Source organism: Alosa alosa, chromosome 3 (genome assembly GCF_017589495.1).
Source record: "Alosa alosa isolate M-15738 ecotype Scorff River chromosome 3, AALO_Geno_1.1, whole genome shotgun sequence".
In the NCBI taxonomy this organism is placed as follows: domain Eukaryota; kingdom Metazoa; phylum Chordata; class Actinopteri; order Clupeiformes; family Clupeidae; genus Alosa; species Alosa alosa.
This window is the reverse complement of record NC_063191.1, coordinates 9,832,977-9,903,139: the sequence shown is the minus strand read 5'-3', so window position 1 is coordinate 9,903,139 and position 70,163 is coordinate 9,832,977. Positions and strand designations below refer to the sequence as shown.

Below are 70,163 nucleotides of genomic sequence, written 5' to 3'. Positions count from 1 at the left end.
GCTAGACACTAAAAATGACCGCAGTGTAGATTACACTATCGCTTATAAATGCGGAAGTAATTGTTTTTTTAATATAGGCGGTCTTGTGTGATTGGCAAACGTCATCCCAACACCGAGAACGTGCACAGATCTGAGCTGAAAGCCTAGTTTGACAAATATATCACATAACTGCTATCGTAGTATCACTTAATGTATACCCCTGAGTCAAGGCTTTGTGAAGCCTCGATATGTCTACATAGCCTAGATATGTCGAACGTGCTTCGTAGTATACTCCACAGGTGGTCATATATTTAGAATATCATGAAAAAGTTGATTTATTTCAGTAATTCCATTCAAAAAGTGAAACTTGTATAATTTATACATTCATTCCACACAGACTGATACATTTTCAAGTGTTTGTTTCTTTTAACTTTGATGATTATAACTGACAACTACTGAAAATCCCAAATTCAGTATCTCAGAAAACTAGAATATTGTGAAAAGGTTCATATTGAAGACACCTGGTGCCACACTCTATCAGCTAATTAACTCAAAACACCTGTCCTGCAAAGGCCTTTAAATGGTCTCAGTCTAGTTCTGTAGGCTACACAATCATGGGGAAGACTGCTGACATGACAGTTGTCCAAAAGTCGACCATTGACACCTTTCACAAGGAGGGCAAGACACTAAAAGTCATGACTAAAGAGGCTGGCTGTTCACAGAGCTCTGTGTCCAAGCACATTAGGCAAAGGGAAGGAAAAGATGTGGTAGAAAAAAGTGTAAATACAATAGGGATAATTTCACCCTGGAGAAGATTGTGAAACAAAGCTCATTCAAAAATGTGGGGGAGATTCACAAAGAGTGGACTGCAGCTGGAGTCTTCCAGTCTTGCTTCAAGAACCACCACGCACAGATGTATTCCTTGTGTCAAGCCACTCTTGAACAAGAGACAGCATCAGAAGCGTCTCGCCTGGGCTAAAGACAAAAAGGACTGGACTGCTGCTGAGTGGACCAAAGTTATGTTCTCTGATTAAAGTAAATTTTGTATTTCCTTTGGAAATCAAGGTCCCAGTCAAGAGAAGTCACTTTATTTATATAGCACATTTATAAAAAAAAAGTGACTTGACTTGAGAGTCTGGAGGAAGAGAGGAGAGGCACAGAATCCACGTTGCTTAAAGTCCAGTATAAAGTTTCCACACAGTCAGTGATGGTTTGGGGTGCCATGTCATCTGCTGGTGTTGGTCAAGTGTGTTTTCTGAGGTCCAGGGTCAAACACAGCCATTTATACATTGTATGCCAATGCACTTTTTAACCCCTTCATGAATGGGTTGGCTGTAAACCGAATTGCCCCTTGGGGACTAATAAAGGTTAGTAAGAAAGAAAGACTCCAGGTGTCAGTTTCTTGGTTCTGAATGTAGGCTCACAACTGAAGTAGGCCTAGTCTGGTGCCCTCTTCCTCTGTCATGCTTTCGATTTTTGAGTTTTGACAATGAGCAGCAGGAACAAATTGAACCCACGTAAACGACAATATAGGCTATAGGCTATATAACCCCGTTTGTATTGCTGCCTAAAAGAACATCCAGCTAAACTATAGTTATGAACAGTACTTTCATTTCCATATTTAATTTTACGCACATATTTAATTTGCGGGAGTGCAGTGAATCATATCGGTTTGTCCAGCACCCGCGAACGCACCTCTCTCATCCCGCCCGCTCCCGCAAAGAGCTTTCAAAAGTTGTCCTGCGCCGAACTCTTTTGCGTCGGGACCCACGGGTCCCGCGGGTTTACTGCGGGAGTGCAGACCTCTAACTTACTTCTGTCAATTTATATAATTATGTAACTTTTCTAAATAATTCCCATAGCCTATATCGCTTTTCCTGAAGGGGTGTCTTAATTATTTTAACTTCTCGCGTCTTCAGCTTCTTTACTGTCTCATCTCTACCATCTCCACCAAGTGGCAAGTAGCCTGCTTCAACCAATGATATCTTTGAAAACCAATTATGAGTTAAATATTGATGCTAGCCTTCTCATGATACTTTAAGTATTTTTAGAAAATATATATTTAATTAATTTTAACTGACCCATCCGCAAATGACCCGAATATCATTAAAATATTATTTATGACTCATAACCGCGGGCAACCGCTTAATTTCACTGTAACCTACCCCTTTAAAAAGATAATAATCCACTAACTATGTGACCTTGATAACCTACCCCTTTACTTTAAAAAGATAATGAGAATGTGCTGCCCTTCTCAATGACTGCGCTGTAAAACATAATAGCTTTCCTTACTTAAAATGTTCTATTCAGTTTTTGTCTTTTGTTGAGATTACTTGCATAAAATAAGTGTTACTTAATTTTGAGGTAGAAAAGTAAACAAACAAATGAGTTCTTGAATTGCTGAAGTTTGTGCTACACTGTAAAATTTGTTTGTTAACCTTACTTAACCAGTTAAAGGATAATTCCGGTATTTAGCACTTTGAGTCCCTTTTTCTGGTTTGTTTTGGATGAACTAGAGTGGTTTTTGACTCGTTTAGAATTGCCTCTGACTGCTTCAGAGTGGCCCATGTCCTTAAATCAACCCTTAACGTTTGTTTTCAAAACTGCAACTGAACCTTACTCTACTAAAGCTTCAATTACAGAAACATATTCTTGATATCAAACCATGGTCTACCTGTGTACTGTCTTCTGCATATTGTCATATCTGGGAAAACTTGCCTGCTGCAACCAATGATTAGTGTGCCAGTTTTACACACGTGGACACCAGTAATCTGCACCAGGACTTTCTTCCATTGGTTTTGTACATTAATGTCTTAACTATTATCATAGGACTGTTTGTTGCATAAAGCATTTGTAATGATTGTTTTATTCTGTTATGTAGGCCTTTGCCAGACAATGTGCATTGCAATCTCTTTGTGACCTTTGTGCAAGTTCTGTAAATATACAACCTCTGTGACTGCGACCTCTGCTTTGTGGCTGTACAACCTCTGTATTTTGGCAACAACCTCATAATTTTATGGTACTTTGTTGAATTTCCCCCTTGGGGATCAATAAAGTATCGATCTATATCTATCTATCTATCTATCTATCTATCTATCTATCTAATCTTTGTGCCTTCTAGACATTACTTTGGAGACCAATATGATTTTTTTATAGTTACCACAGGTTACTCTACACAACCATAGGTGGCACTGTGGTAACTCTATATAAAACATATTGAATATACAAAGATTTTTTTATATTTTTCTTTATTCTCCATGATCCCTTTTTTTTAAAAACCCCAATGTAACTTGTCTTACGCAAATCTTTATTTTCCACCCTGAACATGGGCAAAATGCACCATTGAGATCAATGTTTTACACAGAGTTACCACAGTGCCACCTGTGGTTGTGTAGAACCTGTGGTAACTCTATACAATACATATTGATCTCAATGGTGCATTTTGCCCATGTTCAGGGTGGAAAATAAAAAAAAGATATATTTGCATAAGACAAGTCAAATTGGGGTTTTTAAAAAGAAGGGATCATGGGATAATGGAGCATAAAGAAAAAAATATATAAAACAAATCTTTTTTGCCACAAGGTGTTTGGGTGCTCTGAAAATGAGAACCAAAATGATTTTTCAGACTTGTGTGGCTGCTGTTCAGACCCTGAAGGAATCTATTTCCTGTTCATTGCTTTTTGTGAGAGTGTTTCTACTTATCTCAATAAAGAACATAAATCAAGAGCCTATGTTGAGTAAAAATATGTCTTCTGAAGGCTTAAACAGAGCCCAGCCAAAAACTCCAATAAAATTTTGATCAACTTTGAGGGACAGCTATGACCATGCAGATTTTGTGTTTTGCTATATTTCCTATTTATGTACCAGCATGCAAAATGTAAGCCTCCTACATGGTTTAGTTCTTGCGCTGTGGGCTTGTGAACTTAGACAAAAAAAGAGGCTGAACAAAATCGACACCTCCCTCCCCCCGTAAAACTGTCTGTATCTTAGAAAGTATTGGTCTTACATAAAAATAATTTTACAGTGTGTCTCCTGGGTAACATAGGTACACCTGATAATTATTTCAGATTTTTTTGAGACCTAAGTGTGTGGGCCCTGGTTGAATTGACGTGGAATGACCCACATGCATTTGTGGATTTTGTGAAATTCCTAGTGTCTTGCCTGGATTGGCATGATGAAAATCTGAACGTCACCCCTAGTGTCTGGGTCTTATTGTGTGGTGAGCTGGATAACTAAGACATGCCATGAGGCCAGTACACAGACTGCAAAGAACTGTACCATGAACAATAAACTGAAGGACTGGACCAGATGGAGATAACTAGCGCAGAGATGCTGAAGGTAGCACCTAATCTTTTAGATTCTTTTTTGTGCTTTTAGTTCCCGCATTGACAGGAGAGTAGAGAATAGACCCGAAATGAGAGGGACAGAGATTGGGTGTGTGGAGTGGAGAATGACCTCAGACCAGACTGGGGCTCCTTGGGCACTGGCCCTTTACTGAATCCATCTTGAATTTCCCCTTGAGGATCAATAAAGTATCTATCTATCTATCTACTGTGGTGGAGGATGCTGCTGCTTGGGACTCCTCCCAGAAGGTAACACTTTTGATCCTATTTTGAGCTCAAATCTCCCCAATCAGTTGGGATAAGACATCAAGAACCTTTAAATGTTCTTCAGTGGTTGCGGGAGAACATTTGGTGTAGTGTCTGGGCCTACTCTTAGTGTGATGCTGTCCAGGGCAATTTTTTTAATCACAGTTTGAAAAGCTGCAATTAATCATTAATCAAACAGCTCGCAATTCTTTCCCACAATTAAAGGAACCGTATGTAAGAAAAATATGTCAATTAATCATAAAATGGCCCTGATATGTCACTAGACATTAAGAAATCATGTTCATTTCAAATACTTATATCACTAACAACAGTAGTCCAGCCAGGATATTGTCATTTAAAAAGTGAAGTTGCAGCCCTCAACTGTTGTTGATGTTGTGTTTTGTCATGTCATGTTGTGTTTTGAACTGATCGCCACCCTCCATCTATCTACTAATCACTTAAGTCAGTAGTGTTTAAGCTATCAGTGCAACCTCGAGTCAGGGGAGGGGAGGGGATACACCGCTCTTCTGTATTTTGAAAGTGATTGCAGTACCAGTTTTGGCCACAATCTTACATATGGTTCCTTTAAGACTAGTATCTCGTAATTATGAGGTTGTATCCCATCATTTTGACTTCATATCTGCAGTTTTTTTTTTCCAAGTGGCGGAAACGGACATCCATACAATGAAGCCTTAGAGCTGGCTGAGATCTGATAAACGGGTCTGTACCACACATAATAAGCAGACCCATATTGCATAATGATAAGCAGATCCAGACCACGACTGTAATATAGAGCATCTTAAGGAGCTGGGCCAGTGTTAGCCTACCCTGGAAATCCAGAGTTCTCGCGAGACCACAATGGAATTGTCTCTGCCAGATACTCTGGCAAAGAGCAATGATGCACGTTACTTTTCCCCCTTGCATTCGGGGAACCAGCTAAACTGAAGAAGACATCGCTACAGTACACATTAGTTGTAGTGTTATCCGAAATCATTCAGAGTAAACATGGTCTAATGTTACCCAATTGCGTGCAGTCAGATTTCTAAATGCATGTTTGTTGCCGTACCTCGAGTTAGGCCATTACATTGCTCTTTGCCAGACCCTTAATCTTTCTGGATTATCAGGGTCTGGATTTTCCTGGCTAGTGTTAGCCCCTATTGGCACCAGATCCATCAATCGGTCCATTAGGCAGATCTTTGCCAGATTATGTGGGCCCAGTTTCATTCCAGTGTCCAGTGTGAAATCTGGGATGTTATCATGTAAACCGTATTTAAACCAAAACAACTACTAACCCAGATAGCAATTTCCTTTGGGCCGGATCCGCATAAAAGCCATTAGATCCGCCTGTAGCGGACATACGGTATCTGACTGTGGGCCAGGTCTGCTCCTGATACAGGTTTCAGCTCTGCTAGCAATGCTGTTTTATCACCGGTTTACAGATTTGTCCCAGGTCCAATTTCCGCAACTCAACTGGAAGTCAGGAGATGCGTTTAAAATACAAAACACCGATTTGGCCCAAACCTGTGATACGGATATGAGCCGAAGGACCATTTTTTCACAGCAGACCCAGGTGGTAATGATATTAATTAAGGTGCTGATTCTGCTAAATTGACCTTTCCCTACTTCATTGTCAACTGGCTGCTAAAGAAAAAAAAAGGTATTTTGGAATGGCACAAATTTAGAAACCATGGGGGTGCACTATGTTCCCATGGCCACTTCATTTCTACAGTAAGGCTGGAAAAGAAGATATAGTTGGCTCAATATTGATCATATGCTCGTTTCATTATTTTTATTATTACCTAGCAGTGGTAAAAGTAGTCAATTGTTGTTTGTGTCAGATCAAACAGTGCTATGAGACAACCCCATATTCTTGCCACGCATGCAGAAGTCCAAGCAGTAACGTTAATCAAGGATCTTTGGTTTGCTCACTGTCAATCTTTTGACATGATTTGCCAGCCTGGACTAGGACAGCCCAACTTTTCTGCTTTTTATCTCTGTTGGTTTATTCAGAGACAACAATAAGCAAACGAAATGATTGATAACTTTACTGTAAGGTTATACTATTATTTTCCAGCAATATAGGCTAGGCTACTAGCTTAGCTTGAGCAAAACAGCCATCACAATAACTAGCCTATTTTGGTAACAGCTAACGCCAACAGGATCACTGATGATAAAAAAACGAGTGTAATTGTGACTTAACCTATTTTCAAAAAGGAATAAATGGCTCATGTTTATTTTTTGTTGTTTTGAGATTGACCATGGAGATGACTGAGGAAGACAGCCTGAATATCGATGGGAACAGTGGAATTAACACGACTTAAACTTTGTCTGGGATTGCACTTCTACAGCCAGGTTGTTGAATAAAAAATAATAAGACACTTATGTGTAAAGTTTTTTACCCCCTTGTAGCCTAGCTTATGTTTATCAGTTGAGCTGTTGGGAAAACGTTACTAACTTTAGCCTGGATGAACCTATAACGAACCTGTTAGCAAATGTGTAGCAAACAGATTTTTCAGGATAATTAGCCCTAATTACCAATCACATTTCACATGTCAAATAAAGCCGGCTGATGTCTGATAAACGGGTCCGTTACCACACACAATAAGCGGACCCGTGTTGCATATGATAAACAGATCTGGAACACGTCCAGTAACACAGACTACCATAATGAACTGGGCCAGTCTTAGCCCTTATTGGTACCAGATCCGTCAAACGGATCCAGACCAATTTTGGACCGATGTGCGTTTGGACGCCGGATCAGGTCCATTATGCAGATCCGTGCCGGACGTTGTGGTAGGTGTGGCCCAGTTCCGTCCCAGTGTATGTTTGCTATCTGGGAATCCACTTCAAATTAATTTGTATTTTATACCACTCAATGCAGGCACTTTGGCTACAGCCTTGAGTAATAGCTGAGTGAGCTGACTTGAGTTAACAAGTCAAGTGCTCATTTAGGATTTATAATGGTACTAGAAGTATAATGGTACTGTGTAACTAATAGTATGATGGTTCTAGTACTATTAAAAATCCTAAATGAGCTCTTGTTAATTCGAGTCAGCTCACTCAGCTATCACTCAAGGTTGAGGACCAAAGTTCTGGACAGGATTTTTTTTTGCTTGTTCTTCCCTCATTTCATTGGCCTTCACTTTTTAACCTTTTACCTGACGCAATAGCTATCATGTGCATCATGTTGCCTACCCAGGAATCCTGATGAACCTGATTTTCATATTAACCCTAGAGCAATCTTAGGGGTGACTGAGCGAAATTTAATTCAAATTTATATTAATGTAATTTCTGTTTTATTATTTATCTATTTAATTACTTGTTTAGAGGGGTTACTTTTTAGTGTCAAGTAGTGGGAAGGCTTCTAATATAATAAAATACAGCTTTATCAACTGAAGTTGATTAATACATTGCTGGACTTCTGACTTGCTGTACAATGTTCCTTTAACGTGCAGTAACAGGAAGTTACAGTACATTCCTTCCTTCCCACATACTGTGTTTCAAGCTCCAGTTAAAAACAAATATTGTCACTCTCCTTATAGTCTTGTGTATGTGTGTGTCTGTATACCTGATGGAAAAATGGCCAGTGCTTCTGTATTTTACGATGAGTTCAGCTGTTCTATCTGTCTGGATCCGCTGAAGGACCCTGTGACTGTTGCCTGTGGACACAGTTTCTGTTTGAACTGCATTACAGGCTGCTGGGATCAAGAAGACCAGAAGGGTGTTTACAGCTGCCCCCAGTGCAGGGAGACCTTCACTCCAAGACCTGTTCTACGCAGAAACACAATGCTGACTGATATGCTGGAGAAGCTGAAGAAGACTGAATTCCGATCTGATGTCACAGTTTCTTCTGATGTCAAACCAGGCGATGTGGAGTGTGATTTCTGCACTGGGAGGAAACATAAAGCCATCAAGTCATGTCTATCATGCCTGGTTTCCTATTGTGAAGTTCATATTCAGCCTCACTATGAGGTGCCTCGCTTTAGCAAGCACAAGCTGGTGAATGCCACCTCACAGCTACAGGAGAAGATCTGCTCTCAGCACAACAGGATCATTGAGGTGTTTTGTCGCAAAGATCAGAAGTTAATCTGTATGCTCTGTTCCATGGATGACCATAATGGACATGACACTGTTTCAGCTGTAGCATAACGGGCCGAGAAGAAGGTTAGCCTCTCTTTCTGTCTCTAAAGATGATGATGATGATTATTATGACCGCCGCGCCGCTTTATTTCTTTTTTTTTTTTCGCGTGTCCAAATTTCCGTCAAGGATTCCCAGGACACTGTAAGACCGGGGTACACAAAACTTGGTGGGCATGTAACCCCACATGGATAGCATGGAACCTCCTTTTTTCGTTTTGATCTGTAGCCGGACTGGACCCCCCGAAAGGAGGGTAGGGCAGACACAGTTTTCTGTGAATATCTCGAAAACCGTGGGGTTTAGGAGGACCATTTTTTTTTTGTATGTTGATCTCAAAGGGCCATGTCAACCCATTCCATAACCACTCATTTCATGTATAGCGCCACCTAGTTAAACACAAAAGTAAAATGAGGTGTTGTAATCGCAGGTATCTGTGACCTAACATAGTCAAAACTGCACGAAATTGGAAGTGTAGGATCATTATGACACCCTCTGAATGCACGCCAAGTTTAGTGGAATTCGTTCATGGGGGCCACACAATAAATTAATTTATGTTACTATACACCAACTGGCCTGTAGGTGGCCGGAGACAGTTTTCTGTGAATATCTCCAGAACCGTAGGGCCTAGGAGGTCCACCTTTTTTTGTATGTTGGTCTTAAAGGGGCATGTCAACCTATCCCATTACCACTTATTTCATGTATAGCGCCACCTAGTTAAGAATTAAAAAGCAAAACATTAGGTGTTTTCATCACAATATCTCTGGCTGACATGGTCAAAACTGCACGAAATTGAAAGTGTAGGATCATTATGACACCCTCCGAATGCATGCCAAGTTTTGTGGACTTTCGTTCATGGGGGGCCTTACAATAAAATAATTTATGTAAACACATTCCATATGCACACATGTGCATAAACAGATACACACGCACACACATACATTCACAGTAATCCTACGTATGACACATACTCACACAGTAGACATACTGTATATACGCATGCATGCACATGCACACACACAGGCATATAAACAGGCAAACACACAAGCACATGCACGCACACACACCCACCCACACACCCACACACACATAAACATAAACATGTACACGCACACATGCACACAATTCAAGAATTTCTCAGAATTATGAACAGGCAAGATAGGGGTGGGGTTGTATAAAATGTATATTACATGTGAAATCTATGAACTAATCATGTTTTGGTACTTGTTGTCTAGCAGATACCAAAGAATTGAGAATTGAGTGTGCATAATGCAATTCAGTGAGACAGTTAGAATCATATATGCCTTTCAGCGTGACTTATTTTTGTGGAAAACATGTGCTGAACTGGGCGGCGGTCATATTTTGTACCGCTCTGCGGTACATCTAGTTATTTTAGTGTTATATATGCCCAAATGATAAACCAATATAACCAGATATGCAGTGCACTTGACACTAGCAACAACATATTGTTCATTTGATTCTGTGTTTTCTATACATATGGAACTTTATGGTTGATGTCTCCAGACAGTTAACCATGACTCGAATGCTCACAATAGAATAAGCTACATTGTTATTGGTCTGTACACATCTGTCCATAGAACAAGTTGGCAGAGATGAAGGTGGAGAACCAGACACAGATCCAGCAGAGAGAGAAGGAGCTGCAAGAGGTCAACCAGGCCCTGCAAACTCTAAAGGTCATTACTGTTCAACATGGCTCATGCTTATTTACTGTTCAACATGGCTCATGTTTATTTACTGTTCAACATGGCTCATGTTTATTTACATGGATTTACTGTTTGTTTATTTGTGGGTTAACAAGTTTAGTCATTTTACTTGGTTAATGCAATTAGATATGGACAAATAAAAACCAAGTCAAGCCTTTATCCTCCCAAAGATAAGAGGTTGGCTGGTATTGACCTTTATATCTCCCATCAGGCCTCTGCACAGGAAGCTGTTGATGACGCTGAGAGGATCTTCACTGAGCTGATCAGCTTCATGGAGCAAAAGCGCTCTGAGGTGACTGAGTTGATCAGAGCTCAGGAGAGGGCAGAGGTGAGTCGAGCTGAAGGACTCCTGGACCAGCTGGAGTTGGAGATCACTAAACTGAAAAGCAGAGATGCTGAGATGGAGAAACTTCTACTGAAAGAGGATCCTGTTGATTTCCTCCAGGTAAAGTCACCAACCCTGAAGTCATTTTGTAGGCGTTTCTGGGTAACATTACAATGTTAGGCTTGTCAAGCTTAGCCTGGAAAAATCCAGACTCTTTCACAAAGTGAATAGTCTGGTGACTCTCGATTGGGAAACATTTGCAACACTTGCATCGCAACAGGCACTAACTTTGAAATCAGATTCTTAACGTTACTTCCTACTTCGCCTAAACTTTACAAACTGACAATAAACAGCATCAACAGTCAGGAAACAATGTATATGGGTCTACCTTTGCTGTAAATTAATTTCTGCATTTTTCCAACTGCATTTTTTGACATTTGCAGGTGTTGCTGCTTCTGTTTATCACAATTTTCAGTTTTGTCTTGCCCTCTTGTCGCTGATTGGCCTTACATTCTTCTTGTCTGAGGGAAACGGTTATGATCTATGGTGTTCCAGACTAGATCCCCCTGAAAGAAGATCTAGGTGGGCGGGGCCAGGCTAGGTCGAGCTAGCTAGCTGCAGGAATTCATAATGATAAACTCTGTGACTGTAACATTACAATGAAATTACTCAGTGTTCAAGTGTGACCATGTCCTGTATGGTCAGACAATTCAATACAAAATAATTAGTATGGTCTTGTGTGTAGTGCAGGGGAAAAAAGATTTATGGTGATCTCCCTCTTTAATATGGGCTATTTAATAGAACCCCTAGACTCCTTGTATAAATTGTCTTAAGGCGAGACACGGCAGGTGAAAACATCGTTTTTTCATGCACTGGTCAATTTCGATATTTTGAGCTAGTATGTTACCTTAGCATGTATTCTATCACACTAGTACAACAAAAAAGTCCGATTTACACATTTAGGTGTTTATTTCATTATATTGTGTCTACTCGCGCCTGTATATTTCTCCTAAATTCAGCAAAAGTTAGCATTCTAACCTTGCATGCACTCCCGCGACCGTGGTCCAAAACATAACATGTGTACTACCGTTGGAAAGCTCTGTTTTTCCTGTATCACGCTATGTGATCCATATATGGACACTTCCTTTGTATCAGTAACCAATCGCGAAAGTTCAAAGGCGAGTCTAGGCTGAGAACGGAATCTCATTGGCTGTCTTTCAAGGCTGTTTTTCTCAAAATGAGTTTCCGCTCACACTCTGAGCTCAAAACTCCACTTCAGAAGCACGTACATACACCAAACTTTCTAGACTTATGCCTAACTATATGTCGAAGATTTCTACAGAGGGGTTTGTTGATATATTATTCCTAGCCTGACTTACATGACATTTTATGCCTAAAAACATGGAAAAAAGCGATTTTTTAGGGCTAGTGACATAATTTTTCTGATTTACAGGATAACAAAAGTAGATATTCATAAATCCCTCTGTAAATGTTTTCCCATCTAATATCTGAACACAATGAAAACATAATTTTGAACTTGGCTGTATCCAATGCTCAAGTTTCGTGCCTTAAAATGTATGCAAATTAGTGCATATTTAATTAGATAATGCCTAATTTGCATATGTAAACATTAAATTACAGCAAACTTGTAATACATTTTTTTCTCATATTAATGTAAGTAATCAACTGGGGAAGTTTCATAATGATATGTGCTTGTTAAAAATTTTACCCTATTCACCTGTAGTGTCTCGCCTTAATTAGAGAGTATGTAAACCTTTATAGAAACTGTGTGCATTAGTATGTTGTTGATGTGTCTGTGTGTCTCCAATAGAGCTTTGATGCCTGTTGCACTTCACCTGCGTCAAAGGATCTGTCCAGTATAACTTTCACTCCACATCTCCCGTCATCTGATATTAAGAGGCCGGCCCTTAAAGAAATAGAACAAATGGTGTTAAGGTTAAATTCAGGTGAGGTGTCTCCAGGTGGTCACTGTGTAAAACAGTTTTGTACTTCATATTTTAATACCTCAGCATTTTACAGTTTTGTCTTTTTTATTTTGTATTATGTTGGCAGTCTTTTAATGCCTACAAATCGAGAACACTTGTCATCGAGACATGCCCCTTGTTGCATTACTGAATGTAAATAGATTTTTTTTTATAGTCAATATAAAATTACTACAAAGCTACAAGCCATGACTCCCATCAGTCTTGTGAACGCACACGTCCCCAGCAAAAATGTGTTGTCCCAGAGAGAGGTTTGTACACCGTACAGCACTAAGGTAGTGACCTCCACAACTCTCCTTTACTACACCCACTGCCCTGAGCTGGACGCCCAGCCTGGCTCCAAGGTGTGCTGGTGTTGTCCAATCAGAGCACTGAGTCTGAGTCTAGAATAGATAACAAAATTACGTTAATTGGAGCAGTTTTGAGCTAGACCGTTGTTTGCTTTAGTAACAAAATGGTTTATAGCATGTTGCAATGGGCATACCCAATACAACAAACTAAATCGCTAGTTTCTAATCACTGACATAATTGAAAATAGCCTTACACATTGCCTTACTTCTGTTCTGGTAGTGTCAAATCAGTGGGCGCATTGATTTGCGCATCAGATCAGACACCTTGCAGTGCTGCGCATATCTGGCTGAACGTAATGCATGTTTGTATCGTAAGAGTCGGCCAGATCTGCGCAGCACTGCAGGTTTCGAACACACTCACTGATTGGACCCTACCGGAACAGAAGTACATTTTCTCTGTTCTCTGTACATTTTCAAAGTTTGTGAAACTTCAGTTTATCTGTAAGAACCATATGGACACTACCACCAAAGTGTAAGGCTATTTTGAACTTTGTCGGTGCCAGTGGTTTGAAAATAGTCATTTATTTTGACGTGTGTGTGTGTATACCTGCTAAACCATTCCATTGCTAAATCAAACAAAGGTTGAGCTCAAAACTCTCTGATGAACATAATTTTGCTCCCAAACAAAAAATTGAACTGGTTATCAACCACAAATAGACCCCGGAATTTCCCTTTTATAATTAAAAAAGAAATGTCTGTTTGACTGTTTTCTAATAATCCACTTTAATAATCATATTCTATAAAATCAACATGTGTACCAATTCTCCTTTACTTCAAAAAAATTATATTTATATGTTTAACCATGGTAAATTGATAAATAATGAAGGATGATCATGTTTATCGATCAGCAGTTAAGCAGATATGTTTCTCTGAGCTGGCAGTGGTAACATATGCTCCTTCTCTTGTCACAGGCTTCAAGGTGGGGACAAAGTCCGAGTGAAGGCTTCTGTTAAAAGTCCAACATATGGCTGGAGAAAAATCACTTACAGTAGTGTGGGTGTGATAAAAAGTGAGGCCCTCATGATGTTTAGATTTTAATCAGTAGATCTCAAGCATGACTGATTATACTGTATGGTCATTATGAACTACATATGATGTTTATGACTTAGTGTTCTCTCCTGTTCCCTTAGGGCTCAACGGTCCGTTTAATTGCATGTTAGCTGACTTTCCTGAGTGCACTTCCTGGTGGGCAAAACCCTCAGATATGGAGCTGGTCCTCTGATGCATCACCTGGCCTGAGTTAGAGGTCATGACCTGACCTCTATGCCCTGACTTTATGAAGGTTGTGAACTTCAAGAGCAAAATGCTGCACGCACAATGGCCAACATGATGCAGTTTATTACTGTAAACACCCATCATTTACATTAGCTGTCAAGGCTCTCGACTCAATAGCTAAGGAAGGAAACCACATTGTGGGAACATAACATCACATACCATTCCCAGTCCACATCAGCTCATTGGTGTTTCCAGCTTACTAATCTCCAGCACCTGTTGGTTCACCTGCTGAAGTAGGTCCCCACCTTCATGTCTGTGTGCAGGTAGCCTTGGTGCTGTTGATGCGGTTCTAATTGCCTTTGTATTAAACTGTACCTCTAAAGGTTTCAGTTTGAAAGCAATTTGTAACTCAATAAACTGTCAATAAACAAAAGCTGCACTTGCATACAAGGTCGGTTAAATACAGATATTATTTCTCTCTTATTGTGTCATCTATCTTCAAGTGATCTTGAATAATATAAGGCTTGAGATCAATATCTACAGGAAAATGGGTGATCTGCAGAAAGATTTATACTCGAGGAACAGATGACCACTTTTGTTCTTTTTATCATTCATCAATTTATGCATTAAAGGTTTATGAAGACCCATATGCATTCATTCCCACATATTTCTAAACATCTGTATCACACACTGGCACACATCATTTACATATTGATGTATGTGTCTTGCCTACTTGTGCAGCATCAGGGTGTCTCATCATGTCTGTCATAGGGGCTAAACTGGGCCGGGCACATCATATATATATATATATATATATATATATATAATAATAAAATAATAATCGTACAGCTCGCAAGTCTTTCCCAGTGGTTAATGAAACTCTTTCACAGTGGTTAATGCAACTCTTTCATAGTAGTTAATCTTGTCACATCTATGCTTATGTTTATGTCATCCCCCATGTGTGACAGACAGTGAGCAGCGACGGTGAACAGTGAGCTCACCTAACAGGAGTGCTGTGCTTCTAATGCACTAGGCATACTCACCAATGGCCCAATTAAGTGGCCCAACTTAAAGCAACATTCGGATTACTGAATGGAAGCTTGACTTTCAGAAATTATGTCACAAATCAAATTGCAATTGCAATATCTGTCAGGAAAATCAAATTTCCCCAAATTGTGCCACCCTAATGCTGTCCCCTGTAAGGTCATGGGTCAAGCCTAATGCTGTCCCATGTAGGGTTATGGATCAAGCCTAATGCTGTCCCTAGGGTTATGGATCAAGCCAATGCTGTCCCCTGTAGGGTTATAGATCAATCCTAATGCTGTCCCTAGGGTTATGGATCAAGCCTAATTAGGGCTGTCACTTTACGTTCGAAAATCGATTGGACCAAACAACACAAGTTTCGAAAACTAAAATAGGGAATCGATTTTAACCAAATATGTACACTATTAATTTTAAACGAATTAAACAAATAAAAAGGATAGATGTAACAAAATTCACAAACAAGAATATAAGAATATAAAATAATTCCGAAGTGCAGTAAGCATTGCGAAAGCTAAAACGTTCCCACCAATTTTACGCACCGGAAACAGCTGTTTCAATCAGCTGCTGTGCTGCTCGTGTTTTGCCAAAAAATGGAGGACAACGTGATCAACCTGTTCGATATGAGAAATAGGCCCTAATAACTTGAGTTCGATGTGGAAGTAGGCCTACTTCGGATTTTTGGTACATCAAACTATGGAGAAGAACAAAGCGGTAGGCTATGCAAACTGTGCAATCGAGTTCTATGTAAGCGAAATTTGTTTGACATTTCTAATCGTAAACACAGACACAGGTACGTTGAAGCCTGCAGCCACGAAACGTCACGCCAATAAATCATCAGAAATATTGCTGGCTTGCGTCTACAAGCGCCCTCTTTACGTTCGTCCTAATGCCTGTTAGTTGTTTGTGAATTGGCCTATATTTGCCGTTGAAAATGGAAACGTCGACATAAAAAATCGATTTTACAATCGATTCAGTTCACACCCACCACACACTGTGAAATGACTCTTATTGTTTCTGTTGGCCCAGGTGTGGCCCACACACTGTGAAATGACTGTCATGCATTCTGTTGGCCCAGGTCTGGCCCACACACTATATAACTGAGTGTTGGCTGAGCTGGTGCTGGGCCTCTAGGGCCTGTACTGGCCCCACACACTATAAAACTGATCTGACTGAGTGTTGGCTGAGTGTCGGCTGGGCCTCTGGGCCTGTACTGGCCTAATGCACTATAAAACTGATCTGACTGAGTGTTGGCTGAATGTCGGTGGGTCCCCGACCACATGTGGCCCATTAACTACCAAAAGTACTTGAAAATAAACACAAATCCAGAACTAGTAATTAAAGCACAAGCTACTTTTATTAACAAGTTTGACAAACACAACCTTGCAAATAAAACAAACATTTAAAAAAATTATACAAGCTTTTACATATATACACTTTAGAAATTAAACAAGTTAAAATATACAATCTACTTTTATCTACAACAATCGACTTCTTTCATATACAAAAACACAAACAATTAAACATTTTAAAACTGTATAATGATTCAAAGAAATAAATTATTCTAAATTAACATTAAACATTTACAGAAATATTCTATCTCTCTCCCTCACTCACTCACTCTAAAAAGAGTAATTCCATTGTCAGTAGTTGTGGGTTGTGAGTTAAGTGTTAAGTGCTTTAAATTCTGTATTTTTTTGTACCATGTACCATGACCTACCCAGCTACATACATGCACACATACTCACTCTCAAAAGTATTTTTCAATAGCAGCAACATTTGCCACCTGCCTTCTCTTTCTGTTGCCGCTTCATTGTTGCCTCCACCAGTTTCAGCAGCACTACCAGCCGGGGGTGTCTCCAAACTGCATTTAGGTATAAAAGAATATTATAAGATCATTATGAGGTCTAAAGCAAGATTTCAACATGTCATCTGTCAGAAGTTCTGTTTGTCCACTAAATATACTTACAGATAGCCACCTCAGCTCTCTGTGGGGTTGATCAAAGAGTTCTTTCCATCCATCCTTCAATTTGAGATGCATGGACAGCATGTCATTTCAAAAGAAAAGAAAAAAATCATTAAACTATGTATCCTTTACTGTCTGACAAAATATTACTAAAGCCCAGTCTTGCATTCTGCAGCTGTCTTGGTAACACCTCCTGGTAGTTATTTTGGGCAACATTGACATTGTGTGATTGTTAAATGCTGATATATTACCAATGACAATCACCAAGAGCAAGACATATTTGTCAACACATACAGACCTGAAGCACTTGTGGACTTCCTTCACAAGAGCCTTGTGGGTGCTCCAGTTGGTTGGCCATGTTTTCAACAGCGCATGTTTCCTGCCCACTCCTGTTCTTTTGCTGACATAATGGATGAGGCAAACCAAAAGCATCTAAAATGACACATCACAAAACACAGGCCTAGATGAAAGCTGATTCCTATGATTTGGCTCATCTAAACAAAAACGTATTACTTATTCTATTAAATCAATGTACAACTTACCAAGAGCTCTTCAGGTCTCCTGTTTTTCCAACACAAGAAATGGTTCACACATGTATACACGGGTAGCCTTCTTCATCCAAAGGAGTGCAGGCAGGTCTCTGGTCAGTGTGGCCTGGATTCTGAGGTGTACATTTAAAAAAGTCACAGTAACGTTAGGGTTAATGGAAGTATATGTGCTCAAAATGATTACATGATCATAAAACAACCCCTCAGTACAAAAATACAGAACGACCTTAACATACAGATTTTGATGAGCTTTACATGACCAGGACAGGACCCACCCTGCTACCATCTCTCTCTCTCTCTCTCTCTCTCTCACACACTCTCTTAAGGCATACAGTCTCAGTCCTGCCTGCCTAGTGCCTGAAGTTGGATAGATAACGATGAAATGCCCAATTACCAATCGCTATATTCTAAGTCATGCAATACTGGTTAACTGTTAAGCTATTTCTAAAATGATTAGATCACACTTTTCTTTGAAAACCACATAATTATGCAAGTATAGCTAACGCTACAGCACTGAACGCTTTTGACCACCAACACTGACGTTAAAGGTAGCAACAAAGTAGGCTAAGAAATCATAACGTATGTTACCGTTAGCTTCGTCATCGTCAAGGGGGTTAGATTGAAACACCCATTCTTGTTATGCTACTTGTTAAACTTTGTCTGCAATAATAAGCCTACGTACATTCATAATGATTTACATGCAATAACAGGTAAAGTTGCATGTTACTTACCACAGGCAGTGTCCAAAACGAAGTTCGGGCCACACACTGTATGAAATCCATCTGCCGAGATTGATTCGAAAACTGGCAGTAGCCCATCAAACCCCAATCGGGCCAAATAAGACACTCAGTAATCAGCCCAACTACTGCGTGTCAGTGTCGGCCCATTCAAGGGGACAGTGCCTCAGCCGACCTGAAACTCATGACAGTGGCAGCACTCAGCCAGGATCGGGCCGACTGTGTTTACTGTGCTTCAGCCGACTCGGACCTCAGCCGACACTGCCAGCACTCAGCCAGAATCGGGCCGACTACGCTTGCTATCTGGGCACTTATGTCTCAAAAATCGAACAGGATTTTATTTACAAAAGTGACAGCCCTAAGCCTAATGCTGTCCCCTGTAGGGTTATGGATCAATCCTAATGCTGTCCCTAGGGTTATGGATCAAGCCTAATGCTGTCCCCTGTAGGGTTATAGGTCAAGCCTAATGCTGCCCCATGTAGGGTTATGGGTCAAGCCTAACCAATCACATCTGATGACCCATCAGGCCCTATACAGGAACATCAGGGTCTGCTATGTGTCTGTCGTGGGGTTGCTGCTGCTGAGGAGAGTTCATTCATGGCACCAAGGAGTTAGAGATATTAATAAGTGGAAATTATTGTTCTTATATTCCTGTTCCTGCTGTTCTTCCCCTCTTCATGTGTGACTATCTAATGCCATTGATTAAGGATGAATGGATTAGGGGTAAATAAATGCAACCATAACTACAATAAAATGAACATAAATCTATGCATTGTGTTAAAAAAATAAGCCCAGATATTGTGGCCAAAGTTTATCAAATTGTACTTTCTATTTGATGGCTCTGCTTTTTTTAGTTTGCCCTTTTGTGGCTAGATTGTACCTGTGTGTGGCTAGATTACCATGGTAACTTGTGCTGTCAAAACAACTGCACCCTAGACTAATCTCTGACCCTTCAAATTAATTTGTATATAGGACATTTGGTACCCCAGATAGCAAGGGGCTGGCAGACCACTGTCGGCCCACTGGGGGCAGATCTGGCGGTTCGCTAGTGTTTTGCACATCAGTTTCCAGGCAGTCCTCTGGTGGGTTGCTGACAAATGCCCCAATATTTTGCCACTATTAGTCTAAACTGTTTTTCATTCATTCAGTTACACTTCATCCATCAGTTGTCTTTATATTTATAGTTCAAGTTAAATGTTAAAGTGATGGTGGTCCAATGGCGGACGAGAAATGGCACGCCACCAGAGGCATGCCACCAGTGGTCCGCGCTATCTTCAGATCTGATTTGCTATCTGGGCCCCCTCAATGTTGACTCTATGGCTACGGCCTTGAGTGATAGCTGAGTGATTTGACTTGAGTGAGCAAGTGCTCATTTAGGATTTATAACAATTCTATAAGTATAATTGTACTGTAACTAATAGTATGATGGTTTAACTGTGAGAGCAAAGTTCTTTACAGGAAAGACGCCTTACTTTTTTCCCCGTATTGGCCTTCACTTTTGTACCTTGATTCTGGAACAGTATGTGCATACACAGGAATCCTGATAAACCTGATTTTCATATTACGGTAACTCTAGAGCGAGTGAGCAGTCATTTTGAAAGTGACTTAGAGCAATATTTACGAATGTAATTTCTGTTGTATTATTATTATTTCTTTAATGGGATTGCTTTTTATTTTGTGGTAGAGGGAAGATATTATATTATGACAGTTGAAGTACTGTACAGTTTTCTGAAGTTGATTAGTACATTGCTAGAGCTCTGACACTGTACACTGTTCTTTTAACATGCAGAAACAGGAAGTTATATTCCTACATTCCCACACATTTCAAGCTCCAGTCAAATCAAATGCTATAGCTCTCCTTATACTCTGGTGTATGTGTCTGTGTGAGGGGATGAAATGGGCAGCGCTTCTGTATTTCACGATAAGTTCATCTGTCCAATCTAATTGGATCTTCTGAGGGACCCGGTGGCGCTGTGGACACAGTTTCGGACACTTTATTCAGACAAAATCGCTTTGTATGTGAAGTATTATTTTCATGTTATTATTATTAATATTAGTGTTATATACCCAAGTGACAAACCAATTTAAGCTTTCTTCAGGCACGCTTCCACGGAAATTAAATTTCATATACATTTATAAAAGAAAGTCTGAAATCTATTGAAGCCGTGACAAGGGCCTATTGAAGGCTGAAACTGGCCAGCATTTTTTTGTACTTATAATATGCCCCAACTTTAAATAATGGGCGTTTAATAACAATTAATCCTCGTCTCTGTGGAAGTGGGAGTGAAGACAGCCTTGTACACTTGACACTAGCAACAACATGATACTCAAATTTACCTTAATTACCCCTGAAAACATAACAAATCCTTAATTTTACCTTAAAATGCCATTTTGTGACACCTTAATCTACTTGACAGGGGTTCCAATTATTTCTTGTGATTAAGGGGGTAATTAAGGTCAATTTAAGTATATCTTAATTTTATTTTAAGGTGTTAATTCAGCTAACCATAAGTCAGATAATGCCCAGAATAGAATAAGCTACATTGTGTTGGTGTGTGTGCTGCTCATAGAACATAGCCGTGGCCCACTGGTTAGCACTCTGGACTTGTAACCGGAGGGTCGCCGGTTCGAGCCCTGACCAGTGGGTCGCGGCTGAAGTGCCCTTGAGCAAGGCACCTAACCTCACTGCTCCCCGAGCGCCGTTGTAGCAGGCAGCTCACTGCGCCGGGATTAGTGTGTGCTTCACTTCACTGTGTTGTTTGTGTTTCACTAATTCACTGATTGGGTTAAATGCAGACCAAATTTCCCTCACGGGATCAAAAAAGTATATATACTTATATACTATAAGTTGTCAGAGACAAAGGTGGAGAACCAGACACAGATCCAGCAGAGAGAGAAGGAGCTGCAAGAGGTCAACCAGGCCCTGCAAACTCTAAAGGTCATCACTGTTCAACATGGCTCATGTTTATTTACTGTTCAACATGGCTCATGTTTATTTACATGGATTTACTGTTTGTTTATTTGTTTGCTAGCACTGCTTATTTAACTTGGGTAATGTAATGAGATATGGACAAAAAATATATCAAGCATTCATTATCCCAAAGATGAACTATGAGGTTGGAAATGTTGGAAATGAGCTAGTATTACCTTCATATCTCCTATCAGGCCTAAACTGCTCATCCAGCTACACTGGCTACCTATGGCGGCCCGCATCAAATTCAAGGCTCTAACGCTTGCCTACAAAGTAGTCTCCGGTTCTGCTCCCACCTACTTGAATGCCCTTATACAGACATACGCTACCTCCAGACCACTGCGCTCCTCAGACGAACGACGTCTAGCTCTACCACCGGTACGCTCAAGCCAATCCAAACTTTTCTCATCTGTTGTTCCTCGTTGGTGGAACACACTGCCAGTTCCTACAAGGGCAGAGACATCCTTCTCCATTTTCAGAAAACTCCTGAAGACCCAGCTCTTTAGAGAACATCTCCTCTCATAGCAACACTTACAACAAGTCTTACTGATCCTAGCACTCACCAGTCGTCTCAAACTGACAAGTAACTGTTAAAAACAGCACTCATTGATGCACTTATTCTTACTGTACTCTAATGTTTTTAAATTGTCCTAAAATTGTTGAGAACTGCTCTAAAACTTAAACTGTTTACTATGTTGTTAGTCGCTTTGGCTAAAAAGCGTCAGCCAAATGTAATGTAATGTAATGTAATGTAATGTAATGTAATGTAATGTAAACTGAAGAGCATAGATGCTGAGATGGAGAAACTTCTACAGAACAAGGATCATATTGATTTCCTCCAGGTAATGCCACCAACACTGAAGTCATCTGTAGGCGTTTGTAAATAACATTACATTGCTTCACTGGTCGAGCTTACTAGCTGCAAGAAATCACAATGATAAACTCTGTAACTGTAACATTACATTGAAATGACTCAGTGTTCAAGTCTGACCATGTCCAATAAAACTCACTACAAGTACACTCTCCGCAAAGAAAGTACTGAATTGTACCTTTAGAGGTACAAAGGCTTGCTACAGGGGCAGTACCCTCAAGGGGTACGTTTTAAACAGGATACTGTATATATTTTTACCTCAGAATGTGCAGCTAGCACTTGTAATGACATAATTTCTAAATGTGACAAAAAATGTTGGGGGTTTGAAATTGCGTACAATCGCTGACTGCACCTTTAATTCCTAATAGCATTAGGATAGAAGATGTACATTTTTATCAAAACAAAGTGCATTAGCATGTTGATGATATCTATGTGTCCCCAACAGAGCTTTGATGCCTGCTACACTTCACCTGTGTCAACGATCCGTTTCAGTATAATTTTCACTCCACACCTCTCCTCAACTGATAATAAGAGGCCGGCCCTTAAAGAAATAGAACAAATGGTGTTGAGGTTAAATGTTCATGACGCCTCTGATAATGTATTTGCTATTTTAATATTTTTATTTCAGTTTAGATTGACATAATTAGTACAGATAAAATTGAATTTAATAAATTGAACAATGTTGTATTATTGTATTTCTCTAATAATCCACTTTAATAATCATATTCTATCAAATCAACTTGTGTGGTATACCAATTATCCTTAATTTTAGAATAATATAATTTATAAGTTTAAACATGGTCAAATGATAAGTAATGAGTAGATAATCATGTTTATCGATCAGCATTTGAGCAGAGATAACAACTTCTGCTTCTCTTCCTGTCACAAAGTTCAGGGTGGGGGACAGAGTCCGAGTGAAAGCTTCTGTTGAAAATCCAAAGGAGAACTGGGGAAGCGTCACTCACAGTAGTGTGGGTGTGAAAATAGGTGAGGCCCTCATGGTGTTTAGATTTGTCTCTGAAGTCCTGCATGATTGAGTGTAATGTTTGTTGAATCCTGGTATTTATTGGTTGCTATACGTTACTATGAACTAATGATGTTAAAACTGACTCGGTGTTCTCTCCTGTTTCCATAGGGCTCAAGAGTGCAGGGGATTGGATGTTAGTTGACTTTCCTGAGCACATTTGCTGGATGGCAGAACCCACAGAAATGGAGCTGGTCCTCTGATGCATCACGTGGCCTGATTTAGAGCATGAGTAGTAAGTATAAGTATATATACTTTTTTGATCCCGTGAGGGAAATTTGGTCTCTGCATTTAACCCAATCGGTGAATTAGTGAAACACAAACAGCACACAGTGAGGTGAAGCACACACTAATCACGGCGCGTGAGTTGCCTGCTACAACCCACAGAATGAACTTACAACTGCGGCGCTCGGGGAGCAGTGAGGGGTAAGGGCACTTCAGCCGCGGCCCACTGGTCGGGGCTCGAACCGGCAACCCTCCGGTTACAAGTCCAGAGTGCTAACCAGTGGGCCACGGCTGCCCACACGCTGCCCACGCATGACCTGTCCTACTGGCTTTATGAAGGTCGTGAAGTGCAAGGGCAAAGTGCTGCATGCTGATTAAGCAACATAATGGAGGTTCATTACTGTTTTTGACACACCCATCGTTTACATTAGCCGCCCAGGCTCTCCAATCAGCAGATTTGTCCTGAGAAAGGAAACCAAAATGTGGGAACATTTGTTGTTTTTTGTAAGCAAGTCTAAACAGTACAGTTTTTGACCTTTTTAAAGATATTTATTAAGCTGTTTTCTGATAATATCATCACCTTTATATCCCCTACCTGTGTGCAGAGACTTATGACCTCACCTTTATATCCCCTACCTGAGATACTTATGACCTCACCTTTATATCCCCTACCTGAGAGACTCATGACCTCGCCTTTATATCCCCTACTGTACCTGTGTGCAGAGACTTATGACCTCACCTTTATATCCCCTACCTGAGAGACTCATGACCTCACCTTTATATCTTTATATCCCCTACCTGTGTACACCACTCAGGCGTGCGGGAACCTATTTTTGACCAGGGGTGCTGAATTACAAAAATAATGGATGTCTGACGATTTCTCCCCTCCTGGACATGTTTCGGATTTTGACTGCTAAATACAAAGTATATCTATCTATCTATCTATCTATCTACGTCCTGGGCAGCCACAAATTCCAATGTTCCGCGACAGCACTCCGACTCCACTGCACCCACCCTAACCCCACAGAAGTGCACTTGACATCATTAGCCTATTTCAGTATAGCTAAGGAAAATTACTTTTCTGATCGTCAAAACCACACCAGAGATGTTTGGCTTTAAATATAGGCTAATAATCAGGCTGCAATGATCTCGCAAATAATTCCTGAATAGCCTAAAGTGTGTCGTCTCCACAGCAAGAATGTGTCCTAATAATTTCTATCTGTGACTAGTGAAATGATTTCACTAGCTATAATTTATTAATTTAGCAAAACTGTACAACACAATTAAAGTTTCTTTCAGCTTATCCATGCTTTTTTGAACGTGTAAATCGCATAGAATATGTAGGCCTATATCAATCGTAGGCCTACACACTTGATCGCTATCACCTGAGCCCGTTTACAGATTAGACATTCTCTGGCTATCACATAGCTGAAACCACGCTACGGTTCTTACAGTAACTGACTCACGTTCACGTTGATCTCTATAACTGTTAATTTTTTGTAGCCTATATTCCAACCAATCCATAACCCCTTTTTGCTATTTGACTCATCATTTCACATACACAAATATAAATAATGACAGACAGCGAATTAGTAATTATTTAAAAATATAGGCTATATAACAAATTTTTAAATCTATCTCCTGCCAGCAGGGGGTGCTGCAGCACCCTCAGCACCCCCCTTCCCGCGCCCTTGGCACCACTGATGGTTTTAGTTTCAAAGGCATATCTTTGACTCCATTTCTTCGGGTCTCTTTTTGGGTGTTCTCGATTAATACAAGATTTAAGATATCAATATTTACAGGACAATGTGTGGATGGGTACTATGTGGTCAAAATAATGTGTCATGTTATTTATGAGGTGAATGTGATCTGGTGATGATATGTTTGGATTGCAGATAATTAAAGATTTATACTCGAGGAACAGGTGGCCACTTTCGTTCTTTTTAATGTTAATACATTAATGGGTAAGGCTACATGTATTTTCACCCCTGGTGCAATTAGCAGTGTATGCTATTCGTACCCTGGTGCAATAAGAAGTGAATTCTATTCGTACCCCGGTGCACACAGCAATGTGTCCTATTAGTACCATGTCTGGTACAAATATCAATGTATGCTATTCGTACCCTGGTGCACACAGCAATGTGTTCTATTAGTACCTTGTCTGGTACAAATATCAATGTATGCTATTCGTACCCCGGTGCACATAGCAATGTGTCCTATTAGTACCCCGTCTGGTACAAATATCAGTGTATGCTATTTGCACCCCTGTGCATTTAATCTGGCATATTAATCACACAATGTAATAATATATATATATATATTTTTTAAAACAAGCAACATGTTTTTTTTTTGTTACATAACAGAGTGTGAATAGCTCAGCTGTGTAGACACTCTGAATAAGGTATGCTGTTTGCATCAATGTACAGTTAGAAGTGGATGCTATTCGTAGCCTGGTGTTTATAGTACTGCATGCTATTTACACCCTGGTGCAAGAACTAGCTAATTGTAGCAATCAAAACTTCCGTTTGAGAACCGATTTCTTGTTCAAATTGCGCGCCTTTTCTCTAGAGACGTTGGTACACATGCACACTCACTCTGCCAAAACACATCACATGGGTTTGAATCCAGGTCTCCCACTGAACAAAGATTATGAAATCCAGTGATGCCAGCCCTAAATCACCTGTGACCACTGCACTATCTGCTTCCCACAAAGAGGTGTGGTTTGCAGGTAAACTTATAGTTTATAGGCCTGAACGTCATATTCACAAAATTTCTGTTAGCTAACAAACTGGCATCTAACCAGTGGTGCAAATAACTGGTTGTATGTGTTCACTGAACAAAGATTCATGTTCCCTTGCATTGTTTAACTGAGGTCCATGGCTAGTCTGGCTTTCATCAGACCAAGCTCAATCTTTAAGAAATCAAAAAATAAATGGCCGGGCAGATCAGGCTGGGTTCACCCAGCCTAATAGGCACCGATATTGTTTAATTTTCGATTGAGATATAGCCTTCACAAAATGCAAAAATTCAGGGAGTTATGACAAAGCGGTAACTTAGATCCTATATTAATGACAGCATAAATTGTCAATAGGCTATGCTGGCGACACAAATAAAATCTCCTTTGGAAACCAATGGCTTCGCCTTACAGTATCAAGCGGACTTAAACTGTCATATCGTGGGCGAAAAGTTGTAATAACATTCCGCGCAGCTCCATGAGTCAAGGAAAGCCGAATGAAGTAGCCACTTCTAAATGGGACCCACTACACAGTAGCTTAAGGTGTTTTGCCTAAAGCAGCCATATAATGAAATGAAGGTGTCATTGTTTGGATAACCAAAGCACATTCAGTCTCCATGTATAGGCAAAACTGTATCAGACGGAGTGTAACGTTGGTAAATCTTCCATTGCACAGAATGATTTTGTAGCTTGACAGTCGAAAAGATACAAACAGTGCTGCTATACATTTGCTTGAATAACCGCATTTATAGTTTCTACAAATGCAATAAATCAAATGCCTCCATCACTCAACCAACGCAAACATTACCTAGGTCCTTATTGATATTACAAGATTAGCATTGCCTGCAGCCATGTTTCCTCAGATTTATTTACATTCAAGAAGAAATGGGAATTACACTTCATGTGAACATCGTCCTATCCTTATTAGATGTTATTTCGTGTAAATTACATGTTTTTTTTTTCAACCCACTTTTAACTTCCAACAAAATTGTTATGTAACAAACGGGTGTGAATAGCCCAGTTGTGTGGCCAAAGTGCGAACCAGGGTATGCAATAGACACTCCGCATTTATACATTAAAGGTTTATGCAGACCCAGGAAGTTGCATTCCTATATTCCCACAGACTTCTAAGCCTCCATACATCACACACTGGCACATGTCAATTCATATTTGGCATAAAAAATTCTTGGGTTCGGTTTCCGACCGACCCTGTCAATTTATGTGCAACCCAATTTTATTTTATGAGCTTGGGGAAGAAATGACACTAAATAGTCTAGGCTACATTAAATAAATCCACAAATAAAAGGCAAACTATAATTACATTAATTACCCCTTGCATTATGTATAGGGATGAGCGTATTCTCTCTTTTACAAAGTAGCCTATGCACAGCTGTTCACGAAGACGATTGTTTTCGTCACTTTACCAAGACACTCGCAATTTTTGTCCAAACACCGCAACTTTTTCGCCAAAATTTGACCAATCATCGTTAGTTTTCACCGTGAAATTTCACCTACCACAACAGTCCCTCGTGCAGAATATTGAGCCAGATGGCACACTTACTTCTGCACCTTCTGCATATGACACCAAAGACTGCCCTAACGTGTTCGTTCCTCTGCAGTTTTGATGACAATAAATAGAAGGCTAACGTTAATGATCTGCTTACTTGCATCTCTCAACCTGGTGCTGCTAACCTACCTAGGCTATGAAAGTAAGTTAATTAAAGGAGAATTCCGGTGTGATATTGACCTAAAGTGTATTGAAACATGATACCGAGTGTGAACGTATGTCTCATAGCCCATCTCGGCTTGTCCCCTGCACTCAAAAATCTGGCTAGTTAGCCCGATGCTACCAACAGCTTTTTCAATAGTGGTGCTTCGGCATCGGGCTAGCCATGCAAATAAATCACTGTTTTACACCCATTTACGAGGCTCAATGTATCTCCACACTTCATTGGTAGACTTCCGAGGGGCCCTGACATTTAAAACGAGACATTGAGAACTTTGAAAAAGCACTGGTAGTTTACTTACAAGACGATTTATACATCCTCTTCTATGATTCAAGAATGATTTCATTCGAGTTGTTTTTTTTACATTTATGTTAACTGATGACATAGAAGACATTCCCAATTGCATCCACATATCGTAATGCACTATGCAAAAAGTGATTTACACTTGTAGCCGAACACAGTGAGATGCAAGCCTTCCAATCCACTCAGAAATGTAATTAGGCTATCACGTCCTTAAAGGGACAGGCAGTCAATTAGACGTACACCACCAATGTTACTGTACGTACACACCGCCACCGACTTGAGCTTCCATAGAAGCTCTGGTCGCTCTGTCAAGGACGCTTGTCAAAAAAGTACAGGGAAGCTTTGGACGCTTTGGCTGCTCTGACGTGACAGCATTTTACGTTCCATCATGTTCTATCTTATTACTTCCGTCTATTCGATTGGTTGCTGGTCGTTGGATGCTGAACCGCATCATAGCTCATTACCATAAAGTTGACTGACTTTCAACTTTCTGCTTGGCCGCTCAAATTAAGCTCAAAGGCGCCAAAACGCGACGCCGACGGATTTGACGCTCTGGCAGTTGAGAGAAGCTGGCTTCCATTGAAAATGAATGACTTCCTGACTCTTTGGAAGCTCAAGTCGGTGGCGGTGTGTACGTACAGTAATGACATTAAACAGAAGTGTAGTCAAATAGTTTACATCAATATGAAATTACTTGATACTTACTTGGCTATTAGTAATTATGCAGGCCACAGACTATGAATTATTAAAAAGATATGAATTACAAAATATATGAATGTATTGAAACATATGACATGATGCCATCTCTTCAGGTGACTGTCTTTTTTGAACAGTTCTAGGTTGCTGCTTTGTGAATTACCTCAGTCAAAGCATTTTCACAAATAAAGTAGGCCTACCTTGATTTTCTGTAATCCTTACTGTTTACCTTTGATTATCCTTTTTTAATAAGCATCAAGATTATCAGTGTGATTTTGGTCTTACTAACCTTAATTGCCCTAAATTTAAAAAAAAAACTTCCTCTTCCACTTCCTCCCACAATTTCTCCACAAGAAACGGCTAAAAACACCGCAACTTCCATCCAGGCATTTTACCGACCCATGGCCTCAACTGACAACCAACAGGAACCAAACCTTTTTTTTAATGCCTTTGGCTATTTCAAATTAAGCCTACATTCATTTTGCATTTTAATATAGCTGTCAAATGATTAAAAAACATAACTATAAAATAACTATAATTCTGAAATTAATTAATATAGACTAATCGCGATTACCCCCCTAAAGACTAAGGACCCTATCATGACAGTCTAAAGCGCATCGTCACTAGTCAAAAGCTTATTCATGTTAGTAGGATGTCCAGTCCACATTGGGTGTTTTTGTTATCAAACCTTGAGCACATGGCGCAACATCTGTCATTCCCTTTAACAGCGCAAAGCGCAATGTCAAAGAACGCATCGGTATTTTGATAGTCAACGGTGCATTTGAAGGGGTCTGCTTGCAAGACAGTAGCTTATAGAACAGTCATTCCACTAAACTTTTTTTGCTTTACTAAAACCAAGCATAGCCTTTACGCGCTTGCACTAGTCTATTATTTGAACTCATTGGCAAAGTTAAATTAACTTTACCATGGTGTCAGTCAACGACAAGCCAGTTATATGCAGTAAGTTACCTTCACTATTGACTGACTTTGGGTTACCATACAGTAGGTAAAACATACAGTAGGCTGGAAAAAGCATCACTTACCCTAATATTTTTCGAATGACTGAATAAATCAACGTTTAAAACAACGTTTAGTTGCTTACATCTTGTGATAGTTCGTAATTATAATTACGTCCAAAGCACCACTTTTAAGCTTGTCCGTGTCGTTGTTTACAGGTCAAATGGCCTTTAGAATGGGAATTGTAGGGGCACTACTATTTTGATACATGATCGTGTCAAAATCGCTACTTTTAAAACACTAAGAAGGCTTGACACAACATGAAACTTTGATCGAAGTATCATCAGTGTCTCTACACAGCAGAGGTGCTCCTATCTGGGCCTCTCTCCCCAGCAGAGGTGCTCCTATCTGGGCCTCTCTCTGCAGCTCTGTTCCCTGGTATGGATGAGGAGCCTCTGCTGGGCCTGAGAGGATTGTATGTGAGAAAGAGAGATTAAAAAAAATCAAACTCATGAAGTTGCATCATTGTATTTCTTCAAAACATGTATGTTGTATTATGGTATTCTGTTCTTGTGATGTCTGGCAGAGGGATCAACACACACAAACACCAGAGGCGGTTAGTGGGAAGAGAGTTATGTGGTTTTAAATGGAAGAGGAAGTCTCTTTAGTGAGAGGATGTGAGCCTTGTGGTTGACTGAATGGGTCAAACGTACCATGCAAACATGATAACATGCCAAGCAATATTGAAATGGGGTCAGAGAAACAGAAAACACACACACACACACACTTTATAATCTGATGAATAACACTTATGTCCAAAATCATGACTTTTCAGGAAAAACATGAAAACACACACACACACACACTTTATAATCTGATGAATAACACTTATGTCCAAAATCATCACTTTTCAGGAAAAACATGTTTCAAAACAATTGCACATTGTGTCATAGAAATCGCTACAGTGTATTCACCTGCTTGTGTCATAGTATTATTCACATTTTACCAAAGTGAAACCACCTAAGGTGGAATGGCCACGTCACATCACATTCTAGCCTATGTATGCGGTCAGAATTTCCTGATACATTTTGGCAAAATGTCTTGTTATAAAAGATGTAAATAGCTTACGATGACTTTCTGAACTGCACTTCATACCTACCCTTGCCTGTTTAGTATCCCTGCACTCCCACATTAGCCTGTATGCTAACCAGGCTACTCCTACGTCTCATGCCTCCGAAAAAAAATATCCCTTCATGAAGTTAATGAATCTGGAGTAAATAAAATGCTGTATGCTTACTTCTTTAACCAATCGTTTATTTAGCATTGCAGAGGTTTCAAACAACGTTGTAGCTCTCCAAATTATGTAGTTAAGTCCGTAACCTCAGGAAACTCTGGCAGCAGCCTAGTGGAGGGTACATGTTAAATACATTATGTGATTAAACATATTTTCATTAGTCATTTTGATACCCAAAGCTAACTGTAGACAGAGGAGAAGGTGAACATTCTATTTATAGTAAAAAATCTAGGCCTAAATCATCAGAAGTGGATAGTAGCCTATATATGTTGTTTTCAGCTGACAGTGACAATATACTGTACTGTAATAATAATGTGATGTAAAGATGAAGTCAGAAAAAAAACAGAATGGCAGATTTATCAATCTCAATTTTGTTACCTTAAAGAATTGATGTGGATGCTGAAATCGACATGCTTACACAGACAAACACACACACACACCATCACATATAACACAACCCGTCAGTTTAGTTTAGTTTATTAGTTTAATTGACAGGGACCATGTACAGAACTAGTTCTATACCAAAGTTAGCTAGTTAGCTAATTTACATCTGTGGTCCCTGGGCAGGAGTATCAGACCATTGCATAATACATAATTTGCTGCTTGAATGTCTAAATAAAACAAACTTAAAAAGGAAAGTTGATAGTATGGTGTATGGAGTGCTAACTGTCAGTGTTATCTCTACATTAGATCTGGTAGGGTGAAGGCTTCGGAAGTAACACATGCACGCACACACACACATGCACACACACACACACACACACACACACACACACACACACACACACAGACCAGTTCTGGTTGATAGAAAGGCAGGATGAGCCTGGCAGAGCTCTCAGGCAGCCTGGTAGCAGTAGAGTGACACAAGCAGACTAGACTTTAACACAAGCACAGAACTCAGAATGGAGACTGCAGTGTGTGTGAGTGGATTTCTCCTGCTGATTTTCATCACTGGCGCCCACCTCAGTCCAGATCCTGGAGTTGTGTTTGGGTATGAGGGAGGGGATGTTGAATTTAATCCCAGGTTCTCCAGAGTGGATGACTATGTGCTCTACAGGGTTTGTGAAGATGGAGACGTGCTTCTGGTTAACTGCTCACAGCCAGAGAGACCACAGCCAGACGGATACAAAGTGAAGTGTTGGAACTCTTCTAAATTCTATTTCAAAATGTACAACCTCAATATGTCCCAGAGTCTAGACTACAGGGCTGAAGGCTGGAAAGGAGGAAACATCACAGAACACAGAAGCTTCCGTCTCACTGTCTGTGTAAAAGGTGATAAAAATACATTTGTGGAAAAAGTCAGGTATGGTGACAGTGTTAAACTGTGTATGCCGAATTCCTGTCTGGGTAACGGCAGCAGCCTAAAGCTATACCAAGATTACCGAGACTGGTATGGATATGACTGGTCTGAATATGACTGGTTTGACTTGACTTTGGTCCTGGACACCAACTTCTCACTAGAGCCACTTGTGGAGGATCTGAGGGGCAGACTGCAGGTGGATCTCAACTCGTCTCTGGTCATGCTGTCGGGGGTTACAGCATATTACTCTAAGTTTTGTTTTACAGTATGGAGAGGAGCTCAATGTCAAAGTTATAGCTACAGGGTTCTACATGCACTTCCTAAAGATATCTTTGCTTATGAAGAGCAGAATATGATTCTTCCTTGCATTCTGAAAGGAGAGCTTCCCAGCCAAGTGCACTGGACCATTTACAATGGGTCTGTCCAGGTCAGCTTTAATCAGACCCACCAACAGGAAGTGATGCACATGCTAAACGGCAGCCAGTCTGGGAACTACTCCCTCATCATTCCCTCTGTGTCAGTACAACACTCTGGGAGGTATAAATGTAAGTGGAATGATGCCCATACTGTAGGATTTGATATCTTTGTTTGCCTTAAATTCCCTCTCTTGGACATGATGTTTTCTCACGGTGAAAGTGTCCTTCTGGATATTACTGAACACTTGAATGAGTCTTGGACTTTCTATAGGATCCAGATGTACCGTCAGAAAGTTCTCCAACCACAGGTTCTGATTGTAGACTTCCGCAGTCTATAACGAAAAGAACCCGTGCCTCTGCCTGAAGATCTGAGGGGCAGAGTGACTGTGTCCAAATCTCATTTGAATTCCTCTCTGATAATCTTCAACCTCACAGCAGAGGACAGTGGGCTGTACACATGGAGAGTCTATGGAAAGGTTCAGGGGACATTAGTGAAAACAAGGTATGTTTGTTCTGACAGCACCTTCCGCCTTGTCTACAGGGATCCGTTTGGGGTGCACTCACCTTTCTACAGGGCGTACACTCCCCTGTTAGGCTGTCTGCTGCTGGGTCAGGTCGCTGCTGTGATCTGGTTCAACCTGAGGAGCAGAAGAGGAGAGCAGACCTCTGGACGTCAGAGCAGAGAGGGGCAGCAGAGTGGAGAAGAAGACCTCTATGATGAAGTGGAGATGGCTGAACACAGCACCTGAACTCAAGACGCTTCTCTCTCCCAGGGGCGGTTTCTCATACGTACTGTATGGGCAGCCACTCAGGATGGCATTATTCTCGGGGGCGGCACAAGCTATTTTTCAGCTTTCATTTGCGCTAATCAGTTTCCTGTCGTTCATTTGCACGTGAAGTCAATCATATGTCACCATGTGGGGAGTGGGCGCCCTAGATAGTTTGCAGGCACCTGTGCTTGCTGCTGAGAAGGTCTCACACACAGAAGTTGAGAAGGGAAAGGAGGAGGGGCGGCCAGGGGATTCACCTCTGATAATAATAATAATACTACACCAAAATGAATTGGTTTTTATCTTGACAATTGGTTAATGATTTTAATTCTTGAGTGCCAAATAAACAAGGATAAGAAAGGGTCAAGACATCAGTTAGGAAAAAGAGCAAAGGAGAGGAGAAACGAGCAAAAGATTAATGCAGCTGTTTATGAGTAGCCTATTAGCCTACACATGTAATGAATTAGGCTAACATTAGGTAACAACAACTGGGGGATTGCTGAGGGGAGTGGTTGCCCAGGGTGTCATACAAGTTTGGATCACTACTCTCTCCTGTGTCTGCTGTATAGCTGCTGATTACAGCATCTGAACTCAACACACTTCTCTCTCCTGCAGCTGCATAAGATACAGCTAATGTCCATTTATGGCAACTCAGCTGCCTTGTTCATAATAAATAGTATATGTTATTGTTGCTGTTTGTTTGAGAAAGATAAGGTCTCACATTAAAGTTTTTTTTTTAACCAAATACCAGCATTGTTTTCTGCATACTATAAATGTATTTTTTATTTGAAAATTATGATTTGTAACTTTTAAAGGGGAACTTGGCAACTATTTCAACGTAATAAACCCGTTTAGAGATCATTTGGATGGTTAAATGACCTGTTCCGGTGAAAATGGGGACTTTTCCCACGGCCCCTAGCGTCCCCAGGCAGAAAACCAACCTTGCAACATTGAGACTACCGTCCCGGAAAGAGAAGTGAGAAACAAGAAACTTGTTTTAAATCGTGTTTCTTACCTTGTAAGATCCACATTGTTCTGCCGAACTTATGCTAACCGTTTCGCTAACTTGTAAACAAATCCATGTGCTTTATCGTTACCTTTTTCCACAGTTTGAAATAGCCTAATGCACAATTTCTCCAGCAGAGGGGGAAATATAGCTAATCCTGCCAAGTTTCCCTTTAAACACATATAAATAAAACCAATTTAACCTGCGCTTGGCTACCACAGTGCCCAACGGTGGTGGCGGCGCATTGCTGTCACCCCAGAAAAAACTAAATGAATCATGTTATAACATAATAAGTTAATTGTTTGAACATTATGTTTTTCATATTTTAACAATATATGTACATGTTATAACTTAAGGCCTTTTTTTCACATTATTGAAACATAATTATCATGTTATTACATGATATATTGACCCTTTTACTGCCAACATTTTTGCCATCCACTGGTGAATGCATATAGAACACAACAATACTATGTTTTGTGTACCCTGTAGCCTCGTTTTGGTTTACAATAGCTGCCGCATGAATAAGGCGAATCGACTGCCATTATATTTCATTATTAACTGCATACTTGAGTTTGGAGATATTTAGGCACATCAAGTTTCTCACATACTGGAACTTCCCATGTATCCATGGAGCGTTGAAAGAGAGAACAGAATATCCCACTCAGTGGAGCCGAGCAGTGTTTCAGCACCCTGCCTCTGATCTTTTGTGTGCTGGTTCTCTCAAACACTCGCAGCACCATGCTCCCCGAAGATTCTGCATCAGCATCCTCTGTCTCATTAGGCCTACTATTACCAGATCTTAACTCTAATAATGGCAAATACTGGTCAGATTAATTAAACTGTTTTATTTGCTCATAATAGGTTTAGGTTAATCACTTTTGGTTTAAATTAGAAAAATGTTGACACAGACACATGGCTGTGGCAGAGAATTTCTGGGTGGGGTATGACACATGTTGTCACTGTCTCCACCAATGAAATATATCACTGCATCATCAATACTACAGTGTTCGAATGCCAGAAGTAGCGAATTGCCACACCGGTGCACATCATTTTATTAAATGGTGTACAGACAATTTCCTTGTGGTTAATTTCTTTGAGGTTAATGCGAAGAAAACAAAGGAGATGACCATAGACTTTAATAAAAAAGGGAATTATAGTTCCACCCTCAAATATAAATGGTGTAGTGGTAGGGCGGGTCCCAACATACACATATTTGGCTGTTGAAATAGACAATAAACTGACTTTTAACGAATGTGCACAAAATAAGTCCAAAAAGTTGCAGAAGAGGATGTTTTTTCTAAGGAAATGTAATCATTTTAGAATAGACAGCTGTACCCTCTCTTTGATTCCCATGTCAGCTCCATCATCAAGACCTCATACTTCCACCTCCGCCGCATCGCCAAGATCCAACACTGCCTCTCCCCCTCTGCTGCCGAATCCCTCATCCATGACTTCATCTCCTCACGTCTGGACTATTGCAACTCCATCCTCTCTGGCATCACTTCTCACTCCCTCCATAGACTCCAAATGGTTCAAAACTCTGCTGCTCGCCTTCCTCACCCACACCCGGTCCCGTGAACACATCCTCCTGTCCTCTGCGCTCTCCACTGGCTCCCCATCAAACAACGCATCACCTTCAAAATACTCCTCCTGACTTTTAATCTGACTCCATCACTTGGCTCCGTCCTACCTGTCCGATCTCCTCACCCCCAATCGACCCTCCCGAGCCCTCCAATCCTCCTCCACACTCACCCTGATCACTAAACCATCAAGACTCAAAACCTTCGGCGACAGAGCCTTCTCCTCAGCAGCACCCCGACTCTGGAACTCACTCCCCCAATCTGTCCGTGACTCCCCCTCACTTTCCACATTCAAATCCTGTTTAAAAACATACCTCTTCTCACAGCCTACGACCTCCCCTACCCACAACCATAACCATCCCCACCCTTGCACTCTCCCCTCCTCATACCCCGTCACCCCCTGCCCCTAACCCGCCACCCTCCCCCGCAACTTGACCCCCATTGTGACTGTTATTGCTCCTGTCTTGTCTTGGATGTCTGTACTATTATTATTCATTCCTCATTCCACTATTGCTCATGTCTTCGATGTTTGTACCATTATGAATTTTTATTCATCAATTCATTGCTGCTCTTGTGTATGTATGTATGTGTGTGTGTGTGTGTGTGTGTGTGTGTGTGTGTGTGTGTGTGGTACTGTTGTCCTTCTTTGTTTCCCCATTCTGTAAGTGACTTTGGGTCTTTGAAAAGCGCTATACAAATAAAATGAATTACTATTTATTATTGTATTCAGATGTTTTACAAAGCTCTCTTGCAGAGTGTCTTATCATTTGGCCTTATTTGTGCCTTTAGTAACATGTATATTAAGGACCATAATAAACTGCAATGAATAGTCAAAAAAGCCAGTAAGATCATTGGAGTTGATCAGGTATCTGTAGCTCAGTTGTACAATGACGTAATCTAAAAATGACAGAACAAATTTTAAATGACTCAACCCATCCTCTTCAGCAGAATTTCTTAAGAAGCAACAGGTCAAGTGGCAGACTCCTGCATAGGAAAATTAGGACCACAAGGTACAGCAAGTATTTTGTGCCTATACAGCAATTAGACTATACAACAATAGATTTAAGAAGTCTTAGGCATTTTAAACTATGAGCATACTGTAAACACCAGCACTTAACTAGTTTACTTATTCACACATGCTTGTCATGTTTCTTCAATGTTTACTGCTTTGTCTGTCTTGTCCTTGTTCTTTTATGTTTTAATGTTTAAATGTTTTAATGTTTTGTATTTATGTTTTTATTGTATGCAGTAGGCTGTATAACAATGGAGCGTGTATTGGTGATCACATGAATTTCCTACTTGTGGATTATAAAGTTTACCTTGACCTTGATGCTTTATAGAAACAGTTGTTTGAGCGCAAGTTACTTACATCGTACCATTGCTAACTTGTGTAAAAACGCACCCAAGTCTGGTTCTATTTTAAATAAATCACGGCTCTTTTATAAAGCTACCTTGATTTCGAACTTGGAATGGGTGAATGCACATAACTGAAAAGTGCGTAACTAGAAGCGCCTTAAATAGGACTTAGAATTCAGAAACTGAATGCCATTGCGCCACAGTCAGAAGTTAGCCTGAAGTTAGCATCTTTGCCTATATAAAGCCCGTTACATACTCACCACCATAGATATACATAATAATGGCTAGATGTCTCGTCCGCGCTACTGGCCAATGGAAGGTGATGTCCGCACCTCATGGCCATCTTGCCACAGTCAGCTCGCTAACTCATAACATTGTGTCAATGGTGCATAATTTTTAAATAACCATAACTTGCTGAATTTTCTACCGATTTTCAAACAGTTTGGTTAGTTATAAACGTCAGAGATGTAGTTATGACACTGCATACTTATGAAAATTTTAACTGAAAAATGTTCAAACATCCAGATTATAGCTATGTTAATAATGTTTGTAAGAAACCAAACCGTTTGTAAATCCGTTAAGATTTTAGCGAGATAAGAGTATTTGTTTTCGTGCAGATCACTCACCTTACATCAGGTACCACAGAACCCACCAGATAGTTTGCCTGTGACAAGATGGCCGCCGGTGATGCTGTTAGAGACTCCGCCACAAGACATCTAGCCTTTATTATGTATCTATGCTTGCTACTCCCGACCGGTAGCGTGACAATATGACGTCATGGGAGCGCTGTAACCATTTATACTCGCACATGGTGGTCGCACCGTGGTGAGCTGTCAGTAGCATTGGCCTCAATGGCAGTAAAAACTACCCTGTGATGATACTTCAGACTTCGGTTGCTGCTATTCATAACTACCACCATTACTAGTTTCCAAGGTGTGTGCAGCTAGATAGATACTTTATTCATCCCAAGGGAAATTTTAGCTAGCTGGCTGGTGCTGAGAGATGAGTTATTGTGTAATTTCCTAAGGTGGAAAGAGATTTTTTTCAGGTCTTAGCAGATATCTTTTGGTTGAAAATAATATCTTCGTTACCTTTTGCTGGATTATTGGCATGTCCCTGGGCCCTAGTTCTTTCATCTTAATTCCCTGTGTTGAATTTCCTTGAATTTCTAGAATCTTGAATTTCCCCTTGGGGATCAATAAATTATCTATCTATCTATCTATCTATCTATCTATCACCTCTCTCTCTGGTAGCTTCATTAACTTATCCAGCAAACTATTAAAAAATCACAAACTCTCGCTGGTAATTTCCCTCTCTTCTCAGACTGACTATTCAAACATCATGTTTATTTAAGATGTGGGCTAGGCTATATGAAATGCCTGAACGTGGTTGATGTCTGTATAGAGGCACGCATGCTCCCTGATCTTGGCTTCAAGCTCATCCTGCTTGTCGCGCGCATCTGAAAAAAAAATCTCCTGTGCACGACCTGCCTGCGCGAGGCTGAAACTTCTCAGCCTTACGATCTAAGCCTTTTTATTGTCAGTATGCAATTTGGGGAACCATAAGTCCCACGAGGAGTCTCTTTAAGGCATTTTGCAAAACGCATGGACATACCTTTACAAATAATTGTGTAAACTAACTCATCTTTTCTTCTATATCGATCTACTTTTACACACAGCTTCACAAGACCTGGTGCTAGGGCACAGTTGTATGTCTCAAGTGACTTAGAGGGCTGAAAAGTGGTAAGTTCAAAGATGTTTGTAACCTGTCAGAAAGAAAAAAAACTATATTCTAGACTCTGTACCTCTGTGCCACACAATCATTCTGATTGTTTCAGCTTTCTAAAGAGGTCAAGCATTTAATGGTAGGCCACAGTGTCCTCTGAAGTAGACAAAGTGCAATGCTGGGGTGAAAAGCCTAGAAGTGGCACATCCCAGATGAGGTTAAACTCTTGCAAGGACATCTAGAATGCAACATTTTGCTCTACAAACTTCCGTCCACTGCCTTTGAGTGGGTACTGTGATCTTTGGTATGATTAGGTGGCAAATTTAGATTTTTGTTACTCCAGAACTATCTTGCAATGCAACTTGCCTTAGGAAGTTAGCTTCAATTATCACCAGAACTCCCTATATGGGCAAAGATGGAACAAACCTCCACACCACCCACACCCAGGAGTCATCAGATTATAAGCCTGTTCACTGGAATTAACCCTTTATGTTGTCATAGGCTATAGTTGCCTTAAGGCAAGATGAGATGTATTTTATATTATTGATCTTTAACTTGTTTAATGCGTTTACTGAACTTTTCTCTTCATGACGCTATAGATTCCTGAAATAGATCAAGATGGAATAGATTAGAGCTTCTGTAATAATTATTGTGCTCTGTGCCTTTAAGATGCCTGTCCACACAGAACAAGGAAGTCACACTCCACAATTTTACAAGTAGATAGTTAATGTGTGTGTCTGTGTGATAAGGTAAAATGGCCTTTATTCCTGTGTCTCAGGATGAGTTCAGCTGTTGTGTTTGTCTGGATCTACTGAAGGATCCAGTGACTGTTTCCTGTGGACACAGTTTCTGTTTGACCTGCATTACAGGCTGCTGGAATCAGGAAGACCAGAAGGGTGTTTACAGCTGCCCCCAGTGCAGGGAGACCTTCACTCCAAGGCCTGTTCTACGCAGAAACACAATGCTGACTGAAGTTATAGAGAAGCTGAAGAAGACCGAACTGCAGTCTGATGCTAAGGCTTCTTCCTACGCCGGACCAGGCGATGTGGAGTGTGACTTCTGCACTGGGAGAAAACATAAAGCCATCAAGTCGTGTCTAACATGCATGGGATCTTACTGTGAGGTTCACATCCAGCCTCACTATGAAGTTACCTGTCTGAAGAAGCACAAGCTGGTTAACGCCATCTCACAGCTACAGGGGAAGATTTGCTCTCAGCATGACAGGATCATTGAGGTGTTTTGCCGTACAGATAAGAAGTTAATCTGTATGCTGTGTTCCATGGACGACCACAACGGACATAAAACTGTTTCAGCTGCAGCAGAACGGACCGAGAAGCAGGTAAATCTATCACCATCTCGCTCTTAGAATAGGCTGAAAAGCAGGTGTGTTTTATTCAGACAAAATAAATAGGGAAAGTATTGGTAACATACAGTACAAACAAAATAACAAATTAAGTAACTATCATGAAAACAGTATACTGTTGACATTTATTATTATTAGTAGTAGTAGTGTTGCACGGTGTATCGATACTAAAAAGGTATCACGATGCCTTCACGCAAAAAACGATAGGATTTCCGACGTTTTTAGAATCGATACTTTTTTTAAAATTAACGTTCTGTGTCTGCGTGAACTGCTGCTCTCACTGCTCCTTGCACGCATCTAGGCAAGTGGGCGTGTCAAGCAGGCAGCTCTGAGTGAGTGAGTGCGCAGCCAACGTCAACATACAGTTTGCCGACCGTCCTCTGCCTTGTGGATAAAACAAAAGGTGAAGTGAAATCTGCAACTATTTCGGATACATCGCGAATAGTGAATGTAAGCCATCAGGTACACAGAGGCCCATTTGTGAAATATGTTTCAAAGTCATTTAAAAGCAGTAGGCTACGCATGGAACTTGGCTAAACACCTCACCAGACATATCCCAACATTTTTGTTCAAAAGAACGACAGGTTAACGAATATGCTATAGAAAACACGACTACATGGTTAGTGCCAAGTTCTTTTCTTCTGTTTTAGTGTAGCCTAAGTGAAACGAGTATGGTTCTCTGGGATAAAGCGAACCTTCCTTCATCAATGAATTTTGACAAGACATAACGAGCTGTAATCATTTTGACGAGACATAACGAGCTGTAATCATAGGGTGCTAATAATCCTAGCTAATAGAGTCCTAATAATAATAGCGGCTTATTGTTACGTGGTAGCAAATCATGTTATCAAAGAAATAGACGTGGCTAATGTAGGAATGCACACAGACATATTGCAACAGGTAATGGTATAGGCCTATCTGACGAAGACCTGAGTGGTTGGAACGTCGTACTTGTACACTAGTGTTAATTTTGTCACCTATTTTTAATTTAGTCTTAGTCTTAGTCTTGTGACGAAATGTCCTTTTAGTCTTTGTCATATTTAGTCATTCAAATATCATTTTTTTGTTAGTCAAGTTTTAGTCAACTAAAAGTCTGCGTCATTTTAGTCTAGTTTTAGCCATAAGAAAACTAAAGTCTTAGTCAGTTTTAGTCAACACATTTTTAGTCTTTTTTTACAACAAATTATTTCTGATTACCATTTTGGGTCAAATAGTGTTTCACACATCTCAATTTTCAACAATATTGTGTGTCCACAGGGCTACTCGTCTGTTATAATTACTCATTCTGATTTTTTGTCAGTCAGTATGTTTACATGCACAGGTAAGTCGAGCTACAGTTATAGCTCGGCTGGGATTTGACCATAGACAGTAAAAGATTTGACTGGATCACTGTCATATTAAGTAGACCAGTGTTTCTCAAAGTGTGGTCCGGGAATCACTGGTGGTCCATAAAGCTATCTCAAGTGGTCCGTGAGCAGGCGTGGTAAAATATAATATAGAGGAGTTGTTTGCAATATTGAACCAACTTGTATGTAAAACAGTTCTGCAACACTGTCTATGTAAGATATGCCAGTTTAAATCATACAGTATGAATCCACACAATAAGCAAAGTGCAAAGACAATAAGCAAGGTGGTTCAGTGAGTAGGCCTATTGTGTAGACTAATTATAGGCTACTGTTGAAGTAGGTCTAATCTTTTTTTTTTTTTTTTAGGGTTAGTTAAGTGGTCCTGAAACTGAAAAAGTTTGAGAAACACTGTGTAGTGAATAAAGTATTAATGTTTTACTCCGCCTCGCTAGATGGCGATATCGTAAACACAACACATTCCCCAAACAGACTCTCCATCTTAGCCATAGCTAACTTGCTAGCGAACTTTCCATATTAGCTTACTTGCTAGCAAACTTTGCATCATCAGTCTAATTAGTTAAATAGTTGACATTACATGATGAACATTTTCGTATGGACATTCTGGTGGATGTTAATTTGTATGAGAGAAGCTTCAACTTCTGGGTATGTAGCATTGTGGCATAAAGCTTAGGTAGTTAGTTGGTAACTCTGGCAGAAATCTCCAGTGTTCTTGTTCCATGTAGTTTAGGTGTTGCAGCCACAGGGTTGCAGCAACAGCAATAGACTAGCCTACAGGAAAGCTGTTAGCATTATGAACTCATTGAATATTTTGAAAACATAACAGCTAGATATTCTGTCTTCTCATTTTGTAGACGAAAATGAAGAGATTTTATCTTAGTTCTTATTTCATGCAAAACATTTTAGTCTCCGTCTTTTTTAGGTCAACAATAATTCATCTTAAGATAGTCTTAGTCAGTGTTTCAGGACATTACTGCCGTCTCGTCATCGTCTCGTCTTAGTCATGAAAAAAAAAGGTGGTTGTGAACATATTTCCTCTTGTCTAGTCTGGCCAGAAATTAACACTATTGTACACTGGTAAAAAAGAGACTATCCTCACATTTTTCCCTTTGCAACTGTCAAAGAAATCCCATGAACACGGAGGGCCTAGGGAAGCCTATACTGTACATCAGATGGCCTAAAAGATTAGGCCCCTCTGCATAGCATTCAGTGATTTGCATGCAGTAATTTCAACACTGACCTTGATCTAGCCTAGTTTGGCTATTTAAAGCTACTTTATTGGCAAAACACAACACAATGTAAATGAACTATAACAAAATAAAGGACTTAATCACACAAAGTAGGCCTACTTTTTTACTGACTATAAAAATAACTAGATGTACCGCATAGCGGTACAAAATATGACCGCCCGCTCAGTCCTGTACATCCGATCCTTGAAAATAAATCACACTTCAATTTGTCTCCATATTTTACTCCATCCTCCACTCTTGAAACTTTTGTGTATGCTTGTTTGGCATGCCTGAGTGTGTGTGTGCGGCTGCACAGAAAGTAACCTACTGGTGCTGAAAAAAGGTGAATAGATTGTAGAATAGCCAAAGAAGATGTAGCATTGTTATAAAACCTTTAAAATCTCTAAACAATCACAAGTAGGGCAGTTCATCACAGTTCATCCATTGCAACTGGATTGATGAAAGGTCACTTACACCTGTAGGCTACATTGTATTTGGGAAAAGCAAAAGGTATCAACATAATGTTATTTATTTATTTATTTATTTTTTTTTTATGTATTTATAAACAAAAACATCTCTGTCAGTTCCATGCCGTTTTCAACAGCTATCAAAAACAAAGGTCATTTTGGATGGGATGGATTTTTTGTGAATATTTCTTCTTCTACATAAGATTTTAGTCATCTTTAGTTCATGTAATACTTTGTTGTCAATGCACAAATTAAGTAACAGTAGTCTGAAAACGTTATTGTTAATGCACAAATTAAGTAACAGTAGTCTGAAACGAAATGCTGTTTTACATCTAACCAGTGGTGCAAATAACTGACATGTCCAAATGGGCCTTGATGAAATCGTTAAGCTAGACTGTTCATACACATTTTAGCGGGCCAAAGTTGAAGAGCTTTTGTCCGTTATTGTTAAATTGCAAATATAGGCTGATTCATGTTCCCTTGCATTGTGTAACTGAGGTCCATGGCTAGTCTGGCTTTCATCAGACCAAGCTCAATCTTTTAAGAAATCAAAAAAAAAATAGCGGGCAGATCAGGCTGGGTTCACCCAGCCTAGTCCATAGGCACCCGATATTGTTTAATTTTCAGATTGAGATATACACGCTCTGGCTATTCTAAATGCAAAAATGCATTAGGGAGTTATGACAAAACTGTAACTAACAAACTAGATCCTAATAGAAAGCTGTTAGCTTCCCTAAGCTACAGGTAGGATTATAAAAGGTAGGCCTATTTACAACATAAATTGTCAATAGGCTATGCTGGCGACACAAATAAAATCTCCTTTGGAAACCAATGGCTTCACGACTTACAGTATCAAAGCGGACTTAAACTGCCATATGCGTGGCGAAAAGTTGTAATAACATTCACGCAGCTCCATGAGTCAAGGAAAGCCTTGAATGAAGTAGCCACTTCTAAATGGGACCCACTACACATAGCTTAAGGTGTGTTGCTAAAAGCAGCCATAATGAAATGAAGGTGTCATTGTTTGGATACTTCACACACCGCGTGCTTTTTAATTTCACAGACTACAACTACCAAGCTGTAATCAAAGCACATCGATTCCCCTCTCACACCCTGCTGCGCACTTAAAACTAAATAAACAGGCGTCTCAGTCTCCACGCATGTATAGGCAAAACTGTATCAGACCCGGTGTAGCGTTGGTAAATCTTCCATTGCACAGAATGATTTTGTAGCCGCGTGCAATAAATGACAGTCGAAAGATACAAACAGTGCTGCTATCAATTTGCTTGGTATAACCGCATTTATAGTTTTCTACAAATGCAATCAATCAAATGGGCCTCCACCACTCAACCAGCGCTAACGGTAACATTACCTAGGTCCTTATTGATATTACAAGATTAGCGTACCTGCAGTAAAAACCAAGCATGTCGATAAACATCCTCAGATTTATTTAAACTTCAAGAAGAAATGGGAATTAAACTTCATGTGAACATCGTCCTGTCCTTATTAGATGTTAAGCTGCGGTGAAATACAGTCCTTGTAGGAAGTGTCCATTGTTTTCCCCAACCCACTTTTAACTTCCAACAAAATTACGTCTCACTGCAGCGATCGCCATCTAGTGGACAAGCGACTACTTATCGCCAATACTGAAAATGCAGCCATGATGATGATGATGAATATTTATTTTGGCTTTCTTTTTTGATCCTACTGAATTTGTAATTATGTATCGGCCGTTCTAATACCGATGGTATGTGGGTGCCTGTGTGTGTGCATGTTTATATGTGTGCACCGCCATTTACAGGCCAATGAGTGTACAGTCACTAAATGTACACATAACCTAATTTTTTAGACCCCCATGGATGAAATTCTCTGAAACTTGGCATACCCCCCCAGACCCCAAAGAGAATGCCAGGTCAATCATACACATAACATTTGGTGCAGTTCTGAACATCTTAACTGAAGATAGGGGCGATTAAAGCAGAATAATATTGCATTTTCATTTTTTTTTACGGAGGTGCAAATCACAAATGAGTGATTATGAGCCAGGTTTATGTGGGCCCTTGAGACCAACATACCATAAAAAGAGAACTGTGTCTGCCCACAGAGAACTGTGTCTGCCCTACACTCCTTCGGGGTCCAGTCCAGCGGGGGCTGCAGATCAAAACGAAAAATGGCGGTTCCATGCTATCCATGTGGGGGTACATGCCCACCAAGTTTTGTACCCGGTCTTTCAGTGTCCGGGGAATCCTTGTTGGTGTCACGTCACTAAATGTACACATAAATTATTTTATTGTAGGGCCCCCATTGACCGAAAAAGTACACAAAACTTGGCATGCATTCGGAGGGTGTCATAATGATCCTACACTTTTAATTTCGTGCAGTTTTGACCTTGTCAGCCAGAGATATTGTGATGAAAACACCTAATTTTTTGCTTTTTTAATTTTTTAACTAGGTGGCTATACATGAAATAAGTGGTAATGGGATGGGTTGACATGCCCCTTAAGACCAACATGCAAAAAAAAGGTGGACCTCCTAGGCCCTCTGAGGTTCTCGAGATATTCACAGAAAACTGTCTCCGGCCACCTACAGGCCAGTTGGTGTATAGTAACATAAATTAATTTATTGTGTGGCCCCCATGAGCGGAATTCCACAAAACTTGGCGTGCATACAGAGGGTGTCATAATGATCCTACACTTCCAATTTAGTGCAGTTTGACTATGTTGGGTCACAATACCTACAATTACAACACCTCATTTTACTTTTTTGTGTTTAACTAGGTGGCGCTATACATGAAATGAGTGGTTTATGGAATGGGTTGACATGGCCCCTTGAGATCAACATACAAAAAAAAAACCCTCACGGTGGTCCTCTAAAGGGGCTACAGATCAAAGCTACAGAAAAGCGATGGTTCCATGCTATCCATGTGGGGTTACATGCCCACCAAGTTTTGTCTACCCGGTCTTTCAGTGTCCGGGGAATCATTGACGGAAATTTGGACATCTTGCGAAAAAAAAAAAAAAAAAAAAAAAAAAAAAAAAAAAAATCTGACTAAACCTATATGACCGCCCGGCTTAAAACTGCTTGGCGGTCATAATAATTATGTAGGAAGTTTAGAACCCAGAATTGACCTGCACACTACAAAAGTGCACGAATTCAACACAAATGACTCAATACACTTGGAGGAGGTATGAGTCCTTTCTTTTCAGATATCTTAGGATTTTGCCATAGTATCGTTTCAGTATCGAGCATCGTTGATATTTATGGCAGGTATCGTATCAAAGTCATGATTTTTTATTATCGTGACAACACTAATTATTAAGCGTTATAGAGGGTGATAAAACAAAAATACTCAACACAAACAAAACATATTGTTCATTTGATTCTGTGTTTTACTTATACATCATTTATAGAACTTTATGGATGATGGCTCAATCATGACTCAAATATTCAGAATAGAATTGGCTACATAGTGTTGATATGTGTGCATCTGTCCATAGACAGAGTTGCTAGGGATGACGGTGGATAACCAGACACAGATCCAGCAGAGAGAGAAGGAGCTGCAAGAGGTCAACCAGGCCCTGCAAACTCTAAAGGTCATAACTGTTTAACATGGCTCATATTTATTCACTGTTGATCATGGATGTACTGATTGTTTGTTAGCCATTGTCATTTAATGTGATAGTAATGCAATTTGATATGGACAAAGAGAAACCAAGTCAAGCATTCATCTTCCCAGAGATAAACTGTAAGTTTGCCTGGAAATTAGCTGGTATGACCTTTGGGGCAGCCGTTGCCCACTGGTTAGCACTCTGGACTTGTAACCGGAGGGTTGCCGGTTCGAGCCCGACCAGTGGGCGGCTGAAAGTGCCTGAGCAAGGCACCTAACCTCTCACTGCTCCCGGCGCCCGTTGAAGCAGGCAGCTCACTCGCGCCGGGATTATTGTGTGCTTCACCTCACTGTGTGTGTGCTGTTTGTGTTTCACTAATTCACCGATTGGGTTAAATGCAAATGGAGACCAAATTTCCCTCACGGGATCTAAAAAGTATATATACTTATATACTTAATACCTTTATATCTCCCATCAGGCCTCTGCACAGAAAGCTGTTGAGGACGCTGAAATAATCTTCACTGAGCTGATCAGCTTCATGGAGCAAAAGCACTCTGAGGTGACTGAGTCGATCAGAGCTCAGGAGAGGGCAGAGGTGAGTCGAGCTGAAGGACTCCTGGAGCAGCTGGAGTTGGAGATCACTAAACTGAAGAGCAGAGATGCTGAGATGGAGAAACTTCTACTGAAAGAGGATTCTATTGATTTCCTCCAGGTAAAGCCACCAACACTGATGTCATTGTCAAGGCTTTTGTAGGTAACATTACATAGTTAGGCTGTTTGACCTAGCTAGCTGTAAGAGGAACAATAAACTCTGTGACTGTAGTATTACATTGAAATTACACAGTGTTCAAGTGTGGCCATGTCCAGGCCCGAATTGGGTGTCGGAAGAATCAGGAGAATTCCCAGCTGAGCAGCTTCACTTTTGGGTCGGTTGAGGGAAAAATATTGACATTTGCCACGTTAGTATCTTCTCTTAAAATAGGCTACACACATTTAGCATTCTATGCCTAACACGCCCAGCCTCTGCATGGGTTATAGCCTACCATGTGAGGGAGTTCTCCCCTCCCAAAAAGAGTTGGTTGGGTCCATATAGTCTGTCTTTTCCAAAAAGTTTTCTCAGATGCCATAGCCCGGCCAGCCATACCGTAGCGAATAGCGATAAGCGTCAGGGAGGATGGATGGCAGAAAGAGGAGGGACTGAAAATGCCAGGTAAAAAAGACGAAACGCATTGGAGAAAATTCTGTGAAAATGTGCCAAGCTTCCAGATTTTTTTGAAGAGAACTGACATAAGTAGCAACTGGTAAAGAGAGATAGCCTATAGGCCTAGGCAATGATTATTAGTGGCGTAATTAGGCTGCTTGGCCATTGTAGCGTTGTCAACCTATTCTCAAGCAACATATTAAATTAATTAAAATATTAGCCTTTTTGTACCATCCAATATGACTATTCATAGACTTTGCAAATATTATGCAAATATTGATAACAAAACTCAAGCCTGACCTGTGTATGTAGTAAAAAGCAGGTCAGCCAGTCCCCCGCTAAAAATGATGCTCGAAATTAGCTATGACTACAGGGACAAGTAATAGAGGATGTTAGAGTAAACCAGTGATTTTTCTTCCGAAGGCCAGCTCACTATGCCTGGCTCTAAGAGAGGGCCAGAGACTCGGAGTATGTCAGTAACAGTAAGGGCCAGAGACTCGGAGTATGTCAGTAACAGTGCTGTGAACATTAGCAGTCTACCTTAGTCGGGGTCCGTTAATGGGCAAAAATGTCCGCACAATGTTTGCCTCCTTGTTGTCCCTGTCAAGGTTAATGGTTGTGGACTCCTCAACAGGCACAGGCAAGATCTATATTTAATCATAGGCTATTGTAATCTAATACCATTGTTAGCTGTGTTTATTTTATATTGCCATCATGCCATATCAATATAAAATGTAATTCAAAAATAGCTCAAATGAAATAATACTAATAAAAAAGACTTTAGCATTCCTAAAGAGTCTCCTAGAGTTTTATGAAGTGCCGGAATTCATTCTAACTGTGTGAAATCTGCTGTCTTAGGAACATTTGAACGAGTGAATAAAAGATAGAGATAATTATCCCAGAAAGTCCCAGAAATATGACTTGAATAGAAGTTAGGCCTGTTAACAATTAAATGAAAACTTTCAGAATACTTTAGAATACATTGTTTGCAGATAGGCCTACGTTTCATTACGTTTTCAATGGCAAACTCGAAACAGCGGCAAACAACCACCAGTGGACAATAAAGTATTACATGTGTACAGTTAAGACTCACCATAGAGAATGAATGGAGGAAATTACCGAGGTTAAAACAATATGAAAGCCTACCCATGCAGAAAAACATGTAAACAATAGTTCAATATGCCTCTTTGTGGAAGAGTGGGATACATTACAAATGCTTTCTTTCTTTCTTACTGTTTTTGTTAACTTGTCAACCTATCCTTGTGGAATAGTGGAATATATTTTGTTAACTTCTCAGTTTAAATACAGGATAGTAAGAGCTGAACTGTTGCTTTATTATGACCGCCCATGTGAAAGCGGTCATCCCTTATAGTGATTGTTAAAGTCCCCCGTCATCTACTTCCTGAATTTTTGGTCAACGATACCCGAAACACCGGGGCACATGAAATTTGGTGGGTACAGTATGTAGCCCTACTAGACTTTTACGGAAACATTTTGTTTGGTCCCCGGGGGTCACTCCCCCTCCGCGCTGGGCCCCCAGAAACCCCAAAAATGCAGTATTTCCTAAATAACTACCTGAACTGTGGCACCGAAGATGAAGACATTTTTATGGTATGTTGATCTCAAGGGCCCACCTCAACCTAGCTCATAATCACTCATGTGTGATTTGCACCCCCTCCAGTAAAAAATGAAAATGCAATATCATTCTGCTTTAATCGCCCCTCTCTTCAGTTAAGATGTTAAGAACTGCACCAAATTGTATGTGTATGATTAACCTGATATTCTCTGGGGGTATGCCAAGTTCGTAGAATTTCATCCATGGGGGGGGTCTAAAAAAATTAAGTTATGTGTACATTTAGTGACTGTACACTCATTGGCCTGTAGATGGCGGTGCCCACATATACACACGCACACACACACAGGCACACACATACTATAGGTATCGGCAATTAGAACGGCCGATACATAATTACAAATTCAGTAGGATTAAAGGAAAACCAAATATTCATCATCATCATCATCATCATGGCTGCATTTCCAGTATTGGCGATACGTAGTTGTTTGTCCACCAGATGGCGCATCTTTGCAGTGAGACTATCTAAAGTGGGTTGGAAAAACAATGGACGCTTCCTACAATGACTGTAGTTTACCGCAGAGAACGTCTAATAAGGATAGGACGATTTTTACATGACATGTAATTCCCATTTCTTCTTGAAGCGAAAATAAATCTGAGAATGTTTTTATCGGACGTGCTTGGTTTTACTGCAGAATGCGTTAATCTTATAATATCAATAGCTAGGACCTAGGTACAATAATGTTACCGTTAGCATTGGTTGAGTGATGAAGGCCAATTTGATTGCATTTGTAGAAAACTATAAATGCGGTTATACCAAGCAAATTGATAGCAGCACTAATTGTATCTTTCGACTGTCATCTCATTTGCTTATGACCACAACCTAGGCTACTAACAGGAGCTAAGTGAGTCAGCCACAACACGTTCGCTACGTGATGGTTTTTTAATGGAAAAAATATATGAAAGATAACCTGTCTATGATGCATCCTCAAGGGCGTAGGTTTGGTCTCAGCTTTGGTGGGAACACATCCACAACTCCTGTTGTCACAATACCAACATTATTGTTTCAATGCTAATAGCAAGTGAAGAATCTCGATTTCGATACTATTGCGATTTTTTAAAATTTGATTTGGTTTGTGTGATTTGTGAGATTCACATCAGTGGCAATTATAGAATTTGATTGACCCTCAACACACACACACACACACACATAGAAAGTGATGGTTGTCATAGGTTTCTTTTTCATATTTTGGAAGTCATATAAACTATAAATGTATATTGATAATTATTTATAGTATGTTATGATCTGCATGATTACTAATAGCTAAACATATTTAGTAATTTGATTACATCATATTGATATTTAAATTATTAGGCTACACTTGTCTATATCATCACATTTGGTGTGTAAATCTAATTTAGTGCCTGTCACTTTAAGAGGAACGTGAATGCTGAAAAATAGTTTCGCAAGTGCAAGGATATGTGGATTCAATTCATAAGGATATGTGGATTCAATTCATCATGTTTGCTATGTCATTAGATAAAATAAATGTTCAAAAAACTAACAAGTCAAAGAAAATATTTCTGGGATGAGAGAGAATAGATAAGTGTCTCGCAATGTTCATTTCTATGAGTATGGAAATGCACCAGTTTATCTTTTATTTCTTTGCATTGTGCAGGCTACATTCACAAATACATTAGCCTACATAAAAAGAATTTAGGAACAGGAAAATGTCTCGGATCCATTTTTTATTGCGACTGCCCTAAGAGTCAGTATTGGTAGCCCTAACAGTCAGTGATGGTAACTTATAGCCTATGTGACTGTCCGTGCGGCACACCCTTATTCAACATGACTCCTAACTTTGGTTGAAAGATTACAGAAGCTAGGTTAGCTGTGACAATATCCTGGGTAATATCCTAACAGCTAATGCTAATGCTAATGCTAATATTTTACACAGTAAAGTCCGCATTTGAAAGCCTGGGCTAATTATTTTGCCTACACTGTAAAAAATAACACTACATCTTACTGCAGTAACACAAGTTATGCTTTTACTTACTATGGGCTGACCTAGTGTTCTTACTAGAGTAACATTAGTAATGTGCGAACTTGCAACAATGGGGTCTAAAACTTGAGATACACAGTAAGCTTCACAACTCAGACCTGAGTAAATTGGACTCCACGCAGTGCACACGCGCCCAGTTAGCAGAGGGAGCATTCTGGATTCCACAGCCAGCGGTCGGCAGTGTTACGGTGTGGCTGACTTTTGGGATGGGAGTGTAACGCAGCTTCACCAGTGACTTTGCTCTGTCTGGTAAGTTTACAGTATGTATTAATGTGTCAAATGTTTACAGTATAGGTTGAACTAACAGCATTTGTGCAAAACTGTACATTCGGTTTCATTAACAGCTGGGGTAATGTTAAGTTCAACTTGCTAAGTGGCCGATATATCGCTAGCTGCTAACAGTTTGCAGCTAACTGATAGCAGCTATCGCGAGTTAACACTGCCTAAGACCATGCAGAGCAGAAAACAAATATTCTAGGTATTCAAGCCCTTTGATATTTTTTGTTATCGAAGTTATGAGGAAGTGGTGGCGCCCTGGGGTCTAGAACTAGGCTGTATAAATTTGCCAATAGCAGTTGTCTTCATGAGCTCTCTTAATGAAGTTTAGTTCTAATCGTTAGCCATTTCTCATGAGAAACGCTTGCTAGCATGCTAAGTTGATTCAAAAGCGTGTACAGATTAAACTGTGTATGGTTTACGTCGATATTCCTACTGTATTGATAAAACAATTAGGATAATTGGACTCATAACCTTACTGACTGAAAAGCCATGGTCTTTTATCTAAAATCTTTCGTTGTGATTTAGCAAGAGGACTTAGGTTGCAGTGTGTGTGGAATTTGAGCGAATGTGCGTTATTGAGGTGCAAAATGGCGTCATATAATTCCAACGTATGATTGACATTTTAAATTCTATTGTGATAAATGTACTAGGCCTGAAGCAATAGAAAAAATTAAGTTGCCAAATCATAATATTTTTTAGCTTAACAGTATTAATTGGGTCTCTGGAGAAATAATTTAATTTAACATTTAATGTGAAACTTAATCAGCTGTTTTAGTTAAACATGGCCAATAGATGCATATTGATAATAATTTTGCCCTCTTTTTCTTTTTTGCAGTTGGAAAACTGAAAATGCAGAGCAATGAACTGGACATGTAAGTTGTGCTTGTTTGGATGTGAAGTCAGAGGTCAGTTGCTCAAACACTACTGATTGAAACATGGAGGTTACACCAGAATACGACCGAAAAAACTGCAGAGGGTGGTGAAAACTGGCCAACATCACCGGTTCCTCACTCCCCTCCATCAAGGCCATCCAGGGCAAGTGATGCTTCGTGAAGCGGCGCAGCATCATCAAAGACTTTTCTCACCTCAACCACAGACTGTTCACCCCACTCCCCTCTGGGGGCGTTACAGGTCTCCCTGCACCCAAACCAGCAGGTTCAGAGGAAGCTTCTTCCCTCGCGGCTGTCACCCTACTGAACTCTAGCTCTGCATCCCGGTGACAACCAACCAACTAAGCCCCGCCCGATGCCTCCTTGCCTGTGCCTGTTGAGGTGTCCACCATGACCATGGAAACCTTGACGGGGGACACCCACCCCCCGCGGACAATTGCCCTATCCCACCCATAGTGTTCTATTTATTTACAAATGTACATACTGTAATTACACTTATACATGGCATTTTCTACTGCTCTTCATACTATTCATCCTGCACATACCGTTATTCTTACTACTGTTATAATGTTACTGTTTCTGCACTACAGTACTGTTACCACACTGCACATAGCTGTATACTGTACATATATGTCTATATGGTTCATACCGAATATCCATATTTATTCTGCTAATACATTGCACATATTTATATATAATTTATATTACTCTAAACCACCTTCTGTAAACCAACTGTATACTACTGTTTACACCGCATATTTCTTATCCTGTCCAGAGCCATAGAGAGAAAGAGTTGCGACAGTCCCATTGGACTCCGTTTATGCGGCTTTTGCCGCCTACTTCGGGGTATGCAGCCCTCGCGGTTCAAAAAGCCATTCTATGGCGTTGGACATCATTCACTTCCATTGCTGACTGTCGAGTAACTTCTGAGGTAAGTTGATTAAATAGCTACCTGTTTTGAATTGTCAACTGTCTATATTGTATCATAGGCCCTTTATGATGCATATACTGATCTTTGTTGTATGTACACAGCGTAATTATATATATATATTTTTTTTATCTTGGTAGGCGACCGATTGCCTGCTAGTTTGTTAGCTTGACTTGCCTTCTGTGAAGGTAACGTTATATCCAGGGGTAAATTGATTAAATAGCTACCTGTTTTGAATTGTCAACTGTTTATATTTTATCAGAGGCCCTTTATGATGCATATACTGATCTTTATTTGTATGTACACAGCGTAATTATATATATGTTTTTTGATTGCCTGCTAGTTTGTTAGCTTGACTTAAGCCCTCTGTAAAGGTAACGTTAACGTTATATCCAGGCGTAAATTCATTAAATAGCTACCTCTTTTGAATTGTCAACTCTGTATATTATATAAATAGGCCCTTTATGGTGCATATGCTTATATTTATTTGTATGTGCACAGTGCAATTTATATATATTTTCTTAACTTGGTAGACAACCCGATTTTCAGTCATTGCCTGCTACTTAGTTATCTCCGATTTTGCGAGCTGTGAAGAAGGTATCGCTACACCAAAAATTACGAAGTTAAGTAGTGAATCTCTGACATATTTTATTTGGTAAATTATTGATGTTAGATTACTAGGATCATTAAGGTTGATTAAGGGCGTTTTTTTTTTGGTTGTATCTGCTGAACCTGGCGGTGTTAGCTAGTCAGCTGAGTACTGTGTATCTGATGCTAGTAGAAATAAGGTTTGTTTAATTACACCCTTGAAAGGGCTGTTGGATTGCATGTAAGAATACAAATTATTTTACACAAAAATTATCATAAGCCATAATGAGCTTTAAAATGTTTATTACTCAGACAGTAGTGTGACTAATTTGTTTCTGTTGCTGGTCCGGTCATTTGCAGGTTTTCTCGGCTGACCATTGTCATCCATATTTTCATCGCGATCTTTGTCCTTGGGAAGCCATACATGCGGTAACCCTTCTCGGACCGATTGGTGCATCCAAATGCTGCACAGCCAACCATGGTATGACCACTGATTTACAAAATGATAGTTGTAACCAATGAACCCGCGACACCATTGAACATCACAGAGGCGGGTGACAACTTTTCCTCAACCACCTGCCCTCTGACTTTTGAGAATAGGTCAGAGGTCAGAGTTCATAACCAAACAAGGATCCTCCCTCCCTCTCTCTCCTCAACCACTTTTGAATTTGCTCAGGGCTATTATAAGTGTGGTAAAAGTATAGTATATTTCTTGGCGTTATAATATGTTGTGAATGGTTTGCCCTATATATAGTGTTACCTGCTGTGTCCATTGTTGAATCTATTATCGCCCTATTTCGCTTTATCTGCTTTTTAGTGTCCAGGACACAGATGAAGAGGATGTTAGTATGCGTTGTCGAGAGGAACTGCCCTACAGTGACTGGCCATAGTGAATAGTGGAACTCCACAGGTGTGAGTCTGATGTATGCAAGAGAAAGTATTTTTCTAGGCAGTCCTGAGTGAACTGGCTTGTTAGAATATATTTTGTGCCCCTGTCTCAACAGAACTTGCTGGACCACCAGTATCGTTGTTGTGGCCACTGTACGTATGTTTGTTGATATTATTCATGCTTGTTCCTTGTTCATGCTTGTTCACATTTTTTTTGTTCCACACTGTTCATTTTTATCTTATGCCAGGTACCTTTATTATGAATGTTGTCCTTCCTTTCAGCCCTGATGCATTCTGAAGCCTGATGTATGTGGAGGATTTCTTTTTATGTATTAATCACTTATAATATTCCTCCCTGTTCCTTCACTTTGTTCTTGTTTTTCCAGTTAGATACACACACACACACATCTTGTTGTCTCACTCAGTATTTTTTATTAAACAATATTTGATTCATTTATCCAAGCTTAATGAGTTGTTATTCTTTAATATATTTGATTCTTTGTGCATGGCTTAGTATTAAAATTATCATGGTTGTGTGGTCAACTCCTGCCTCATCAGAAGAAGTGGGTGTAAATGCTGAATGGACTGTTCTTTCTCAAAAAAGTACAACGGAGTCCAATGGGAGTGTCGCCTGTCACTGTTCTCTATCACTCTCTCTGCAGCTAACCTTACTCTTACTCTGTGCATTAACCCAGAGCCGTAGAGAAAAATCTTAATAGCTCTGCACTTACCTATAGACCCAAACATATAAGCATAATGCTTTTGATAATATGTGAATGGCTTAATCTTAAAAATATGTTTTTAGTCTTAACATGATCATGTTTCACGTTGTGGTCTGGGGGTGACCACTTATCAGAAGTGAGCTAGCTGCTAGGCAAATGCTGAATGGACCACGGCAGGCGCTATACGAAGGTAAGCTAATGGCTGAATCGAATTTATAAGCAAAATCCGCGGTAATCAATAATACAGCCCAGTTCGCGATAAAATGAAAATCATGAGACATCTGTCATCACATGAATGATATGGAAAAAAAACTTAAGTTAGAGCCGTTCTAGCCTGTACTTCTGTCCATGCGAACATGAACATAAGCTTTTCCTCCAAAATGTAAAACGTATCTAAGTAATATACAGCTTTTTCGTTGTCACCCTGCCTCTCAAAAGGCAAAACTGACATTAACAAATATGTAATCATGCAATAACAGCTGAAAAAGTAGTAGGGTGTATGTTTATATATATATTTACCGTTAAATAGCATAATCGCTGCTGTCTGTCCCATAGAAGAACATGACAGCCAGCGTTATGTTTTGGAACTATAGCGGTTTACACGAACCACGTGACTGCACTGGCGGTGACATCAAAGAGTGTCGCAACTCTTTCTCTCTATGGCTCTGATCCTGTCTATGCACCACCTGTCTTTGTATATCACATTGCATTTTTCTGCTTTTTTTTCACTTCTAGTTAGATGCAAACTGCATTTTGTTGTCTTTGTACTTGTACTCTGCAAAATGACAATAAAGTTATCTAATCTAATAGTGCCAACTATTTGTGTATATTCTGCAAGTAAACTTTACTGTCCAACATAAAGTACCCTTTACAACTCAAAGTAAGGGTAACTCATTTAACAGTAGTAAATACAACTTTGTTTCAAGTAAGCTTTACTCGAGGGCATGAAGTAAACTTTACTAGTTGGAAGTAAGTAACCAGAACTTTAAAGTCTTAAGTAAGGATAACTTCTTCTAAGTAAGCATTACTTGTAGACATCAAGTAAACATAACTTGGAAGAAAAAAGTTTTGTTTACTTAACTTATTTAAGGCAACGAGTTTCCACCCTTTTTTCAAGTAACCATTACTTATTATTTTTTACAGTGTAGACTGCAATGAAAAAGCTTCGTATTTGTGGGTGACATAGCTTATCTACAAACCACAAAAAGGGGCAAACATGTACATGCTGAAGGGCAAAGGGAATATCACAATGTTTTACTCTGGCCTTTTTTGGGATAGGCTATGTATTGGCAGACAGCCCTAACTTACCGTTGTCGTTGACACACCCGCTCGCTTGACTGACGGGTGCAAACAAGTAGCCTACAGTAGCCTGTGCTTTGTCACTCTCTGTGCGTGTAGGCCTACTTCAATTCTCTAGGCTACTTCAATCCTCTATTTTCAAAGGTGATTCAAGTAAGGAAGAGCATGGCCCAAAGTGAGGTAACTAGGACTGAAGGGGGTTTGGGGGTTCCATGTTCCATATGTGTTGTGCATGCATTACTTGAAAAGAACTAGCTCCAGTTATGTATGAACAGTGAGGTAATCTCTTGTGAAAAACGTGAACTTGAAGAAGTGAAAATTGAACAATATGAACTATGAATATTGAACAACTTGAAGCTACATCTATAAGTGTGAACATGCTTAACAAAATATGGGAACAAAACATGGGAACTAAGCGTGCATTACGAATATAATCAGTGGGAGCCCTGCTTGTTTCCCTGCAACAAGAAGCTTCCATCTGGGGGTGATGGAAGACAGTGACACCCTCAGTGTGTTTGAAATGTCCAGTCGATTGCGCAATTTGTCTAGTTGCAGTCATTGCTGAAAGCCCGGCCTCGCATACATACGTGGTGGGAAACGTTTTCAGCGCTTTTACGGCTATCTCGGGATATTCTGCTTTGGTTTTGATCCAAAAACCCGCCAGAGAGGTTTCCTTATACACACTCTTAAGACCAACGTCATTTGCAATTTCGATCAACTGCTCTTCCTCCTGCGCTGACAAGTTAGGACTATTCGGGATATTGACAAATGGGTTGCGGGACCCACTCATTGGTTTGCCGTGAATCTTTGAAGGATGGGAAGTAACGCTCAAACTCATTTGAGAGCGCAACAAGGTGATCGCGCACCAGCTGGGAGAGAAAGGGCCCTGCCTCAGTCTCTCCCAAAACCCCCACTACTTTTTGGAACATATCAAATACACCCCGGTCCACTCGTCGTCCCTACAAATCAAGCTTGGCTTTAAATGCAGCGACTTTATCTGCCAGTTTAAAGACAGTCGTCATTCTCCCCTGGAGTGACAGGTTGAGGTCATTAAGCAACCCGAATATGTCACACAGGTAAGCGAGTTTTGACACCCAGTCCTCATCACTAAAATGTGCAGCTCATTCTAGCAGTTTAGCTAACTTCGTGTGACACTACCGTTCGCCAAGAACTGATCAAGTGAAGTGAGCTGACCTGAGGCTGCGCAGCGCTGAAGGCAATACAGTGGGCAGTGCTTCGACTTGGCCAGCTTCACTCGCGGTCTGCGCGTGGGATCACGCGGTATCACGCGACTTTAATTTGTATTTTCCCAGTGTGACGCTGCAACAACCCAAACAACCGGTAGATGGCTCAAGTGAGCAGGGTGTCTCGTAAAAAGAAATGGAGCCTGGAAAACCCTACACAGACTTCACTACAAACTTTACACTACAAACAGGTTTAGAAATAATTTAATAGCCAGAAATATGCCTGCCCTGCCCTAATAAAGAAATATTTGGTTAACTGCGAGTGAATCCCATTTGCAGCCGTAGAAGAAACGCAGGACAAATGAAACATTCTGGTTTTCTCCGAGTGCAACGATGATAGACAGACATCATTTGGACAAAATATAGAGCATATTAACCTCCGTTGCTCAGCCAAATGCCTTCCTGTTACGTCCTGTTATCACGGGGTTACAGGCGATAAACGATTTTTGATGGTCACAAGTTTACTTCATTAGTGGTTTAATTTTTTGATTATTTGAGTGATTTTTCATTTAAAGGTTTGACTTAGTGCTTATTCAGTAGAGCATTTAGTGCTCTTCCCAATCCCAGACGTTCACATTGCATGTTTGTTTGTAATGGATGCAACCGCTTGAGATCGCTTGTCATAGGCGCCCGATACGTGGGTGCTCCGTCTCTCGGCACCCACTGAAAACATCGAGCACCCAAGTGTGACAGCTTACAGTCCCGCTAAATTTACATTCATTTAAAATCAAACATGCGCGGTTTATGTTAAATTCAGCATCTCTCATAATATGATTGGATATGTTGCTGTCAATTCCCTACTTCATATACTAACCACCAATGAGAGCGTCTCTCGTATGAAAATTCCTGTATGTAAAAGTGTTGAAGGCGGGACAGACAGACGTAAGAAAATAGACCTTGCAAAATGCAAACGTGCGTGCAATCAAACAACTGCATATAGGCCTATGCCATGTAAAAAGCGTGACATTATTGCGAATTAAATTTATTTTAGTTTGCATGCATTTTTTTTTAAACTCATGTCGTAGGCTACGGCCCGGTTAGGAATGTCCTGCGGCCCGGTGGTTGGGGACCGCTGGTCTATGTGATTAAAAAACATGTGTGTGTGAAGTATCCAAACAATGATAACGCTTTCATTATGGCTGCTTTAGCCACAGACCTTGAGCTACTGTACAGTGGGTTGGGTTCCATTTAGAAGTGTCCACTTCATTCGCGCTTTCCATGATTAACACAGCTGCGTGAAATGTATTACTACTGATATGCAAAACTATTAACTTTTCGCCAAGAGGTGGAGTCCGCTTGATACTGTAAGCCATTGGTTCTCAAAGGAGATTTTATTTGGGTCGCCAGCATAGCCTAGTGACCATTTATGTTGTGTAGTAGCCTAATAGGCCTAGCATAGGGCCTACCTTATATAGCTTATATAGTTTGTTAACAGTCACGGTTTTGTCATAACTCCTCTATGCATTTTTGCATTTAGAATAGCTCTGAAACCGGGGGCGAACACGCGTCGCAGGGGCCAGTCGTGGATATCTCAATCGCCAAATTAAACAATATTTCTATCAGGTGCCTACCATGGACTAGGCTGGGGGAACTCAGCCTGATCTGCCGGCGATTTCTTTTTCGATTTCTTAAAAGATTGAGCTTGGTCCAGGGGCGATTCTAGACCTAGAGCTTTGCTGGGGCACAGGCCCCCAACATAAAAAAAAAAAAATGAACTGTGCGCGCAATATGAAATAAATGGCTAGCCTGATTTGGACCATCACATATCTCCCCTAGGTCACAGACATCCTCCTCCATACTCTGAATAGTTTTACGTCTAGCCCCCATCATGTCCTCATCCGTTTCTTGCCTGTCTCTCTCCTCCTCCTCCTCCTGCCTGGTATTGGACTGCCCAGCCTGTGCTGTTTCTCCCCTCTCATCGACCTTCTTCTCCTCATCCTCCTCCTCCTCCAGCACTCTCTCCCTCAATTGTTGTAGCAGCCACTATCCAGCAACATCCAAACACATAGGCATAAGTAGGCCTATACTCACTGCATGAATTTAATAGGCTTTCCTACTAACACAAGGGAAGCTTATTTTTAGTCAAAATTGAGATATACTTCCCTCCCAGGCAAGGGTCCTATAGACATTCTGGCAATACTGCAGTTCTTTGTAGCTTAAATAGCCTACTAAAGCCTTCATACTGACTTTTGGTGATAATTTGCAAATGTAGCCTATAATAATATACACAGATGGCTACTCTGATTCTGTGTATATTATTATAGGCTACATTTATTCTAATGCAGCAAACTTAAATAAGTTTGCCATTAAACCATTGATCAAATCACAGCATTGGCTATTACCAGCATAAATGTTAATGTTACCGTTAATGTGGGCAAAATTATCATACCTCCCTCATCCTCCTCACTGTTCCTCTCCCTCTGCCTCTGTTCAGGAAGAATTTTCTGATGTCCATCTCTGAATAGTTTATCAGAAGGCTATGTTTAGTTTTACAGTAGGACAGCTTCACTAACAGTATAGGCTACTTTTACAGGACTCTCTCTACAGTATACGTATAAATCCGTATTAATTGTCCGCATGTGTGCATGCAGCCTACGCATGGTGTGAATGTGTGTGTGAGGGAGAGAGCACAAGCTGGTAAACTGTTGCTAAATTTAGGCTACAATGACGCTAAGCATTGAAAAACAGATGCTAGTTATGTGGGTAACACTCTCTAACAGCAATACATTTGTCTTGATCAATTTGTTGCAACATTAAACAGGGGACGACTTACTCTATGCTCAAAGTGATGTAACGAGCTCCAGCGTATTCCACAGTGTATGTGTGTGCAGTAAAACGAAACACTTGAAAGAATCATGTGAACGATTTTCATTGGTTGTTGCGTTCAATCTTAGCCAGCGGTGCTATTTCCTGATTGGCTATTATGGTCCCTTTCTTTATTCCTTTCTTGTTTTTTTTATTGGCTGGTAAGTGACAGGCTCGAGCCATGATTAAAGCAGGCAAGGAGATGCGCTCATGAATGAAGCTAGAGCCGCGCTAGGATTTTACTGGGGCACTGGAGACTTTTACTAAGGCAGTGAATAAGGTCTAGTGACGCCCCTGGCTTGGTCTGGCGAAAGCCAGACTAACCATGGACCTCATAGTTGCAAAATGCAAGGGAACATGAATCAGCCTATTATTTGCACAAACAATAACGGACGGTAGCTCTTCAACTTGGCCCGTTAAAATGTGTATGAACAGTCTAGCAACGCATTTCATGAAGGCCCTTTTGGACATGTCAGTTATTTGCACCACTGGGTAAAACTGCATTTTGTTTTAGACTACTGGTATTTAATTTGTGCATTGACAATAAAGCTGAATATCATATGAACTAGATGACTAAACTTATGCATATGTAGAAGAAGAAACATTCACAAAAATCCATGACATGACCTCTCTTCTTGATAGCTGTTGAAAACTGCATGGAACTGACAGGGATTGTTTTGTTTAATAATAAATAAATACATTATGCTGCTAACTTCTGCTTTTCCCAAAATACAATGTATCCTACAGGTGTAAGTGACCTTTCATCAATCCAGTTGCAATGGATGAACTGTGATGTACTGCCCTACTTGGGATTGTTTAGAGATTTGTAAGGTTTTATAACAATGCTACAACTTTTTTGGCTATTCTACAATCTATTCACCTTTGCAGCGCCAGTAAGCTACTCTGTGGAGCTGCACACACACACACAGGCATGCCAAACAAGCATACACAAAAGTTTCAAGAGTGGGGGATGGAGTAAAAGATGGAGACAAATTGATTAGTGTGATTTATTTTCGTGGAACGGATGAACAGGACTGAGCGGTGGTCATATTTGTACCGCTATGCGGTACATCTAGTTTATCTAATTTCCATCCCCATGGAAAAAGTGGGCCGGTCTTGCGCCTGAAACTCCCGGGCTGAAAAGTGGCCCAACTCCGGCCCTGGCCATGTCCTAAAATGGCAATTCAGTACAATTAGTATGGTCTTGTTTGCGGTTCAGAAAACAATATTTTTGGTGATTCCATCTTTAATATGGGCTAGAACCCCTAGACTCTTTGTATGATAACATACATTTTCTTAATTCTAGATAGCACTAGGGTAAAAGATTCTAGAGGGCATGTACACTTTCACAGAAACCGAGTGCATTAGTATGTTGATGATGTCTGTGTCCCCCCTATAGAGCTTTGATGCCTGCTGCACTTCACCTGTGTCAAGGGTGCCTTCCAGTATAACTTTCACTCCACATCTCTCCTCAACTGACATTAAGAGGTCGGCCCTTGAAGAAATACAAGAACAAACAGTGTTGAGGTTAAATTCAGGTGAGGTGCTTCAAGGTGGTTATGTCATCTGTGTAAAAAGGTTTTGTACTACATATTTTAATACCTCAGCATTTTACAGAGAGACAGGTGTGCAGTCAGCAACGGAGTGAACCTGAGGTTGTGGGTCCACAAACCTCAACACTGGGAGACATGGCAGCTGGTCATGTGACCTGTACATCCATGTGCAGCACGGGGAGGATGATTTACAGGGTGTCCCCCACACCCATGATTCTCTTTTGTTGATAATACCATGACTCCTCTGAAAATGTCTTTGCTATTTTAATATATTTTAGTCTTTTAATATTTCAGTTTAGATCGACAAAATTAGTATAGATAAAAACAAATTGAATCATTTTTGAGGGTTTGTTTCTAGAATAAATTGAATAATGCTGTAGTATTGTTGTATTTCTCTAATAATACACTTTAATAATCATATTCTATCAAATCAATTTGTGTCACAGAGTTCAGGGTGGGGGACAGAGTCCGAGTGAAAGCTTCTGTTGGAGTGCCAGAGAGGGAATGGGGAAAAATCACTCACAGTAGTGTGGGTGTGATAAAAAATGAGGCCCTCATGATGTTTAGATTGGTCTCTGAAGTCCTCATGCATGAATGAGTGTATTGCTTGTTGAATCCTGGTATTTATTGGTTACTATACGTTACTATGAACTAATGATGTTAAAACTGACTCTGTGTTCTCTCCTGTCCCCATAGTGCTCAAGGGTCCTGAGCAGTCTGGCTGGCAAGCAGAACCCTCAGAGATGGACCTGGTCATCTGATACATCACATACATGACCTGATTTAGAGGTTATGACCTGACCTCTGAGCTTTATGAATGTCATAAAGTGCAAGAGCAAAGTGCTGCATGCACAGAAAACAACATGATTCAATTTTATGACTGCTTTTGACACACCCATCATTTACTTTAGCCTTCCAGGATCTCCATTGAGTAGCTTTGTCCTGAAGAAGTAAACCAAAATGTGGAAACAATTTGTGATTTTTATAAACAGGTGTGTTGGCTTGTAGCTAGTGAACTGTGCCGTTTTTTGACCATTTTTTAAAGGGGAACTTGGCAACTATTTCAACGTAATAAACCCGTTTAGAAATCATTCGGATGGTTAAATGACCTGTTCCGGTGAAAATGGTGACTTTCCCCGCTGCGCCTTAAGCGTCCCCAGGCGGAAAACCAACCTTGCAACATTGAGACTACCGTCCCGGAAAGAGAAGTGAGAAACAAGAAACTCGTTTTAAATCGTGTTTCTTACCTTGTAAGATCCACATTGTTCTGCCAAACTTATGCTAACCGTTCGCTAGCTTGTAAACAAATCCATGTGCTTTATCGTTACCTTTTCCCACAGTTTGAAATAGCATAATGCACAATTTCTCCAGCAGAGGGGGAATCCTGCCAAGTTTCCCTTTAAAGAAGCTTTATGAAGCTGTTTCTTCGACATCACATGCGTTTCCAGTGACATCACATGCCATTAGTGTTAATTTTGTCACCTATTTTTAATTTAGTCTTAGTCTTAGTCTTGTGACGAAATGTCCTTTTTAGTCTTTGTCATATTTAGTCATTCAAATATCATTTTTTGTTAGTCAAGTTTTAGTCAACTAAAAGTCTCGTCATTTTAGTCTAGTTTTAGCCATAAGAAAACTAAAGTCTTAGTCAGTTTTAGTCAACACATTTTTTAGTCTTTTTTTTATAACAAATTATTTCTGATTACCATTTGAGTCAAATAGTGTTTCACACATCTCAATTTTCCAACAATATTGTGTGTGTCCACAGGGCTACTCGTCTGTTATAATTACTCATTCTGATTTTTTGTCAGTCAGTATGTTTACATGCACAGGTAAGTCGAGCTACAGTTATAGCTTCGGCTGGGATTTGACCATAGACAGTAAAAAGATTTGACTGGATCACTGTCATATTAAGTAGACCAGTGTTTCTCAAAGTGTGGTCCGGGGAATCACTGGTGGTCCATAAGCTATCTCAAGTGGTCCGTGAGCAGGCGTGGTAAAATATAATATAGATGAGTTGTTTGCAATATTGAACCAACTTGTATGTAAAAACAGTTCTGCAACACTGTCTATGTAAGATATGCCAGTTTAAATCATACGGTATGAATCCACACAATAAGCAAAGTGCAAAGACAATAAGCAAGGTGGTTCAGTGAGTAGGCCTATTGTGTAGACTAATTATAGGCTACTGTTGAAGTAGGTCTAATCTTTTTTTTTTTTTTTAGCTAGGGTTAGTTAAGTGGTCCTGAAACTGAAAAAAGTTTGAGAAACACTGTCGTAGGAACAAAGTATTAATGTTTTTACTCCGCCCTCGCTAGATGGCGATATCGCCAAACACAACACATTCCCCAAACAGACTCTCCATCTTAGCCATAGCTAACTTGCTAGCGAACTTTCCATATTAAACTTGCTAGCAAACTTTGCATCATCAGTCTAACTAGTTAAATAGTTGACATTACATGATGAACATTTTCGTATGGACATTCTGGTGGATGTTAATTTGTATGAGAGAAGCTTCAACTTCTGGGTATGTAGCATTGTGGCATAAAGCTTAGGTAGTTAGTTGGTAACTCTGGCAGAAATCTCCAGTGTTCTTGTTCCATGTAGTTTAGGTGTTGCAGCCACAGGGTTGCAGCAACAGCACGTGACTAGCCTACAGGAAAGCTGTTAGCGTTATGAACTCATTCGAATATTTTGAAAAACATAACAGCTAGATATTCTGTCTTCTCATTTTGTAGACGAAAATGAAGAGAGATTTTATCTTAGTTCTTATTTCATGCAAAACATTTTAGTCTCGTCTTTTTTCGTCAACAATAATTCATCTTAAGATAGTCTTAGTCAGTGTTTCAGGACATTACTGCCGTCTCGTCATCGTCTCGTCTTAGTCATGAAAAAAAAGGTCGTTGACGAACATATTTCCTCTTGTCTAGTCTGACGAAATTAACACTACATGCCATTTCTAGTCCATATCATAAATGGAGGTCCCCACCTGAAGGAAACTGAAAGACTCATGACCTCCTTTGTATCTCCTACCTGTGTTCAGGTAGTCTTGTGGTGCGTTAATAGGCACCGGAAAAACCTTTTCCCCAGTGAAAACGTCATCATCCACGTCACTTCATGTGAATCAGAGGTGGGAAAACTAGGGCTAGATTTTGCTACACAAGTTGCCCAGTTAGGGGCTTGACATCCCTTTTGTCATCACGTTGTAATTCATTTGTAGTCCATGTGGCCTTTCATGTCCAACAGTTTTAATGTAAACTTGGGAATTTGCGTTTTTGTCACTTGAAAGCTGCATATATTTCTTTCAGACTGATGAACTGCGTATGTATGACACACCAATGGCCACTAGTGTGTTATGTTTATCAACGCCATAACCTAACCATAAACCTAACCATAACCCTAGAGGGCAACATATACTTGGCGTTATACGCATGGAAGTGAGACGATAAGTGGCATGTATGTTTACGTGGCGTTGACATACATGCAGATAGCTCAAAATGCGTCTATTTTCGAAGTGGCGTGTATATTTTTGCAAAACCATGATGGCAGTTTGCTTTCTTTCACAAGCGTCTTACACTAGCCTAGAAATAGTCTAGCAACTCTCCGTTGGCTTGTGAGCTGGAAAAATTAAACTTCTATCAGGCCAATCAAATCGTGTATAGAGACATTAGGCGGGCTTAACATAATGATTGATGGCAGAATGGTTTGGCTTGAATTCCCTGCTTGAAAACAAAGATGGATGTTGCTGTTGGCGAACAGCGTGACACAAGTTAAGCTTTTTTTTTAATTGGCAAAAGTTTGAACTAGCCAACTAGCTCCGTTGGTAGGAAAACGCATGGGACTCCTAGCGCTATCCTATTGCGTGCAGAGGGAATTTGAAAGACAACCGATTACCCCGCCCCTCGGACTGAGCACTGCCAACGGTGAGTGCCCAGACCCTACATTTTATTGTGGGTCTGGCTCGTCAAGCTAGTCTTACACCATATTTTTAAGTAAATACAGTTGTTTATTTAATATTAGTGAGCGTATGTTTTAACCTTTGTTCACACATTCCGACAGCAAATCACATGAACTCTCACTCTCAAAAAAAAAAAAAAAACGTAATCACAGGGGCGGTCCTCGTCATTCCCAGGTGGCATGAACAATGGACCATTTGTGCTATTAATGCAGTTCTAAGTGTCTTTGTGTTACACTACACCTCTATTGGTTTCAGTTTGAAAGCCATATTTGTAACTCAATCAATCACTGTCAATAATCCAAACCTACACTCCACCAAGCACAGTTAGGGTTAGGATCAATACTGATCTTTTTTTTCCTCTTATTGCTTGCTCTCTCTCTCTCTCTCTCTCTCTCTCTCTGGGTGCTCTTGAATATTACCAAATTTGAGATATTAATATCTACAACAAAACGGGTGGATGGGTACTATGTGGTAAAAACAATGTGTTATGTTGTTTATGAGGTGACTGTGATCTGGTGATAATATTTTGCAGATAAATAAAGATTTACACTGAAGGAACAGGTGACCACTTTTGTTCTTTTTATTAGTTTTGTCTGAATCCCTTTATGTGGGCTTGTTACAGGGGGCAGCCATTCTTTGGGGCAAATTCATGTCTTTATGTGGGCAGGTTACAGGGGGCAGTCATTCTTTGGGGCAAGTCCATGTCTTTATGTGGGCAGGTTACAGCAGTAACTCTTAGGGAGCTGATTAGGAGGATGCAGTTCTGTTTGAGCACAGGTCACACCGTAGATGCAGTTCTGTTTGAGCACAGGTCACACCTCCGTGACTTTAAATATTCCAATTATTGACCTGCAAACATAGCCTTGGATTATTATCTCATCTTTACTTTTTCATGTTAACTATTTTTTTACAATCCTACTACAGGTACTGCTGTTACTGACATTGTTTTACTGCTCCCCCTGCTCTTGTGTGTTCAGTTATCTGTACTAGTGGCTTTACTAATGTTTGATATCTGATCACCTGCTTGTCTATCAGGTTTGGCAGCACTTTGGTCAACTGTGTTGTTTTTAAAGTGCTTTATAAATAAACCTGACTTGACTTGGAGTTAAGAGTATAGGTGCAAATACTGAGAAGTGTGCACACCAGGGACCAGAACTAATGTGTGTGTGTGTGTGTGTGTAGGCTATTTCTGTTAACAAAATTATAACTCTTTCTCCCCCGTGTGGACACATGTGGAACTACCGTATCCACTGTACTTCATTCAGGTGTTGCATCTTGTTAAGCCAATAACTTTCCAACTGTGAGAACGGTGACATTTAAAAGACTGTAGTATACATGAAATAACAAACATAAACTAAACAGTTATTCTGGGTCTGAAAACCGAATACCTTTGCACCAGTCAGTTAGTGGTATTGATTGCTCCTTGTGTGCTCCTCCCATAATAACTAACCATGCTGGCTTTGACTCTAACTCATTTTTTTATTTCTGATGATGGAAAACCTTTCCCTTCATGACACAATAGATTCCTGAAATAGATAAATTCTTATATAGAATAGAATGCACTGTGCCTTTAAGAGTTGTGTCCACACAGGACAAGGAAGACACTCCCATTTCCAGTAAAACAAAACCTTACCAACTTACAGGTAGATAGTTCATGTGTGTGTCTGTGTGAATGTAGTAAGTGGCAGAAACCAATAAGTACTTTCGACTACGCCACCCCCGGGGAGTATGATCCCCGAGGGAAAGTGAGTTTATGGTTACAAACACCCAGATTGATCAGTTACCACGTTTCACAATGTACCCGCACAAAGGCAATCAGGTTCGTGCAAATCAAAACAGAGACAAGGTTCTATTTCCAATCGTATAAATGTTTATTTATTTTCAAATATTTCATAACTCTTTAAAATGTTTTTCAAATGTTCTGTTAAATGATTGCGCACATACACACTCACACACACATACATACATACAGTGGGCATCGCTTTCAAATGACCACTTCATTCGAGCATTACGCTTGGCGATACGCCGCGGCGGAAGCTCTTGAAAACTTTAGTACCACTTTCAGCCACTGTGCGTCGCTCTGCCACTGTACATCGCTCTGCCTGCCCGTCCCTTACATAATTGTTGCCGAGTAATCCCAGCCCTACAGATTCAATAACAAAATAAATCATGCATAATTAAACATTACCTCGATTTAGGCTACTTGGGTATGGCTTAAGGCTTGACTACACGAAAATCGAAATCGAAATTTGCTGTCTACATTATTGTCAGTGTTGGGGTTAACGCAACTACGCAAATCAAAACAGTGGTGTGATAATTGAGCCAGTAGAGAAATAACTGTTCAGAATTAATCTGTAGCCTTGGGTAGGCTTCTGCAGAAAACAATGTTGTTGCCGATTTAATACTATCTGGCGACGTTTTAACAGGCTACGCAATAGAGGCTTAGACAACTATGACCCACGTTTGGTTTTCAGAATTAATTTGCCCTACTTCTTGACTGCAATGTAGTCAATTGACTGCTTGACATGTCATTTTTATTTTCTGTCGTCGTAAACAATTACATCTGCTTTATGC

The 70,163-nt window shown here is 40.2% G+C and overlaps 2 protein-coding genes and 2 long non-coding RNA genes across 6 annotated transcripts; 3 read left to right on the top strand and 1 right to left on the bottom strand.

The window, feature by feature from the left end:
- Nucleotides 1–8,147: 8,147 nt before the first annotated feature.
- Nucleotides 8,148–10,932, top strand: LOC125292395 (E3 ubiquitin/ISG15 ligase TRIM25-like). Its single transcript, XM_048239668.1, is given in 3 exon segments — nt 8,148–8,732; nt 10,302–10,397; nt 10,639–10,932. Coding segments are annotated over 3 exon segments (975 nt in total).
- Nucleotides 10,933–17,725: 6,793 nt separating this feature from the next.
- Nucleotides 17,726–18,623, bottom strand: LOC125292407. Its single transcript, XR_007193185.1, has 3 exons — nt 18,607–18,623; nt 17,870–17,988; nt 17,726–17,759 (listed from the first exon to the last, which is right to left on the bottom strand). It is a non-coding gene; the product is annotated as an uncharacterized LOC125292407 (long non-coding RNA).
- Nucleotides 18,624–40,263: 21,640 nt separating this feature from the next.
- Nucleotides 40,264–64,731, top strand: LOC125292393 (E3 ubiquitin/ISG15 ligase TRIM25-like). 2 transcript variants are annotated; one of them, XM_048239656.1, is made up of 5 exons: nt 40,264–40,909; nt 47,491–47,586; nt 48,080–48,313; nt 63,481–63,619; nt 64,331–64,731. In XM_048239656.1, the coding sequence occupies exons 1-5, from the start codon at nt 40,325–40,327 to the stop codon at nt 64,393–64,395; spliced, it is 1,119 nt and encodes a 372-aa protein (XP_048095613.1). In that variant the 5' UTR covers nt 40,264–40,324; the 3' UTR covers nt 64,396–64,731. The 2 variants fall into 2 exon arrangements, with proteins under 2 accessions (XP_048095613.1, XP_048095614.1); XM_048239657.1 differs by lacking the exon at nt 47,491–47,586.
- On the top strand, nt 55,537–56,468 carry LOC125292404. Of its 2 annotated transcripts, XR_007193179.1 has the most exons (3): nt 55,537–55,604; nt 55,941–56,033; nt 56,128–56,468. It is a non-coding gene; the product is annotated as an uncharacterized LOC125292404 (long non-coding RNA). The 2 variants fall into 2 exon arrangements; XR_007193178.1 differs by lacking the exon at nt 55,537–55,604 and having other exon boundaries at nt 55,847–56,033.
- Nucleotides 64,732–70,163: the final 5,432 nt, after the last annotated feature.

Excerpts from the sequence above, each read along its gene's own strand:
- LOC125292393 (XM_048239656.1), top strand. The coding sequence starts at position 40,325 with ATGGCCTTTATTCCTGTGTCTCAGGATGAGTTCAGCTGTTGTGTTTGT. Across the intron at positions 48,314-63,480 it reads ATTCTATTGATTTCCTCCAG|AGCTTTGATGCCTGCTGCAC; the intron begins GTAAAGCCACCA and ends TCCCCCCTATAG. Across the intron at positions 63,620-64,330 it reads AGTGTTGAGGTTAAATTCAG|TGCTCAAGGGTCCTGAGCAG; the intron begins GTGAGGTGCTTC and ends CTGTCCCCATAG.